The sequence below is a fragment of the Triticum dicoccoides genome, chromosome 2B (genome assembly GCF_002162155.2).
Source record: "Triticum dicoccoides isolate Atlit2015 ecotype Zavitan chromosome 2B, WEW_v2.0, whole genome shotgun sequence".
NCBI classification, from domain to species: domain Eukaryota; kingdom Viridiplantae; phylum Streptophyta; class Magnoliopsida; order Poales; family Poaceae; genus Triticum; species Triticum dicoccoides.
The window spans coordinates 378,153,104-378,225,192 of NC_041383.1; positions in this window are offsets into that span (position 1 = coordinate 378,153,104).

Here is a 72,089-nt window from a genome sequence, read left to right on the forward strand (position 1 = left end):
TTAATTCTACAAATCCAATGTTTATGGTGTTCCACATGATCTCCTAATGTCCTATAATCCCCAGATACTTGAAAGGGCTATCTTTGGTATAGTCAGTCCACCGATTCCCATTATCGGGGTCGGGTAAACTCCAAGGTCAGGATCAACTCCAACAATTAACCCAATCTCCTAGTTTATCGTCCACCGAGAAACATGGTCTCGTGATCTAGATCTTCAGTCTAAATCCAATTTACTCCGAACCATGTAGACTTACTCAGCACCTTTACTCCACTAGGATCACTTATTAATCCAAATTTCATGTCTTACGAGAATTCATACACGTTTCCCCCAAGTCATTTTCGTAACAACTATCTCCTATCAATATCCCTGGCTAAGTCAAATCCTTATACTTCCAAGGATTTTAGCTTGTGATCATAATTGTCCTACTAAATCCAATTTACTCAGGGGCAAAGAGAGTCATGCTACTCTATTGACTGATCCCACCAAGTTCTTCTTCCAATATGAAAGCCTTGCAATCCACCCAAGAGTCTCAGATAATTCCTCAAGGTCACTGATATAAACTCATCAAGTCATTTGTCCTCTGTTCCTACATCCTCAAATTGGTCTTCCCTATGGCATCGTCAGTTCTCGTGCTATATTAGGATCATAATGTGCTAGTTTACTATGTCCACTAGTTCCATATTGAACCCAATGATAAGCAAGGTTACGAGGGCTTAACTGGTTCTCTCAATTTGCAGGTTAAGCTCGTGGTTAAGGATTCGAGTGAGGTCTCGAGGGGTCTAGGGCTGGGTTTCTGATCCTTGAGCGGTAAACATAATGCTATGAGGTTGCACTGGGTCGGGGAGTGTCGGTGTCAAAACCGGCGGATCTCGGGTAGGGGGTCCCGAACTGTACGTCTAGGCGGATGGTAACAGGTGACAAGGGACACGATGTTTACCCAGGTTCGGGCCCTCTTGATGGAGGTAAAACCCTACGTCCTGCTTGATTGATATTGATATTGTGGATGTTTACAAGAGTGGATCTACCACGAGATCAAGGAGGCTAAACCCTAGAAGCTAGGTTATGGTATGATTGTAATGGTTGTTGTTGTTGTGTCCTACGGACTAGAGCCATCCGGTTTATATATACACCGGAGAGGGCTAGGGTTACATAGAGTCAGTTACAATGGTAGGAGATCTACATATCCGTATCGCCAAGCTTGCCTTCCACGCCAAGGAAAGTCCCATCCGGACACGGGGCGAAGTCTTCAATCTTGTATCTTCATAGTCTTGGAGTCCAGTCGATGATGATAGTCCGGCCGATGATAGTTCGGCCGATGATGGTAGTCCGGCTATCCGGACACCCCCTAATCCGGGACTCCCTCAGTAGCCCCTGAACCAGGCTTCAATGACGATAAGTCCAGCACGTATATTGCTTGGCATTGCAAGGCGGGTTCCTCCTCCGAATGATAGAAGATTGTGAACAACAGGATAGTGTCCGGCTCTGCAAAACAAATTCCACATTCCACCGTAGAGAGAATAATATATACACAAGTTCAATCTACTGACGTTTTTTACGGCATGACGTCATGCCACTACCAGGCCAGTACTTGAACCGTTTTTTACTCTACCACCTCAGCGCATTTAGCGAAGCGGTTTCCTTGGCACGTCTTGTCGAAGTAGAGATCGTGTTCCCCCTTAATCCGGGATTCTCATCAATACGGACGTGGGTAACCCAACCGCGCCCGTCGCCACGCCCCCTCTATCGAAGGCGAGTCCCAAACGGTCACGGAGACGGCTCTTGGTATTCTCCCTCTTTATAACGGGACCAAGGCTCGTTTCTTTTCTTCAATCCTCCATCGAATCCTCTCCCCGCTCCAACTTCTAGCACCTAGAGCTCCAGATTCGAGCGCTTCAGACCTTCAACGATGTTCGGTTCCAACCTCCAGGGCCGGTGGATGCCCTCCTCCATCATGGAGGAGGACGTGCTAAAGCTGCGGGAGGCCAAGTACCTGGCTTATGAGATCTCGCACAGGTTGCCTGCCGAAGGGCAGGCCATCCCTACCCCCGAGCCCGGCGAGTATGTCGTTTTTGTATCCCGCCTCCGTCGGGGTTTAGGCTTCCCGATGGATCCTTTTGTGAGAGGGCTCATGTTTTACTATGGGTTGGAATTCCATGATTTGGCTCCGGAGTCCATCCTCCATATTTCCGCATTTATTGTCGTCTGCGAAGCCTTCCTCCGCGTTGCCCCTCACTTCAGCCTGTGGCTGAAGACCTTCAATGTGGCGCCAAAGATGATCGGGGGGCGTCAAGCGGAGTGCGGCGGGGCGGCCATAAGTAGGAAGGCCGATGCCCCGTGGCCCACTGGCTCCTTCCAAGAGGAGCTCGGCCTGTGGCAGCAAGAGTGGTTCTCTATTACCGTTCCGAGGGGCCGCAGACAAAAGCCGCCGCCCTTATTCCGCCCGGGACCTCCACGACGGTTGATGTCGTGGGTCACCCAAGGGCTCAACTGGGGGTCGTCCAAGGACGTGCCCCTACTGCAGGGCCGGATTCGAGATCTCCAAACGAGGGAGGTTGATATGGTGGTGGTAATGCAGGTTATGCTGATTAGGCGTCTTCCGCCCTGCAAACGCCGCCCTCTCCGGCTGTGGGAGTTCAATCCGGAGGGCCCACGGATTCTTCAACACTTCATGGGTATGACACCCCTGGAGATGTACAAATTATTCTTCGGATCGCAAGAGGCACGTCCGGAATTGACCGAGGATGCTGGCCTAAGCTGCAATCGCCCGGATACTCAAGTAAGTAGTTCCAAGTCCGGACATACCGTTTGTTTGCCTTTAGATGATTCGCCTTATGACCAACTTCCTTCTAAACAGGAGTGGATAGCGGAAGCAAAATTGATATGGTGTCCAGCCCCCCTCCCTGAGACAGCGCCGGATTCCGTGCTGGTCCGGATGCTTGAGGTTGCGCCTCCAGAGGAAGGTGAAGGGGAAAGCAGGAAAGCTACTGCCTCGCCTAAGGAGGCTCTTGAAAGAGGGGGGATCGAGAATCCCTCCCTCCAAGGGGAGAAGAGAACTGCCTTCGAGGACCCGGGGGCAAAAGCCCCCAAACGGGGGAAGAAATCTTGGCCAGAGGGCCCTGCGTCCGGGGAGGCCCCGACCGCACAATCTCCCTTTGAGAATCAGCCCTCCAATGAGCCGTAAGTAGAAAGAATGGAGTTTTATAATAAAGGACATCCCTATGTGTGCTTCTGAGGATAACTAAAGTTTTTACCTTGTAGTTCGGATCTCCGTCCTTCGCAAATGAGCTCATCTTCGGGGGACCTTCGTCCGGAGATGATGGAGAGCGAGACGCCTTCGTCCGGGGTGCCGTTGGATAGGGCGGACGAGCCTGAAGTGTCGTCACGGAGGGAGCCCCCGGGTTTGGCAAAGCCGGATAGTTCGGCGCCAACTGGTGTACGGCTGAAGGATCTGCTTGAGAAGGCATCTATCTCAGAAGATCACCATGCATTGATGAGCATGGTGATTGAAAGGGTTTCGTCCGCTGAAGGCAGGTTGCATAATGCCGTCAGGAGTTTGCTGGCGGGGTTTGAGGTGCGTGAAAATGACACACCTTTTAACAGTTTAGCATATAGAATGCGCCCTGTATAGATAGTAGCCCCTAAGACTCGGTAGGTTGTCGAAATCGACAGCGTGCCGAGGATCAAAATTGCAGGTTTAAATTTCCGACGTGCCGATGCAGGTGGCGGGTCGTCCGGGGGCCATCCGGACTGATGGAGTTGCTGAACTGAAGTGGCAACTCGCTGTTGCGGATGCGGACATCACGCTGGTCAACAGGCGACTTGATGACTCGCAAGGTAAGTGTTTCTGTGCGGTCACTTGGTAAGGGGGCCGAAGCCAGCTCCTTACAACATGTGCGTGAAATGCAGATAGTGCCGCTGCTGTGGAGAGCCTTCGGGCCGAACTTGCTCAAGCCAAGGAGCAGGCCAGAAGGAGTAATGCGGCAGCCTCGAGGGCACCGAGGAGTTAGCGGCAGAAAGGGCCGCACACTGCCGGAGCAGGGAAGAGATGGCCGAAATGGCCGTGAAGTTAAAAGATGCTACCGACCGCAATGAGGCTCTTGGGAAGGAGTGCCTACCGGGGCAAGAGGACCTGGAGAAGGCCACCGCCGAAGCCAAGGATGCCCGCTCTGCAATGCGGGCTATAAAGGAAGAGTTGCGCCAGGCCGGAGAAATTGTAGCTGGCAAGCCTTTTCTGCCGCGCCGAAGGTTCACGGATCCAAAATATGCTCAGCTGGGCCAACTGTGGGGTCCAGAGGACCCATATATGGACTTAGCAGCGAGTGCGGCGGATGCCGTTGTGCATTTTCGAAGCTAGAAGGATCACAAGACGGAAGAGCTGTTTTGGTCTCAATTCGATAGTCCGGAGCGTTCACTTCCGCTGACCGACCGTTTGGCCGAGTGGGCTGAGCTAAATAGGTTGTCCGGGCTTGCTATGAAGGATATAGTGACCCATGTCCTGCCGGATAGGCCCGAGCCGAAGAGTTACTTTGGCTTATTGCAGCAATTTCTTGGGGCGGTGCCGCATATCAAGGCGATGAAGCGGTCGGCCTGCATAGAGGATGCGCGCATGGCACTCGCTCGTGTGAAGACACATTGGACAGAGATGGATGCCACCGCTGTTGTGACCCCGGGTCGGATGATAACCGGTTACCCGCCGAGCACTATTTTGGTGAAGTACTGCGTGGTGCTCGTGTAATGGAGTCGCAGTGCTCAAAAAATGTTATGTTCGAATGAACGTTTTTATGCTGTAAAACAATATTTATGATGTAAGCGCCTTTTATACTTGTGCGTTCAAGTAATAGAGTATCTCCTATGCGGCCGTTCATGTATACGTGTGTATAACCTGAAAGATGGCAGTCGTCGGCTTCAGCCCCCACGCACAAGGTGCGGGGGTGTTCGCAAAAAATAGCGCATTTTCACACTTAATCCGACGTCTCGGTCCTGTAAAGGAGGTGGTAGCGTAGCAAACGAGGCAACCGGACTATAATGCTTTATCACTTTCACTTAGCCATGGAGTTCGAGGGTGGGGCTACGACATAGCCCCTGGGGGCACCACGCTCTCCGAATTTGGGGCGCGTATGTGCCTGACCGGGAAACGGTCCTTCGTCAAAGTGGAGGAATTCTAAACATTCCCATGGTCGATCGAGTGGTTGACCAGTCTCTCGTTGTATCATGACAGTCAGTTTTCGGCTTTCTCTACTGAGGTGCTCGCCCAGCCAAACTGGGGCACAATCGCAGTAGTTCTCCTGGTGCCACGTTAGCCGATGATACGGAACGTAAGGCAGCAAAACACAGGAGCCGGGCAAACCCAACATTTGACCAAAGACATGATTTGGAGCTGATGCATATAAGGCCTAACTCGAGACGCCGAACACTCCCGAAGGTGTTCGGTCTTTATAATAGCGGGCAAAACAAAGCCCTAAGCCCCTTGTGTCTAGGTACGGGCAAGTTCTTCTGGCGCGGCCGATGCCAAAATGCCAGTCTCCACTCTGGTTATAATAAGAAACCAGGGGATTATAGCAACAAGAGACAGTAAGAAAGGTTTACGTAGGGTCTTAGTCTGAAAAGAGTCCTTGCAACGGGTCCCTACTACACGTCTGCGCCTGTGTCTCCGTTGTGCCGTATCCTGGATGGGTGTGCACGCTGTTCATCTGTAAAAAGAGAGGAACTTAGTTTGAAAAGAAATCGTGCGAGAAAGTGCATAAAAAATTGAAATATAGATTAATAAAGTTGAGCCTATGCTAGCTCATTATGGCTTATATGTACAAACCCTTGTGAAGGGGTGTGTGGCTAGGTAGCCCCTAGCTTATTTATTCCGGACTCGTCCAGCCGTGTCCGGGGTCTCGGGCGACCTTTTAATGAAATGATGCCACGTGGACCGGGCATTTTAAGCGTAAGAGACGCGTAATGTGGTATTGCATTGAAGCGGACGAAAGCTTCCCGTCCCCGTGATGCTTGATAGCTGGCGTTAGGGCCTGGCGCCACTCCTTTGAAGGAAGTGCGGCTATGTCGAATTGCGGATTGTGTCCGGATATAGCAGGTTTAAGTCACTGCCGCCGTCCATCAAAACCTGCGTGAATTGCAGTCCGTCTATTATGGGATCCAATATCAGGGCAGTCTATCCTGCGTTCTGGATACTTCTGGACTAATCCAGATGGTCGAAAGTGATTGGTGTTGACATCCAATCTCGGTGTTCCGCTGGGGTGGACCGTGCGACACCTTTCTTAGCGAGTGCCGTGTTGGTTTTCCGTACTATCACATGAAGTGAGTTTACTGTTTTGACTTCTTGTGGGAAAGTCTTTTGGCTTCCGGTGCTCTGCTGGTGGGGTTCGTCATCGCCCTCGCTTGGCGCATCGAGCCCCTTGTGTCCGGCGTTGAGTCTGCCCGACTGTTTAAAAACCCAACAATTTCGGTTGGTATGGTTTCCAGGCCTTCCGGAGGTACTGTGGATTTGACATATCCGATCTAAAATTTTGTTTAAATTTGATAGCTCGTCGCGGTTGTCCTTAAGAGGTAGTGTTTTATTGTTTGGTCGCGAGCTTTTGAATTCGGCGTTGACCGCCGTGCCCTTTGGGCTTTTTTCTTTATTCCGGCGCTGATCTTTCCTGCGCCGTGATTTTCCGTTTCCATCTCTGATCTCGGATGTACTCGGGTCGCTGGTGCTGCATCTTGCTAGCCAGCTGTCTTCTCCTGCACAAAAGCGCGTCATGAGGCTTGTTAGCGCGGCCATTGTTCTTGGCTTCTCTTGGCGAGGTGTCTGGCGAGCCATTCGTCTTGGACGTTATGTTTACAAGCTGCTAAGGCTTCCGCGTCCGGACAGTCGACTATTTGGTTCTTTTTAGTAAGGAACCTATTCCAGAATTTGCGCGCTGACTCTCCGGGCTGTTGGGTTATATGACTCAGATCGTCTGCATCCGGAGGGCAGACATAAGTCCCTTGAAAATTTGCTCTAAACGCGTCCTCAAGCTCTTCCCAACTTCCAATAGTGTTTTCTGGGAGGCTTTTGAGCCAATGCCGAGCTGGCCCTTTGAGCTTGAGGGGTAGGTATTTTATGGCGTGGAGATCATCTCCTCTAGCCATATGTATGTGTAGTATGTAATCTTCTATCTAGACTCCTGGGTCTGTTGTGCCGTCGTATGCCTCTATGTTTATGGGTTTGAACCCTGCTGGAAATTCGTGATCCAGCACCTCATCGGTAAAGCATAGCGGGTGTGCGGCGCCCCTGTACTTGGGTGTGCCGCTGTCTTCGAACACTTGTCCTGTTGTGTTACTTCCTGGGGCCCTCCTTTTTGGCCCGTAGATGGACCTAGTTGGGCCGTCCGTTTTCCCAGGATCATAAGGCGGCTTGTGTGTGGTGCCGCTTGTCGCTTTTGGCCTATCTTCTGGCCGTCTATCCGGCCAGGCGGCCTCTTTATTTTTTGACTGTGAGGGCTCTATGGCTTCCTCGTCAAATTCTGGCAGCAGCTTGCGCTTCGGGTAGCTCTTTGTTTGATGGCCATTGCCATATTTGTCTGCGGTCTTGAGTATTTTGCTCCACTTCATTCTGAGTATGTCTTCCGCTGTTTTGAGCTTTCGTTTTTCCTTCTTCAAACTTCTTGTAGTGGCGACGAGTCTTTTGTGAAGGTTCTTATGCTCCGCTGGTGTGTCCGGACTATTGATTGCTCCGTGAAGGGGTTGATTATCCGGTTCGTCCTGTTCGGATGGTTGCTTGGTTGTATGTTCGTTGTCCGCTGGTTTGCCCTGCTCTATCGCTGGGTCGTTAGGAATGCTGCTTTGATCGAGGCGGGTCTTAGGGCGGCGTCTACGTCGCCGTTTTGGTTGTTTATCGGCGGGATTATCCTCTGCCGCGTCCTGTTGTTCCTCGGTATCGCTTCCCTTTGGGGTGTCCACCATATGTATGTCATGTGACGAGGTGGCCTTCCAGTGCCCTGTAGGCGCTGGTTCTTGATCGTCTCCGGCATCGTCGTCCATACCTTTGATGTCTTCGAAGTCGTAGTTTAGCACGTCGGTTAGATCGTCGACGGTGGCTACGAAGTGGGTGGTGGGTGGGCTATGTATTTCTTCATTGTCCGCATCCCGACCATCCTGGCCGTAGTTCGGCCGGGGCTCTCCGGATAGTGAGAGATGTTTCAGCGAATTTAAGATATCGTCGAAGGGTGAGTGCTGAAAGATGTCCGCAGCGGTGAATTCCATGATCGGCGCCCAGTCGGATTCGACCGGCCGGGGCGCAGGAGGTTCGGAGTCCGGCAGAGAGTCCGGCACCTCGGAGTCATGAGCTTTATGCGGGACAAGGTAAGTGTTCGGCTCCATCGCCGTAGAAGTTGCAGCTCCCGAGGCGGTGTCCAGCCATCTGTCCTCGATCTGAGCGATCGGCTCCGGACTATGGGTTAGAGCGGATTCATGTGCGGCCTCCAAGGTGTTGTCCGGCGGCAGAGTTAGGTCGTGCCCATCGTGACAGCGCGGCACGCTCGGCTGTGGCTCAGATCCATCGAAGATCAAGTCCCCGCGGATATCGGCCGTGAAGTTTAGGCTTCCAAACCTGACCTAACGGCCAAGGGCGTAGCTTTCGATCTGCTCCAGATGGCCAAGTGAGTTGGCCCGCAGTGCGAAGCCACCGAATACGAAGATCAGTCCGGGGAGAAAAGTCTCACCCAGGACTGCGTCATTGTTGATTGAAGAGGCCATCAAGCCTATCGGTGACGACACAGAGGAACTCTCAATGAAAGCACCAATGTCGGTGTCAAAACCGGCGGATCTCGGGTAGGGGGTCCCGAACTGTGCGTCTAGGCGGATGGTAACAGGAGACAAGGGACACGATGTTTACCCAGGTTCGGGCCCTCTCGATGGAGGTAAAACCCTACGCCCTGCTTGATTGATATTGATATTGTGGATGTTTACAAGAGTGGATCTACCACGAGATCAAGGAGGCTAAACCCTAGAAGCTAGCCTATGGTATGATTGTAATGGTTGTTGTTGTTGTGTCCTACGGACTAGAGCCATCTGGTTTATATATACACCGGAGAGGGCTAGGGTTACATAGAGTCAGTTACAATGGTAGGAGATCTACATATCCATATCGCCAAGCTTGCCTTCCACGCCAAGGAAAGTCCCATCCGGACACGGGGCGAAGTCTTCAATCTTGTATCTTCATAGTCTTGGAGTCCGGTCGATGATGATAGTCCGGCCGATGATAGTTCGGCCGATGATGGTAGTCCGGCTATCCGGACACCCCCTAATCCGGGACTCCCTCAGGGAGGCTGCAGCAAAAGGTCTTCAGTGCTAGTTGGTCGCCGAAGTAGACTCCTTGGTGCATCTTGTCTTGCCGGTCTTCAGTTGAGGAGAGAGATGAGAGGGAGAAGTAGCATAGAGGACGGGGATGCCTAAAGGGGGTTCTATAGTGCAAGTGCAAACAAACAAGTGCCGAAAGGGCCAAACAAAAGAAACAAGGTAAGGAAGGTGATATAGTCCCGTACTTGTTGCCTAGGGCAAAAGTTGCGACCTAACACAAACAAATAAAAACAAGCAACATACAATCATGGTGCTGTTCGAACCATCATACGGACTCGACTGCGCATAGAGGGTACACGACTCATCCTACCCTAGGGGTAGGGATGGTAATGAGTCGGGTTTAAGGCGGGTGGAGTTGGTCCAAATCCAATCCATGACCCATCTTCCCGCCCTCTGCCCATCCACCAAAGTATCCATGGGCACAACTTGTGCCCATGCCCAAATCCACTGGATACCCAGATACCCATGGAGCTCCATGGGCATAGAAAAAATCAGCATGAAGACTTCCCACAGAACAAATCAAAACAGAAGTTGCATAAATAAAGTACGTAGCATATTTAAATTCAAATGCACTACCAACATTATGTGCACTAGTAATTGGAGACCCATCCGACTGTCCACATGAGCACACTTGGCTCCAAATTAGTCTTCAGTAATGATGGAGTCATTTTCATCCTGACATACGGTCCCATGTGTCATAAGGTTATCCACTGGATATCCATGGAGCAGAAATTGTAACCATGCCCAACCCGACCATTCGCGGGTATCCAGATCCATGGATCCATGGGCAGAAATGCGCTCCATACCCTTGCCCAACCGGGTCGGGTATCCACGGATATCCAGATCCATGGATAAAATTGCCATCCCTACCTAGGGGTTCTCAGATTCAGTAGTCGTGCTTTGCTTCATGCCTCGTGCAGTCTTCTAGGTTTTCCTAGGTGTCGCTACGTCTCCTGTAGTTGTTCGATGAAACGATCCAGGTTGAGCCTGAAGAGTCTTCAACAACTTCTCGCCTGTTGAAGTGACGGGGTGAAGGTGGCTCCTCGTAACTGGCATTGACTTGGTCTTTTCTTGTCTTCTAAGGCGTCGATGGTACCAGGTAGGCAATCCTTTATGCGATGACAATAACAAGGCATAGTAGAGGTCCAACATGTCGGTTATGTTGGTGACAACATCGACACCAAGAGCGGGGAATGAAGAGAACCATTTTCCTGCTCACTATAGTGAGGCGGACCAAATGGCGAGGTTCCCATCCACCGGTGGTTGCTGATACATCAACAGTAAGGACATGGTTGCTCTATTAGCGATGTATATCATGATCTTGCATATCCTATGCCCTGATCATCGTAGGCTAGGGTTGCTTCATCTTGGGGCAGTGTCAAGGGTGTCACCATCTCCTGGGTCTTCATGTCCTCATTCCTCGAGGATGTATATTCTGTTGGTAGCGTCTTGTTGTGGTGTCGCCAATCTTGTGTTCAGGAGATGTGGGTGAATGTCTGGCAATGCATCTTCCTTCTAGATTATCCTCGAGGATTACAAGGAATCCACGGTTAGGGGCACCAAAGGTTTTGAAGGGGAAGAGATTAATAAGGAAAGTATACCTTAGTTTTCAAAAAACTCAGAAGGGAAGAGAAGTATAGATAGTTTTGAAGACTAGTAGTAGTTTTGGAAATATTCTACCCTAACTAACGACCATGCTAACTAAGGCTTCCTACAGTCAGGATGGCTCTGATACCAGCTCTGTGGGGACCCCGACTCATAAGTCGTGATCACCGAATGCACGTGTATAGTGATCCCAGAGATCAATGCTCACTGAACACACAGAAGCTGAATAACAAGAGGCTTACATCCATACATACCGTATTACACAAGTAGGACCATTATGGTCAAGTCTTGAGTATAACATTGCAGCGGAAATCTTCGTTGATAACTTGGACCCATGCCATCTGCCTTAACCCTACATGCATTCTGACTGGGAAGCGTCCTAGCTCGCATGTTCGTCACCGAAGTATTCTTCATCATATCCTGTTCTTTCATGCCTGGCCAATAAAATAACCAGTGGCAAGCCAATGAGTACCTTGAATGTACTCGCAAGCAGCCCATGTTTTGGTTCAAGATACAACAATGCATGATATAGGTAAACTTTTGCAGAAAGCTAGTTTTTGTTGTGATATGACATGTTCAACAATCGGTAAATCATGCATCATACAATTTCAAGTAACCATAGGGTCTGGTTACAGATATCAACATAAATGAAGTGGGCATCAACCCAACTCAATCATGTCAAGTCCTTTGACTTGACCCAAGTAGTTCTTCCCACTTATCCCAACACACACTGGTTTGTAAATGAGTGGACGTAGCCCAAGAGCGGTTATCCAACTGTCCTTGACCGTGGACACGGCTATTCGAATAGTTTTACACTCTGCAGAGGTTGCACACTTTACCCACAAGATCCGGGGAACTTCTGTGTCATCTACGACCCGCGATACCTCAAGTACCCAGGGTAAGCACCCGATCACTATCTTTCCCTAGACGACACTAACAAGGAGTCCATTCGTTGTTCCGTATCCTCATGATGTACATCATACGAGACTCACTCGAGACTGTAACATCCGAGAGGGGACACAACGGTGTGTCCGGTGCCCTGTGAAAACTGTCATGGCCGCCCTACCTGGCACGACCCCGTCCCAAGAGAGAGCACCTACTCTCCCCTGTCACTAGTAATGCGGGATCCAAGCTAGTATCGACCTAGGTAATCAATAATGCCCTTTCCCATACAAGGGTAGAGTGGTTGCGCATGTAAGGTTGGAATAATGGTCGCAACTTAAACCAATCCATTTGAAAACAACACACACTTGCCTCGGTACACCACTTCATCATATAGTGGCTACCCCAACTCATCATCTCCCCCGGGCATAAGTGGCACCCGATTGGGTTTTTGAAAAGTCTTTTGAAAATACTTTGTCTCCATCACCATGCATATTCCCGTCCCTTTTTGCGTAGCACTACTTTAGCATCCTATCTATGCACAATGCAAGTATCAACGAGGAAGTACAGTGGCAAACCATCAAAGTGGTTACCACCTCATCATGATTCCGTTGCAACAACAATATGGTGCTATATGACATGCATAAAAAGGGTTTCATAGACATGGTCAAAGGGCTGCTTGCCTGGTTCATCAGAGTCTTGAGATCTTCTGGTCCTTCTCCAAGTACTCCGTCTATTTCGTCGACTAACGTCGAGACAATCATAATAAGCAACACAGCAAGGCAGAAAATAAAAGTGCTCTAAAATATGGATTTGACTTTTCTAGGACTTCCCTGGTCATATGAAAAATAACCAGGGTGGTTTCATTGGAATTGGATTAGTGAATATTTCTGAACATTTCAATATGATGGAATCAAGGGGTTTATGGATTTGCAAGAAGTGTACAGAAATATATTTTTGAAAATTGAGAAAAGGCGCCCATTTAGCAAATTATGATTTTAGAAGCATCTGGGAGTTGGTTTCACTGGATTTGGAGTTCAAATGAATTTCCTATGAATTTGCAAAGTTGACAAATATGAAGAAATGGCTCATTATTTTATGTTGTACAGAAAGTATTAAGTAACATGTTCATAAACTAAGAAATGAACTTATAAATATCTAGGACTTTGAATCATGGCATTTAGATCAATTTTGAGCTCTTTGTGATTTTCTAAAGTTCATCACAGAAATGAAATATGGGGTTTTGATAAATATTTTTGAAGAGAAAGTTTCTGGAAAAATTGTGCAAATAGCACAATGTGATAGATCATGATTTGTGGATCCCCTAGAAATTTTAATCATCAAATTTGGAGTTGATTTGATTTATTTAAGTGCTTTTGAAGTCTACTGGGAAAAAGAAAAAGGAAAAGGGGGCTTTACCCTTATCATGCGTGCAAGGCAAGAGATGGGCAGCGGGCCGGCCTAACTGCTCGGCTGCGCACGGGCTGTTGACGCAGGAGGGGCACTCGAGGGAGTACGCGGCGACGTTCCACCCACCTGCGTGGTCAGAGCGAAGGGGCGCATCCATCCATGGGTCATACGCATGCCGGAGAGGACCAGGTCAAGGAGAACGCCGACCGTGGCCGACGGTGATGGTGGGCTCGGCACCTTGGCCTCCGGGAGGAGTAACTGGAGCGCGGGGGAGCTCCGATGGGGCTGTGGGGGTGCAAAGATACCCATATATGGACAGGAGGGGGCTCGGGCGTCGAGGATTTAGGCAATGGCCAGCGGCTCGGCTGCGGCCATGGGCGAGGCTGGAGGGCGCGGGAGGAGGAATGGGCTGGCCTGGGTGGTGTACGGGAGATAGATGGAGCAAATGGAGCATCGAGGAGGGCCTGTAACGGCCATAAGTAGGCGAGCCATGGCTCACCGTAGACCCGTGCGCCGGCGAGGTCATTGCCATTGCTGTGGGTCACGGGGGCGCGCGTGGGCATGTCTGGGGTGCTTGTGGGTTCGGTCCAAAGCGAGGGAAAGAAGAGACAGGACGCAGGAGGGTCAGAGGCGCTGTGCGTGTGAGGCCGCTTATTGGAGCTCTCGGGTGGCCGGTGCGCGTGCGAGCAATGGCAGCAGGAGGGAGAAGGAGGAGGGGGACAGAGGCGTGGCGTGCTGAGGACGTCGAGGAGCATCTGCGGGCGTGAGGGGGAGAGCCGAGGTGGCCGGAGGTGCCTGGCAGGGGGCGACTACAGTGCGGGAGCGCACTGTAGTGCGCTCCAGAGTGCCCAAATGGCCGGCATGGCCATTTTCTATGCAATGTGGGCATGGCCAAAGATGTCTGGTAGCTCTAGTGGGAAGTAAATAAGAGGGGAGGAGCATTGGATGCCCTGGGGAGCTAGTAGGAGAGGAGTGGGGTTGAGAGAGAGAGGGAAAGGGGTTGTCCAGAGGGGTAAATGAGGTGGTTTCACCCCTCAATCATTGAGCTGAGATGCAGCCTTTGTTACTGGAGGTAGAGGAGGACTTGGGGGGGCTGTGGTAAAAAGTTAACACCATGGAGAAGAGTGGAAGAGGTCAAAGTAGTTGTTTTGGTAAAGTGGCAGAAGGTGTTTGTTGATGGTTTGGACAGACAAATGAATTCCATTTGGCATGATACTCCACAGGGTGAAATGGCACATATAATTAGGGCCTTACACCCATTTTGAGCTTATTTGGGCAAGGTTCACAATGTAACTTTGGTAAACCCTAGAAATCCACATAAATGGACTTGCTTAGATCTAGCTAAGCTAAGCTCTTCTCCTTGGTGCACCACTTGGTGTAGTGTCATAATTTGGGGTTTAGAGCATGCCCACAAAGGTTGAGAGCCAAATAAGAAAGTTTACAATGTAAAGTTGTTCAAATTTGATTCTGGACAGAGAGGGTTTTGAGGCACTTTGATCAAGATATTATTTTCTCCAACTTGTGCCATTTGGTCTAGATGCATAATTAGACCATTGGAGCATGTGCACCAAGTTTTAGAACATTTGGACATGTTTGATAATGTAAAGTTGCTCAAACTTCAAAATGGACAGAAATGGTTTTGAGGGGATTTGATGATGTTATATTGTTCTCCAAGACATGATACTTGTCAAGATCATCAAACATGTCATATGTGACATTCTAGAATTTTCTTGGAATTTTTGCAGAATATTTCCTTTGTAAATATTTCAAAAGCTTGAAATATCCAGAAATGGTTTTTGAGGGATTTGACCAATATTTTGAACATTACCATGTGCTGAAACTCTTATATATGGAAAATATATGTCAACTGAGTTTCCCTAGGTTTTTCCCAAATATTTTAAGGCATTAAAATAAATTTGACCTATTAAAGACCATTTCTGGCCTAAGAAAAATCCTTTAAATAAAATAGGAAAATAACTTTTAAAATTATATTTTTTGTGTGTTTTGGTAGTCCTATACCTAATAGGAGTCAAATATATTTTTGGAAAGATTTTTACTGCCCTTAATTAAGTACTTGCAGCGCAAATCTAATTTTTGGAAAACTAATTTTTGAAAATACTATTTGGCCAAATTATTTTTGTAAGAAATTATTTTTATGTCCTATACACATGGCATGATCATTGGGAAAGGTGTTTGGATCAAGGAGAAGGAGTATAAGGGTTGGAGAATTTATTTGATTTTAAGAGCACTGGCAAACAGCAGTCAAACATTCAATCAAAGCAAAAGACAAAACACTCAAAAGTTTATGTCAAACCACATTTCAGCATGATATATTGACTTCAGTGTTGTGGCATGAAAATCAGGGTGTGACAGGTGGCTACATTATTCAAGTTGAGATTACATCAAATATGCAAGTCTCATCTCGCTGCAAGCATGCACCATGACACTTGGGGGCTAATGCAAAGTCATTTTACTGGCCTTATTGAAGACCCGATTCATTACAGCATAATGAGCCAGCCCTTGGGGGCTACCAATTGCTCCTGTCAAAAATTAAGTGGTACACAAGCCTCGGTCCATTATATTGAAATATCCACTACTCAGTTGGTAGAGTACAAAGCTCTTAACCTTATGGACGTGGGTTCAAGCCCCATGGTGGAGATTACATCATATGATGTTATTATCAATGAATTATATTCAAAGTCCCATCTTAGTATTATCTTACTGAGCCGATCCTTGGGGGCTACACGTTGTTGTTCAAATCTACATGATCATATTTACAAAGTCCCTGCTCATTATTGCATAATGATCCAGCCCTTGGGGGCTACACTGGTTGAAGTTTTTATGAGCATAAGGCAATTACAAGACCTAGGTTGCTGCAAGCATGACAACCCGACACTTGGGGGCTACAGGTGATATGCATATAAGGGAGGAATAACTTCAAATTCCCAGTTTTGAGCAAATCAGTTTATGACCCGACGTCATCATAAGATTAACCCGACATCAGCAACAATTGCATGACCCGGCATCATTTGTTTATAACCCGACAATTTTGGCAATCATAAATCGGCAAGATCTACATCTTTAAGACGGCTAAATATCAGATGAGTATTTCAAGACCAATATTTATTAAGCCGGCGCTTTGGAAACCGTTTCAAATGGATTATTTCTTTTAATATTTCTCTACAAGAGCCAATGTCAGCAAATTGGTTATGAAGCTGGCCTATTGACCCGGATTTTTCAGAAGAAGTGCTCGGACTTTTTGCATTGGTAATGTTTGAACACATCTGCTAAAGGAGATTTGCTATGAGATCATGAATGCGCAGCGAGGAGGAAATGACAAGGACTTAACGATGATCAGGTACTGGTTAACGAAAATATTTAACCTGGGGCATAACCTATCAAGTTTGTTCTTGTGTGTACTTTACAGGATCAGTTTAACATGGATAAATCCAAATTAAACTAGGGGCTAATGTCAGGGATATACCCTGCGGTATGACCCGGCCGGATATATGACCCGGTTGGGACTTGGCGTTTCATTGGTAACCCGCCAGAGATTTGGCCACTTACGAGTCCGGCGGCTCACTGGTCTGACGATTCACGAGCCTGGCGACTCATCAATGGCCCCGATGGCGGGTCGGATAGAGGACTAGGACCAAGGCCCAGAAGGCCGGCTCATGTTATGGTGGGCCGGCTTAAGAGGAAAGCATAAGGAATATTCCCTTACAAAGGAAGCAAGACTAGGACTCCACTTGTAATAGAGTAATACTAATCCTACTAGGACTAGTCATGTAACCCGCACCTTCAACTTATATAAGAAGGGGCAGGGCGCCCCAAGAGGGACGGGCAAGAAAAATAATCTCCAAGGCTAGACACAACTAAAGGGGAGCCGACTTATGCGGCGTCTCCTTGATGAGCATAATGAGATCTAGCCACAAACATCATGTAGGGTTATTACCGGATGATGTTTCCCAGGGCCCGAAGCTGTCTAAATCCTTGTCTTGTGTGTTGATCCGTCCCGCGTCTCTCGTCCCGACCAACCCCTCTCAAGCTACCACATAGATGCGTTGGTCTCACGACTAAGTCCTCACACTAGGACATCTGACATGTTAATTCCATGACACCTTTGGTATTTTATAAAATACTAACCTATTTTATATTGGGGGTAAAACATTTTAAGGTAGTGGGTTATTCTGAAACATTATTCTAGGAGCCAACATCATATTTTACTAAACCAAAATAAAATTAAAACAGTAAAAAGAAAATAAAAAAGGGAAATGAAAAATAAAAATAAAAAGGAGGAACCCCCCGGGAGATGGCCCAGCTGGCCTCTGGGCCAACCAGGCCGGCCCAGCCACGCCTACATACCCCCTACCCCGACCGAAACCCTAACCGATCCCCTCCTCACTCCCCCCATCCTGATCTGGATCGAGGTCGATCCCGACGACCCCGTCGTCGCCTCGTAGCCATGCTCGATGCGGCCCAACGCCGCCACGCCGTTGCCATTCACCAGACCGCCTCCCCGTCCCCGTCGCCTCCCCGCCTCTCCCTTGTCAGACCACCTCGAGCCTCGCCGCTCGATCCCCTGCTCTAAACGTGAGCACCTCCTATTCTCCCTCTCTCTGTCTCTGTCCCGTCCCCGGATCGGCCTCGCGGTCCATGCGCCACCACCGCCCGCTACCGCGCTTCGCTCCGCCTCGCACCGCCACACCGTTGCTGCCTCCCCTGCTCCAGCCCGTTGTCTCGTCGTGGATCTGTTGCCCCTGCACCTCGCCTGCAACCGCCCGACCTGGCCCCATCCCTGCTCGTCGTTGCTTCTCGCTCGCGCCCGCGCCGTCCCACTCGTCCGCTATCGCCTGCTCGTTCACGCACCCGCCCTCGCTAGCCGCGCGCCCGCTCGCTCCGGCCTGCCCCTGCTCCGCCGTGGCCGTGCCCTCTTCCCCGCCCAGCGACACCCCGGTGCCCTCTGCGCTTCGCCGCACACGCGCCCGTGCGACTACCCTCGCCAACGCTACCGTAGTCTGCAGCCTGCCCCCTCGCACGACCCGCCGTCCTCCGCTGCCGTCTGCCACTCGGCCGCATCGCGAGAGCCATTCCCGGCCGGCCACACCGCGGCCCCGGTCGTCGCCCAGCGCTGTTGCCCCCCACCGTTGGCCGGGACAAGAGCCCAATCAGGCTGGCGCCCGCGTGCCCGCTATGGTCCCCTGGGCAAATCACAGTGGGGCCGCCCCCTGAACATTAAAAATGTTAAAATAAATAAATTAGCAATTAATAATTAATTAGTTAGTTAAGTTAATTAATCCTCCTTAACTAATCTAATTAAAATGAAATAACCTAATCATTTAGCTAAACTAATTAAACATGTTTAGTTAGTCTATGACAATGAGGAACGGGACCCACACGTCTGTTGACCCAGTAAACAGACGGTTGACTTATGACATCATGCTGGCATCACGCTTCATAATTACATTTTATAATTAATTTAATTCTGTTAATTATCAAAATTGAATTAAAACTTTGATAAATAATATAAATTAAACCGTTTATCAGATGAAAATACTTCGTACATGAAAGTTGCTCAGAACGACGAGACGAATCCGATTATGTAGTGTGTTTGTTCAACACATGTCCCTAGCATAGCGAACCAACAACAATCCACCTCCGGTTCATTTGTCTGAAAGCGGGAAACACCGGGAATACTTTCCCAGATGTTTTCCCCCTTCGCCGATATCACCTACTACCGCGTTAGGGCACACCTAACACCATTCATTGTCATGTCATGCATCGTCATGCTTATGTTTACATTATATTTATTGCTTCTTCCCCCTCTTCTCTCCAGTAGACTATGAGATTGACGCCGTTGCTGCCCCGATCGACTACAATGTTCACGACCCCTCCTTCTTGCCAGAGCAACCGGGCAAGCCCCCCCTAATTACCCGATATAGCCTATTCCTTCTCTCTACTTCTTGCATTAGAGTAGTGTAGCATGTTACTGCTTTCGGTTAATCCTATTCTGTTGCATAGCCTGTCATTGTTGCTACATTTGTTGATACCTTTACCGCAATCCTAAATGCTTAGTATAGGATGCTAGTTTATCATCAGTGACCCTATATTCTTGTCTGTCTGCCATGCTATACTACCGGGTCGTGATCACTCGGGAGGTGATGACGGGTATATACTATACATACATACATACTATTCAGGTGGTGACTAAAGTCGGGTCGTCTCATAGAGTACCCGCGAGTGATTCATGGATTGGGGGCCGAAAGGACGTTTGTCCCGACGACCCCCTATGTGGATCTTTGTGGCGGAGCGACAAGGCATTTTGAGACCCCTTAGGTGAGAGGTAGGCATGGTCCTAGTCGGCGTCCGCGGTTACTTCATAATAACACGCTTAACGAGATCTTGGTATTTGATCTGAGTTGGGTCGTTGACCTTACACACTCTAACCGCCAGGTGGGACAAGATATGGGCAACCGGCACCGTCGTATCCACCGAAGCCTTCTAGACACCAGCGACAAAGCGGCACACACCGAATTGGATTGGAACGCCTGCTCTTGTATTAGGGAGGCTAGGTCTGCTTCCGGCCGCCCACGCAATGTGCAGGTGTGCAATGGGCGTTGGGCCTAGACCTCTGCGCGCATAGGATTTAGATCAGCGTGCTGACATCTCTGTTAAGCCTAGGTAGGGCTGCAACGTGTTGTCTCCTGAGGCTGGACATGACCTAGGAAAGTGTGCCCGGCTAGAGGGATTGAGCGTGTCGGGTAATGTGGTGCACCCCTCCAGGGAAGATTGATCTATTTGAATAGCCGTGTCCACGGTAACAGGACGACCCGGAGTTGTACTTCGACCTCATGACAACAAGAGTCAGATACTTAATAAAACACACCATAGGGCGACGAGGGGAGGATCGCCATGTTGGCTTATGCTATGCGACGTTACTTGGTGAACTTACCATCTACTCTCTTCTACATGCTGCAAGATGGAGGCTGCCAGAAGCGTAGCCTTCAATAGGACTAGCTATCCCCTTGTTATTCTGGCATTCTGCAGTTTAGTCCACCGATATTGCCCCTTTACACAGATGCCCATGCATATGTTGTGTAGATACGTGCTTGCGAGTAATTTGGATGAGTACTCACGGTTGCTTTGCTCCTTATTTTCCCCCTTTTCCTCTTCTTCTCAGATGCCGCAACTAGATGCTGGAGCCCAGGAGCCAAACGCCATCGTTATCGATGACCCCTACTACACTGAGGGTGCCTACTACTACGTTTAGGCCGCCGACGACTAGGAGTAGTTTAGGAGGATCCCAGGAAGGAGGCCTGCTCCTCTTTCGATCTGTATCCCAGTTTGTGCTAGCCATCTTATGGCAACTTGTTTAACTTCTGTCTGTACTCAGATATTGTTGCTTCCGCCGACTTGTTTATGATCGGGCACTTGTATTCGAGCCCTCGAGGCCCCTGGCTTGTAATATGATGCTTGTATGACTTATTTTACTTTTAGAGTTGTGTTGTGATATCTTCCCGTGAGTCCCTGATCTTGATCATACACGTTTGCGTGCATGATTATTGTACGATTGAATCTAGGGCGTCACAAGTTGGTATCAGAGCAGACTGCCTGTAGGAATCCCCCTTCCAATCTGCTTGCCGAAGTTGATTCTAGTTATTGCAAAACTTTTACTGACATGGTCGTGTGGCTTACGGGTCCACGTCGCCATTGGGTGGTATTAGGATCCTTTATTTCTCGTCTTCACTCTCGGATTCTGATCACTCTTCTATTCGGGTTAAGTGAATTTGCTAAAACTCTAACATTAGGTTCTCGTAACAACTTTCTCCCGGAGAGCTCCTTATTACAGATGATCGTCTACTGCACCCGAAGATTCCGGAGATACTCTCCAATGTTCTCTCGAGACTTTGTGCCCACTGCTTTTGCTATTCCCGACCATCGATAAATCTTTATGGATAACTACTTACACTTGTCGTTCATACCTTCGTTCCTAGTTGCCCTTGTTATTACTTGATACCCTGAAAAAAATACTCCGATACTCTGACAAACCTTTGAGCCTACTGCTTTGCAGCTCTTTTCCGTATTAATACCCCCACGAACAATTCCTCGCACTTACCGGGGATCCGTCCATCCCGAGTTGGTTAGGTGTCTCACAAAATTCTTTGAATTACTAACCGATATTTTGAGAATCCTCTGCAGCCTATGGCTCTTGAAATTATTGTCTGCCTGCATTATGGTTAATTGCAAATGCCCAGCAATATTCCTTGACATCCTTTGCCTTATCATCTTGATCCCCTTGATTCAATATGTTGCAAATGCTCGCAATCCTCAATCACATCCTAGAATTCATCCTTCCGGCTCAGACGTCATTTTAAACATGAGCTGGTTCTTGACCAATCAAATTACCGTCGATTGTACCCCTAAGTTACTCAACTTATCCATCCTTAATCAGAGCACTTGCTTCTGAGCCCTTGATTTTAAAATCATGATTCATTTGCGTTGAGTTCTGAATTAGTCAGTTGATATTATGATCTGATCTCCTTGTATTCTTTCTTCTTCTGATTAAGTACCGATGCTTCACATCAGATTCCTTATGGACCACCAGATCCTTTGTTGGATTTTATCCGACAGCATCCTTCATATTCAATAACCTCTTGAGCCTTACCTCAGATACATAATGCCTTAGGTAAATTGTATCCTCTGCTTTCTCAACTATGCTCTACAATTGAGCTTATGATTAATTACTTTTGAAGTTTATGGTATATGTTCCTAAGATACTGCTATGGTTTGAACCTATGACTTCCCTAAACCATGTGAACCCGAGAGTTTTCACGAGTCATATTCTTCTGGTGATTTACCAGATAAAATTTCAACACTACAACTCCATCGAAAATGAGCAATGAATGATAGGTTATTCATTGGAGAAGTGGGAGTCAACCTTAAACTTTGTGTTCATGCCCATGGAAACGATGTAGATCTTATCATGGAAGCTTCTCATAATAGTAATTACCCCCTTGTTACAGATTCGTCGTATATCTGTGATTTGATGATTTATAAATGTGGTCCCAGCCATATTGATCTCCTTTGATTTCAATTCTTAGACAAGTTAAAACGCACTTGTCTTCCTCCAATAAATACACCACTGCAACCTCTATTCTGATCTGCCTTTGAGTATTACCCTCAGGTATCTCAAAAAATTAATGAAACTACAAAACTTCTTATGAGTTCTTCGTCAACTATTATTTCTCGCAGATTCCAATTTTCCATGGGTTCTGAGTTGCTAAACACCCAATGAAACCAATAACTGAATCGATTCCGCATTCTGATTCGATAACTCTAAGTAATTTTCATTGCTTACAAGTTAATAAACCTTCAAGTCATTCCTAGCCTAATTAGCTATATCATTACCGTGCTGATTTTAACCATGCTGTCTGGTCCTTATTCCTGGAGCACAACTTTCGATGATGAGCTAAGCTTACGCCGGTCTTCCTTGTCTTGTTATTCACCTCGAACAACAAGCTTGATTCCGAATTGGTGTCGTATTCGTGGATCCAATAATATTTCGTTGCATTGGTCCTTTTGCTTAATGTTGTCACTGTTCCATTGCTTCTTCGTCGAACCTCTCGACAGAAATTGTCGTGATCATCACCAACATTTTGACTCCTTCCAGGATAACAAACGAATTCATGATTATAAGTGCCATCCTCCTCCCTTGATCATTTGAGTTACCATCAACAACATCCTTACCTTCCTTTCATCACAAACTTGTTCTTGTTATGGATGCAACATGCTATCCAACTTATGTTATGTTCTACCTTGGAGTATTACAATCTATTATGTCAAGGATGTTGTGATAATTGCTTCACCTAGTAAGAATTCTTGATGTAGTAATACTTCTCTCCTTCTTAGTTCATTGCTTGGTCCCTCGTGTTGTTCCTAACCGGGACACCGACAATTGAACTATCATGTGTGACTTCAAAACTTTTAGCAACCCTATTGCTTTGAAGTGAATGGGCAGTAAATTCATTCTTCATTTGATGGTTATTGACTCATCATCCAAACATTGATTGTGCTACCTAGTCCATATTTTTGGGTGCACTTTTCAACCAATGTTTAATTGTGTATGCCTTCCTCGACCATACATCATTATATCATTTGATCTGACAAATATTATGTCCTTGTTCACATAATTGTGGAAATCAACTTTGATGGAATTCTCGATAAATTGTCGCTGAGTCCAAGAGCCCCATCCTCTTCTTCTCCTTGGTTAATGAGGAACTCTGGTTTCAGAACTTGCTTCCATAGTTCATTTCCCGAGAATCTCCGATGCCATCTCGTCAATTTGTGTCGCACCTTTTCTCCTAGGGCATCCTGAGTCTGAGGTATCCTAACACCAATCAGATCTGAATCTCGGTCAGATACGATGGTTGGGACATATTTGCTAGAGTTATAATGTTGGTCTTTATATGGTAAGGTGATGTCATGCCTAGCACACCTGGCCGAAGGACCTATTGTTATAGTTTCCTTATTAGCAAGGTTATCCATTCTTCGATGAGGAAATTGTAAGAATTATTCTATGAGTGTTCCTGATGGATCCTTTGTGTATCGGAAGTCCGACCTTTGCTTGAAGACCATGCCAATGGTATCTCGAAGCATGTCTGCGGTACTCCAATTTTCAATACGAACATTTGAAGCACAGTGCTAAATTTTCTTTATCAATTATCCAAACACCATAGGTAATGTCATGAAATTCCTCTCCCCTTTCCTAGATGGTTTTCTGCTTTCTATCCTGTCATGGATACCATGCTCTGCTTGTCTTTGGGAAGGATATACCCCTGACATATGTGTTTTAACATATTTTCCTTTCAATTGTTTTGCTTAACCTTTCTTGTAATCTGACTGAACTAAGCAGTGATAATTCCCTGCCTAGGTAAGCACTTGTTGTACCACTCTGTCAGTAAGACCCTGTTACTATTGTTGAAAACATTACGGTAACCATCGATGGACGAGAACTTTGCCTTTTGGTCCGCCTCGTTCAAGGAGCAGCAAATGGTTCTCTTCGTCCCTCGCACTTGGTATTGTTATTGTTACCGACATAACTGAGAGAGTATCCTCTGACAGGCCTTGCTTACTTGATCGTGCAAGACGTCACCACTCTTCCTACTTTTCCCACATGGTGGGCCCATAATCCTTCCACAAGATCAAAACCTGACTTTGGTGTACACCCCCTGTTTCCAAAGTTATTCCCCACGCTTGGCTTCTTATGTAGACCATGAGCCACCTTCCTACTGATCTATTCTGGCATCAGACGCAATACTTTCTCGCGTTAGTCAGTACCCCTTTCACACTTTGTTTCAGACATCGAACGATTATCTAACAACTTGGAACTTCTTATTGTACCTCGTACTCGCTCTCGATGTTTTTCTTGAAATTCCACTCGAGAGGTTCATCTATGCCTCATTCACTGAGATAACACTAGGTGCCTAACATGCTGAGCTCCGTCCTTCCCAACTTGCCTCCCTTATCTTTTTGATAAGTACGACGAAGACCCCCATGAAAGGATGCCGACTTCATCATGACCCGAACCAGGGAAATCAAGATATCAACTAAAGTGTCCAACTCTTCAGAAGAGCAACCAAGACTAAGAAGATTTGCTAGAATTTCGTAACCAAACCTTTCCCCCTTACTCCCCCTCTTAAATCTCGGGACGAGATTTCTTGTAGAGGAGGAGAATTGTAACGCCCAGATAATTAAGCTACAATGAACCTCTGTTAATGATGCCATGTCACCACGATTACTGATGCTAATCTCGTGTTAGTTCAGAATCGATCCAAATTCAAATTTGAAATTAAAGTCAAACAATAGAAGTGTTCAAACTTTAAAACTAAAATGTTCTAGAGGTGACCAATAGTGCATAGGGAATTATGGTGAAGAACCCACATTTAAATAAAATATTTAACTGAACTAATATGATTTGAACAATAGAAAAACATCTATTTAAACGCCTTTGGTATTTTATAAAATACTAACCTATTTTATATCGGGGTAAAATATTTTAAGGTAGTGGGTTATTCTGAAACATTATTCTAGGAGCCATCATCATATTTTACTAAACTAAAATAAAATTAAAATAGTAAAAATAAAATAAGAAAAGGGAAATGAAACAGAAAAATAAAAAGGAGGAACCCCCCGGGGTCATGGCCCAGCGGCCTCTAGGCCAACCAGGCCGGCCCAACCGCGCCTACATACACCCCACCCTGACCGAAACCCTAACCGATCCCCTACTCACTTCCCCTCCATCCTGATCTGGATCGGGGTCGATCCCGACAACCCCGTCGTCGCCTCTCAGTCGCGCCCGACGCCATCACGCCGTCGCCGTTTGCCGGACCGCCTCCCCGTCGCCGTAGCATCCCTGCCTCTCCCTCACCAGACAACCTCGAGCCTCGCCGCTCGATCCCCTACTCCGAACGTGAGCACCTCCCATTCTCCCTCTCTCCTTCCCATCCCCGGATCGGCCTCGCGGTCCACGCGCCACCGCCGCCCGCGACCGCGCTTCGCTCCGCCTCACACAGCCACACCGCTGCTCCCTCCCCTGCTTCGGCCCGCTGCCTTGCCGCGGATCCGTCGCCCTGCACCTTGCCTGCAACCGCCCGACCTCGCCCCGTCCCTGCTCACCGTTGCTTCTCACTCGCGCCCGCGCTGTCCCGCTCGTCCGCTGCCGCCTGCTCAGCCGCACACCTCGCCCTTGTTGGCCGCGCGCCTGCTCGCTCCGGCCTGCCCCTGCTACGTCGTGGCCGCGCCTTCTTCCCCTCCCGATGACACCCCGCTGCCCTCTGCGCCTCTCCGCACATGCGCCTGTGCGGCTGCCCTTGCCCATGCGGTCGTATTCTGCAGTCCGCCCCCTCGCGCGACCCCGCCGTCCTCCGCTGCTGTCCACCACTCGGCCGCATGACCGGCGCCATTCCCGGCCGCCTCACCGCAGCCCAGGTCGTTGCCCGGCGCTGGCGCCCCCCCAATCGTTGGCCTGGGCAAGCGCCCAATCAGGCTGGCACCCGCGTGCCCGTACCCGCGTGCCCGCTATGGTCCCCTGGGCAATGACAATAGGGCCACCCCCTGAACATTAAAAATGTTAAAATAAATAAATTAGTAATTAATAATTAATTAGTTAATTAATCATGTTTAGCTAATCTAATTAGAATGAATTAGCCTAATCATTTAGCTAAACTAATTAAACCTGTTTAGTTAGTCTATGACAATGACGAACGGGACCCATCCGTCTGTTCACCCAGTCAACAGACGGTTAACTGATGACATCATGCTGACATCATAATTACATTTTATAATTAACTTGATTCTGTTAATTATAAAAATTGAAATAAAACTTTGATAAATAATATAAATTAAACCGTTTATCAGACGAAAATACTTTGTACATGAAAGTTGCTCAGAACGACGAGACAATTCCGATTACGTGGTTTGTTAGTTCACCACACATCCCTAGCATAGCGAACCTGCAAAAATCCACCTCTGGTTCATCTGTCTGAAAACGCGAAACACCCGGAATGCTTTCCCGGATGTTTTCCCCCTTCGCTGGTATCACCTACTACCGCGTTAGTGCACACCTAACACCTTTCATTATCATGTCATGCATCATCACACTTATGTTTGCATTATATTTATTGTTTCTTCCCCCTCTTCTCTCTGATAGACTACGAGACTGACATCGCTGCTGCCCCGATCGACTATGATGACCCCTCCTTCTTGCCAGAGCAACCAAGCAAGCCCCCCTTGATCACCCGATATCGCCTATTCCTTCTCTCTACTACTTGCATTAGAGTAGTGTGGCATGCTACTGCTTTCTGTTAATCCTATTCTGTTGCCTAGCATGTCATTGTTGCTACTGTTGTCGATACCTTTACCGCAATCCTTAATGCTTAGTATAGGATGCTAGTTTATCATCAGTGGCCCTACATTCTTGTCTCTTTGCCATGCTATACTACCGGGCCGTGATCACTCGGGAGGTGATCACGGGTATATACTATACATACATACATACATACATACATACATACATACATACATACTATTCAGGTGGTGACTAAAGTCGGGTCATCTCATAGAGTACCCGCGAGTGATTCACGGATTGGGAGCTGAAAGGACATTTGTCCCGACGGCCCTCTGTGTGGATCTTTGTGGCAGAGTGACAAGGCATGCTGATACAACCTAGGTGAGAGGTGGGCCTGGTCCTGGTCGGCGTCTGTGGTTACTTCATAATAACATGCTTAACGAGATCTTGGTATTTGATCTGAGTTGGGTCGTTGACCTTATACGCACTAACCGCCACGTGGGACAAGATATGGGCAACCGGCATCGTGGTATCAGCCGAAGCCTTCTAGATGTCAGCGACTGAGCAGCGCGCGCCGGATTGGACTGGAGCGCCTACTCTTGTATTAGGGAGGCTAGGTCTGCTTCCGGCCGCCCACGCAACATGCAGGTGTGCAATGGGTGATGGGCCCAGACCCTGCGCGCTTAGGATTTAGACTGGCGTGCTGACCTCTTTGTTAGGCCTAGGTAGGGCTGCGACGTGTTGATCTCCCAAGGCTGGACATGACCCAGAAAAGTGTGCCCGACCAGAGGGATCGAGCGCGTCGGGTAGTGTGGTGCACCCCTGCAGGGAAGAATTATCTATTCGAATAGTCGTGTCCACGGTAACAGGACGACCCGAGGTTGTACTTTGACCTTATGACAACTAGAACCGGATACTTAATAAAACACACCCTTTCAAGTGCTAGATACATCCCGGTGATCGCTTTCCCATAGGGCGACGAGGGTAGGACCGTCGTGTAGGCTTATGCTATGCGATGTTACTTGGTGAACTTACCATCTAATCTCTTCTACATGCTGCAAGATGGAGGCTGCCAGAAGCATAGTCTTTGATAGGACTAGCTATCTCCCTCATATTTTCGCATTCTGCTGTTCAGTCCATCGATGTTGCCCCTTTACACAGATACCCATGCATACATAGTGTAGATCCTTGCTTGCGACTACTTTGGATGAGTACTCATGGTTGCTTTGCTCCCTCTTTTCCCCCTTTTCCTCTTCTTCTTGGATGCCGCAACTAGATGCTGGAGCCCAGGAGCCAAACGCCACCGCCGACGACGACCCCTACTACACTGAGGGTGCCTACTACTACGTTCAGGCCGCCGATGACCAGGAGTAGTTTAGGAGGATCCTAGGCAGGAGGCTTGCGCCTCTTTCGATCTGTATCCCAGCTTGTGCTAGCCATCTTATGGCAACTTGTTTAACTTATGTCTGTACTCAGATATTGTTGCTTCCGCTGACTCGTTTATGATCAAGCACTTGTATTCGAGCCCTCGAGGCCCCTGGCTTGTAATATGATGCTTGTATGACTTACTTTACTTTTAGAGTTGTGTTGTGATATCTTCCCGTGAGTCCCTGATCTTGATCATACACGCTTGCATGCATGATTATTGTACGATTGAATCTGGGGCATCACATCTTCATGCCAAAGTGTCCCATTAATCCTCCTCCATGCGCCTCCTGCAACAAAAAGAGATGAATGGAGCTAGCTGGAATGCATAGCTTGTTAGCACGGAACAAAAATCCATCATTAACGACAAACTTGTTCCATGTTCTTCCTTCTTTACAATATTTTGAAGTCAAGTTGTGAAAGCGGAGTATAGCGATGAGACAATGCATCAACAATAACATTTTCTTTACCCTTCGTGTGTTTAATGACTTAAGGGAAAGTCTCAATGAATTCAACACATTTAGCATGTCTACAGTTCAGTTTTGCTTGACTATTAATATGGTTGAAAGATTCATGGTCAGAATATATAAAAAATTCTTTGGGCCATAAATAATGTTGCCATGTTTCTAAAGTCCGAACAAGAGCATATAATTCCTTATCATAAGTAGAATAGTTCAGACTAGGCCCACTCAATTTTTCAGAAAAGTATGCAATAGGTTTATAATAACACACCTCCCAATCCAATTCCACTAGCCTCACATTCAAGCTCAAAAGTCTTCTTAAAATAAGGAAGTTGGAGTAAAGGAGCATGTGTCAACTGATCTTTCAATACCGTGAAGGCTTCTTCATATGCGGTACCCTAAAAAAAAGCACATCCTTCTTAGTAAGCTCATTGAGAGGTGCATCAATGGTGCTGAAATCTCTCACAAAACACCTATAGAAACTAGCGAGTCCAAGAAATCTCCTCACTTGTGTGACCGTTTTGGGCTGCGGCCAACTCTCAATAGCTTCAATCTTAGCTTTATAAACTTCAATTCCTTGTGGAGTAACGACACAGCCAAGAAAAGATACTCGGTCGATGCAAAAGGTGCACTTCCCAAGGTTACCAAACAAACATGGATCACGTAGAGCAATAAAAACAACACGTAAATGTTCCAAATGTTCCTCCAAAGATCTGCTATAAATCAGTATATCATCAAAGTAAACTACCACAAATCGTCCAATGAAAGCACATAAAACTTTGTTCATTAATCACATGAAAGTACTAGGTGCATTAGTTAAACCAAAGGCATGACTAACCACCCATATAATCCAAACTTAGTTTTAAATGTTGTTTTCCATTCATCTCCCAATTTCATATGAATTTGATGGTATCCACTATGCAAATCAACATTGGAGAATATTGTAGAGCCACTCAATTCATCAAGCATATCATCTAGACTAGTAATAGGATGACGATAACGAATAGTGATATTATTAATGCCTCTACAATCAACACACATACGTGATGTATCATCCTTTTTCGGTACTAATATAATAGGAACAACACAAGGACTAAGGGGTTCGCGTATATAACCTTTATCGAGCAGCTCCTGTACTTGACACATAATCTCCTTCGTCTCCTCTGGATTGGTACAGTATGGTGCATAGTTGGGTAGCGATGCACCGGTAATTAAGTCAATTTGATGCTCAATCCCTCAAATAGGTGGTAATCCCGGTGGCATGTCTTGTGGAAAGACGTCGGCGAACTCCTACAAAATGTTAGTGATAGCAGGAGGCAAAGAGGAAGGCACGTCCTTGAATGAAAATAATGCCTCTTTGCACACAAAAAACATAGCAAATAGATTTGTTGAAATATAGATCATCAATGTCAGATTTGGTGGCAAGTAAACATACACTTTTCAATTTAATTTCAGAAGCAACACTAAATGGTTTATTATTAGGCTTCATTTGTTGCTCAAATTCTTTTACCACAATCTAATTTTCACTCTTATTTTTCTCCTGTTTTGCTTTATTAGCTTTATTAATATCATCTTTCAAAATGGAATCAGGAGACATAGGAAGCACAAAAATATTTTTATCCTTGTGAACAAGAGTTTACTGGTTGTTTCTACCATGGTGTATAGAATTTTTTATCAAATTGCCAGGGTCTACCAAGTAATAAGGAACATGCTTGCATGGGTACCACATCACAATCAACATAATCAACATATGTAGAGATACTAAATTGCACACAAAAAGTACGTGTTACCTTACCACCATCTCTATGCTAGCAAAGTTGTTGCAGCTCCCTCCATCTATTATGACGCGAACAGAACGTTCCTTCATAAATCCTTTTGTAGGGAACAAATTATTCCTCTGGTTTTGCTCAGCTTGTGTGACTTTCACACTCAAAACATGTCGAGAAACTAAACTTTCATACCTGTTAGCATCTTCAGCAACCATGTATTGCGTCTCATGATCGGAATCATCTCCACCATGGTCTTCACTTGTAATAAGAGCCAGAGTCTCTCATCATAGTCACTAGCGGACTCATACCCACCATCCTTAGAAGCAAGCATAACACATGGAGATTGGCATTCTCTCTCATAATGACCTCTTCCATTACAATGATGACAAATAATATCATGTATCTGCCCTATTGATGCCATGGATGAAGAAGAGCTCTGGGCAGGCCCAGAAGGTGTACTCCTGGCAGATGGTAGTGGTGGTGGTGCCTGTTTTCTTGTATCTCGGTTGGAATTGGCAGCTGAAGTCAGTGGTGCTGCAGTAGGACGTGTGGAAGTAGAGGATGTATGTGGTGTCGATGATGAAGATCGACCTGCAGAAAGATTAGTTTGCGTCAATGTTTGTCGATCCTATACTTCACATTTAGCTTTGCAAGCAAGATGGAATAAGTGACTGATATTATTATACTCCTTATACTATAGAATGGTTTGAATCTCTTTATTTAATCCACGCATAATACATGCAAGCGTAGCTTCATTATCCTCAATAATACCACATCTAATCGTGCCAGTTTGTAATTCCTGATAATACTCTACAAAAAAAAATTCCCTGTCTCAAACGATGCAATTTTTTAAGTAGTTCATGTTGATAATATGGTGGAACCCAGCGAGCACGCATAGCCGTTTTCAAATCAGCCCAAATAGTTGGAATATTATCACGGTATAATCTACAATGTTCAGACCACCAAACAGAAGCAAAACTAGTGAATTCACAAACAGCAGCAACAACATGTCTATCCTTAGGATATTGTAAGGATGTGAAACGTTGTTCAGTTTCTAACTCCCAAGTAAGATATACATCAGGAATGTATCTACCCTCAGATGGTGGAATATTCAATTTCAGTTTAGGAATATGGTCATAATCTCATACTTGAGGTCGTGCTGCAGCCCTACCGTTGCGATTATAAGCATGAGGACGACCTGGTGCCGGTGGTGCAGGTGGTTGCGTGTAGTTCTAATTTTGATCAACCTCATCCTCATAATAATCCTCCACCTCTGCAGTAGGAGCAGGAGTTATCAAAGCATCAACAACAGTAGCAGCGACACCAGAAGATTGTCCTGGCTCAAAAGGAACACGCTGCATTCACTCTGCTGGATCGCGGAGTGGAGTTGGTTGTTGATGTTGTTGCAATGGTGCAGCAGATGCAGGTGGTGGCTATGGTAGACGTGCAAGTACTGCATCAAACTTGGCGTCCAACTTGGTGTCAATTGTCTTCTCAATGTCATCCATCCTCTGTAGTGCCTTTCCAAAGATGACCATAACGTCTTCCACCTGTTGACTCAACATTTACTGAAATTTATCATGAAGCTCCTTCTTCGTCATGTTCTCCCAGTCAATCTCGTCGGCTTGTGATCCTGTCATGGTTAGCAGCATAGAAACACACACGAAATTGATCCTACAGACTACTAGAAAGTGGTGGTCGTGTGGTGTTGTAAATCCGTCAAGCAAATCTCAATTTTTTTACCAGTTCTTACCCAGCAGTAGGTGGTGATCGGTAACCTTTGTAGTCAAAAATCTCAAATCTTGGACAGAGCGATTGCCAGGTGGTGTCAAATGCACGATGTAGACGCATGTGGAGCTGGGAAGGCTTATGATATGGTAGCAAAAATGTCAGTAATAATCAATTCAGAGATGCAAAGTTGAATAAACACTCAACAACGGTATTGTGCTGGTCCTAGGCTAAACCGTGATAGAGACGCGAGCCTAGAACATTAACAAAATCACGGCGCTGCACAGAAACAAGGGAAAAGCACGTTTTGTTTTTTTGCGCTTTTTTGCACTCCATTTTTTTGCTGAAAATCACAATAATGGCGAGTGTCTCAAAACTCTTCCCGAGTCACAATAACAGGACATGCACGAAATTTTCCGGCTAATTTTTTTTGACTGTGCGGACCCAAAAGTTGGAAACGGCTCAACAAAACTTTCTATAACGGCGACAATGTCAAAACACTTGGAAACACCTAAAAATAGGATGGCCAGATTTTTTTTGACAAGTGCGGTTTTGGAAACTTTTGGGCCTAAACGGAGGGTGGTTTCCGTACTTTTTTTTGGAAACGGCAAAAGATTGATGGAATTTGATACCTACTCAAACAAGGAAAACACAAATATGACTACAGATGGATCACAAAAGTGAACCTAATATGGGATGGACTCGGATCAGTGGTGGTATATGGACTCAGAGCGGTGGTGTTATATGGACTCGGATCGGTGGTGGTATATGGACTCCGAGAAGTAGCGGATAAGCGGTGGTGGTATGGTAGGGGTGATGATGATGGTGCAGCGGGGGTGTGACAACTTGTGAACAGAACTCGAAACTCTAAAGAACTAGACGCTGAGACCAGCAACTTGACACGATAATGCAATCGCAAATTCAACAAAGCAAATACAGCAAAGTTATGCAATGGCTTAGATTGGTTTGGATATGATGAACTAACACTAAAAAAATTCTGGCTTTTCCGTGGACTGTAGGTATGAAGAACAGACTCGATCTAAACTACAAAAACTATAAAATGTCACCGAGCAACCTGGAAATCTGATACCACTTGATAGAGGCAAAGGTGTCCCGTCTTTTGATGAGATGGTGGCTTTCATTTTTGGTGGAGTAGACTTTGACGATCCAACTACAAACGTGCGAGGACGTTGCGCCTTAGCAATCGCTAAACCAACTCCAAGAAGTTATTGACCACGCCGGAGCACGATCAACCTGACCACGAAGGTCTATTTCCCGCAAGCAAATGAATAACAAGCAAGAAACTGAAATTACAATCTGGATATTGCAAATAAAAAAAGCTTTATTGATCAAGTGGGGTTCTGTGACGTCTTGGTCTAGTAATTGAACACAAACGAAATACACGAAGTTGCAGCTATGGTGAACTTTTAATCTAAACAAAACCCAAAGTCTAAACGACGCCGTAAGGGCTGTATACATGGAGTAAGAGGGGGTAATTTCGTGACCCTTGGAAGAGGGGTCCGAAACCAGCCCTAACTCTTGTTTCCCCACACATACGAACTCTAAAAACAGTTTATACTTAAGTATTTCGAAATTACATGGGCCTGCCCCAAAAAATAAGGTGATGCAGCACCTATAATAGCCTCTGGACGAAATTTATGAAGTGGCATCTTGTATATTTCATCCAAGGCTTCATGAATGCATTATGGTGGCTTCAAAGTCCTGAAATCATCAATTGTAACTCTGTTCTTGTTCCCCTCGTGCATGCCATCATCTCCATGCTTGATGTTGCTCCAATGTTCATCCCTCTTGTCCAAGCTAGGCCCTTCATTTGTAAGCAAGAAAAATGTATCCAATTTAGGCAACATCATATTCTCATGAACATTAGAATCATTACCAAGAAAAATAAGTACCAGATAATTTAATTAGCATGCGCGAGCTCTAGTAATTGGTCTAGTATGCATAGAAGCAGGGGCTGTGAGTGTAACGGTGGTATTGATGTCCTCGTCACTAAGGGACAATTCCGCAAATCCTACCACCACTAATCCACACTCATTTTAGTAAACTTAATTGTTTCTTTATTTAAACAACACCTAACTTTTATTTTTACTTTCTTTATTATCTTGAAAACCTATCCACACCTACAAAGTACTACTAGTTTTATTCCTATTCTGGGTGAAGCAAACGTGAAGCACGCGTATAGTTGTATCGATGGTCGATAGAACTTGAGAGACTATTTGTTCTACCTTAAGATCCTCCTTTGGTTCGACACTCTTATTTATCTAATAAGGCTACAAACGATCCCCTATACTTGTGGGTTATCAAGACCTTTTTTTGGAGCCGTTGCCGGGGAGCAATAGCGTGGGGTGAATATTCTCGTGTGTGCTTGTTTGCTTTATGACTAAGTAGATTTTATTTTTTGCTCTTGTTTTATATATTTAGTTATGGGTAGGAAACGCAAAATACCAAAAAAATTAGTTGTACCTACTAAACCAACGGTTGAAGAACAACCCAAAATCTATCATACTGCTGAAGCTTTCTGCTTGGATCATCTTCGATCCATTTGTGCTCGTGCTGAAAACCCAACTAGCTTAGTTGAGGGAAAATCATTAAATGAGCATGCTTATTTTGTGCAACACCGCTTATCTCAAAAGGGGAAACTTTTATGATATCAAATTAATACTATGCAATGCTATGCTTGGAAGTTATGTGAATTACATGATTTTACTTGTTGTTCTAAAGACCCTAAGAAACACATTCCCTACCAATGTGAGTTTAGTGATAATGGAATCTTATATTGTTAAGACAAGGGTGTTTATAATTACTATGGTGTTGAACAAATTGAAGAATTTGTTGCTTTTAAGGGTGCTTATGAAATTGTTTCTTCGATTGAAAAGTATGATGCTACTCTTTACAAATCTGAAATTTTTTCCATACTTAAATATTGCTATGAACAATATGCTTCTAATGCTTATGTTAAATCATATATTGAGGACTCCTCCACTATACAAGAAGAGACTAATATTTTGCAGGAAACAATGGAGGAAGAAATTGATGATACTGTCAGCTCATTAGATGAAAAAGACGAGGAGGAGAGTGAAGAACAAAAGGAGGAAGAGCTACCCGTGCCCACCTTCTAATGAGAGTAACTCTTCAACTCATACATTGTTTAATTTTCCTTCATGCTTACCGAAAGATGAATGCTATAATAATTGCTATGATCCCGTTGATTCGTTTGAAATATCCCTTTTTGATGAACTTGAGGCTTGCTATGCTTGTGGTCAAGATGCCAATATGAATTATGCTTATGGAGATGAACTTGCTATAGTTCCTTATGTTAAGAATGAAATTGTTGCTATTGCACCCACACATGATGGTCCTACTATCTATTTGAATTCTCCAAACTACACAATAACAATGAAGTTTGCACTGATCAGTTGTGTTTTACCATTACACATGATGATTTTGATGAATATAATATGCATGTGCTTGCTGCTCCTACTTTCAATTATTATGTGAGAGGAACTACATCTTCGCCTCTCTATGTTTCCACCGCGATAAAATTGCAAGAAACTGCTTATGCTATGTATTGTCCTTTACTTGATGTGCATGAATTGTTCTTATATGACATGCCAATGCATAGGAATAGAGTTAGACTTCGTCATTACATGATATATATTACTTTGTGCTCACTACTAAATTACAAATCATAGTTAATTAAAATTGGCTTTGATATACCTTGGGATCCGGGTGGATCAATTACTTGAGCACTTTATGCATAGTTTAATGGCTTTAAAAAAAGCACTGCCAGGGAGACTACCCGGAAGTTTTAGAGAGTTATTTATTTATGTCATGTGATTTTATAAAGTTTTAAAAAAAATTATAGAGGGGAACTTAAAAACTTTCTCAAAAAGAAAAGCGATTGGAAGGTTATGCATTGGAGAAGTGAGGGTCGACCTTGAACACTTGTGTTCGTACTCATGGAAACAATGTAATTTTTTCAGGAAGTTTCTCACAGAAATAATTATCCCCTTGTACAAGTCCATTGTATTATAAAAATAATGTGGCAAGATTTTCATTTAGGATGATTAGATTGCTTGTTGGTATGTGCGGTGTAAAAACATAAAATTTGGCTGTAGTGGGTGATTTTATATTTTTTGCCGGAACATGAAAAGTTTCTGAAATTTTTACACAGTACTGCTACGCAAATTGTTTATTTCATCCTCATTTTTCAGAATTTTTGGAGTTACAGAAGTATGGCAAAAGCTCAGATTACTACAGATTGTCCTATTTTTAACAGATTCTATTTTTTGATGCATTGTTTTGCTTGTTTTGCTGAAACTATCGATTATATCGGTGGTATAAGCCATGGAGAAGTTATAATATAGTAGCTACAATGCAAAAACAAAATATGAATGAGTTTTCAATAGTACTTAAAGTAGTGATTTGCATTATTATACTAACGGATCTCACCAAGTTTTCTGTTTAGTTTTGTGTGGGTGAAGTGATTAAAGATCGAGGAGGTCTCGATATGAGGAGAAGGAGAGGCAAGAGTTCAAGCTTCGGGATGCCCAAGGCACCCCAAGTAAATATTCAAGGATACTCAAGCGTCTAAGCTTGCGGATGCCCCGGAAGGCATCATCTTTCTTCAACAAGTATCGGTATGTTTTCGTCTTTGTTTCGTTCACGTGATATGCGTAAATCTTGGAGCATCTTTTGTATTTAGTTTTCACTTTTCTTTTGTGCACCATGTTGGTATGAGATATTCCATGGTTGATTTATAAATGGTCATTGCACTTCACTTATATCTTTTGAGTATGGCTTTATCGAATGCTTCATGTGCTTCACTCATATCATTTGAAGTTTGGACTGCCTGTTTCTCTTCACATGGAAAACCGTTATTTTTAGAATGCTCATTTGCTTCACTTATATTTATTAACAGCATGACCTTTTGTATAAAGAATTAAACTCTCATGCTTCACTTATATCTATTTAGAGAGTCAACAGGAATTGTTCATTTGCATGGTTAGTCATAAAATCCTACATAAAACTTGTGGATCACTGAATATGATATGATTGATTCCTTGCAATAGTTTTGTGATATAGAGATGATAATATGTGGGAGGTACTAGTGGATGATCATGTTTAGTAAGATATTGGTGTTATGGTTTGTGATTCCCGAAGCATGCACGTATAGTCTCTCGTTATGCTATGAAATTGGAGCATGATTTATTATTGATTGTCTTCCTTTCCGTGGAGGTCAGGGGTGCATGATGGTTAACTCCTTTGCATAGTAGTACTTTGCTTCGAGGGCTATTAACCTTTTGCAATAAGTATATGATTTCTTTATGACTAATGTGAGTCCATGGATTATACACACTCTTACATTTCCACAATTTGCTAGACTCTTCGGTATCGTGGATTGCCCTTTCTCACCTCGAGATGTGGTGCAAACATTGGCGGTGCATCCGAACCCCGTGATATGATACACACTATCACACATAAGCCTTATTATATTTTCCTCAGAATAGCCACCATACCTACCTATTATGGCCTTTCCATAGCCATTCCGAGATATATTTCCATGCAACTTCCACCACTTCCGTTTTGATGACTTGAGCATTCATTGTCATATTGCTTTGCATGATCGTAAGATAGCTAGCATGATATTTCCATGTCTTGTCCGTTTTTTGATATCGTTGTTATGCTAGATCACTGCTAGAGGCATTCATATAGAGTCAAACTTTGTTCTAGGTATAGAGTTGTAATTTTTTTTTCTTTTGAGTTGTAAGTAATAGAAGTGTGATGATCATCATTATTCATTACTAGAGCATGTCCCAATGAGGAAAGGATGATGGAAACTATGATTCCCCCACAAGTCGGGATGAGGCTCCGGAAAAATATATAAAAAGAAAAAAAAGTGGCCAAAAAGAGCCTAATAAAAAAGGAAAAAAAAGAAAAGAAAAATTGAGAGAAAAGAGAGAAGGGGCATGCTAGCTTCACACTTGTGCTTCAAAGTAGCACCATGTTTTTCATATAGAGAGTCTCCTATGTTGTCACTTTAATATACTAGTGGGAATTTTTCATTATAGAGTTAGATCCACACCCACTTAGTTTTCAGTGTGATCTTTCATACACTTATAGCTTTTAGTGCATCCGTTGCATGGCAATCCCTACTCCTCGCATTGATATCAATTGATGGGCATCTCCATAGCCCGTTGATTAGTCGCGTCGATGTGAGACTTCCTTATCTTTTTGTCTTCTCACTATTTACCCCTATGATCATAGTCTATTCCACCCATAGTGCTATATCCATGGCTTACACTCATCTATTGCGTGAGGGTTGAAAAAGCTGAAGCGCGTTAAAAAGTATGAACCTATTGCTTGGCTGACACAAGGGTTGTGCATGATAAATACTTTCTGTTAAGAAGATTTTTTTGACTATGAACAGTAGGGTAAAACCCCACTGCAATTTTTATTAAAAAAGTAAAAAGAGTAGCACAGAACCCAGAACAAAAGGTCACACTATACAGCACACTATGAAACCTAGCAAAAACTAAGACAAAAGAAAACAAGCTTTACAGACAAGGGCTTGAGATGGGCCCCTGAAGAAAAAAGAAAGAATAGAGCTAAAACTAGAAACTAGAAAAGAAAAGAAATGAAGAAATGAAAAAAATAAAAGGGCTACTTAAGTGGCTAGTAAGCTAGTTAGCCAGAAGTTGAACTCAGCAGCATATTTAGCCTTGATCATGTGGGATAAGAGCTTGAGTTCCTCAAAGTAGATGTGTTTCCAGCCTTGGAAGGATGGTTGAATGTTCTCAAAAATCTTGTTGTTTCTAGAAATCCAGATAGCCCAAGATCCCAAAATAATGATCTCCATGTAGAAAGGAACATTCAATTTTTCCTTGAGATCTTGGAAGGCCTCTAGCACAGATAGATTTGGAGATCTATGTGGACATACAAAATTCCAACATCTCCTAGAGAATTGGCACCCCCAGAATAAATGGTGCAGAGTTTCTTCTTGTTGGCAATTCATCACAGCACATGTGTATTCTTCCAAGATCATAGATTTCCTTCTTAGCAAGTTTCTTGTGTTTAGTCTATCATGCAGAAGCATCCAGAAGAACATTTTGTGCTTAGGTTGACATGAGGACTTCCAAATCCAGGCAAAATGAGGTGGAACTTGTTTGACACCTATGATCACTCTGTATGCCTTTGAAGCAGAGAAATTACTGTTGCCCCATATATAACTCCAAGTGTCAGACATATGCAAACATTCTGATTGTTTCAAATCATGACAAACTTCTTCTAACAGCAGAAACTGCTGGTATGCTTGATTAGACAGAGGCAGGTGGAAAAAATCTTCAAGATACTCAGTGTTCACCACTTGCTGAACTGTCATTGTAGCATCTTGCACAAATGAATAAAGATGGGGGTATTTCTGTTGTAAAACATCATTGCCCCACAAATCAGACCAAAAGAATGCTGTTCTACCATCCCCTAAGTTACATCTGGTCATGGCTTTATATTGATCTGTTAATTGAAGGATGGACCTCCACCAGAAAGACCCACCCAAATCATTCCCTGGTAATTTATTGTCCTGGTAGTGTGTTTCCCAAATGAGGTTCACCCAAGGGATATCATGCCTGTTGTAAAATTTATGAAGATTTTTCATTAGCAAAGTCTTGTTTTGAGCAAAAATGTCCATCACTCCCAGACCACCTTGCACCTTTGGCCTACAAACAGTTGTCCAAGCAACAGAGGTAGGTCTGTGATCCTCCATGTCAGAACCTCTCCATAAACAGTGCCTCAAGTACTTTATTACTTGTTGCTTGATAGTTACAGGTACATCTATACAGGCCATGAAGAATATTGGCAAGGAGGCCAACACAGATTTCACCAGAAGCAGTCTGTCAGCACTTGTCATGAAGGTAGCCAAGCCAGCTAATCTTTTTGCAATTCTGTGAACCATTGGCATACATTGCTCCACAGTGGGCTTGGATAAGCCTAAAGGAAGTCCTAGGTAAGTGAAAGGGAAAGCTCCTCTTTGGCAGTTCAATGTATTGGTAAAGATATCAACCCTATCCTCATTGATATTAATTGGAACCATGATAGATTTCTGATAATTAACTTTGAGACCTGTAGCTGTGGCAAAAGAGTTTAGAAGAGCTTTTAGACAAAATAATTCTCTGGCATCTGCTTTCATAACCAGCAATGTATCATCTGCATACTGCACTATTGGGAAATCAGGGCAGGAGTTAAGTTGAATAGGAGCAGTGAGCAGTCCAATATCCCTTGCTTTATTGAGAATGGATTGTAATAGATCAGCAGCCAACACAAATAGGAGTGGGGAAAGAGGGTATCCTTGCCTGACTCCCCTCCTACAATAGAATTTTTTGCCAGGAACCCCATTTAGTAAAACAGCAGAAGATGCAGAGTTGAATAAGGTTTTAATCCATGATATCCATCTTTCCCCAAAACCTTTTGCTCTCAGGATGTCAATGATTGCTTGATGTTCAATTGTGTCAAAAGCCTTTTCAAAATCTAATTTCAGGACCAGCAATTCCTTTCTTGACTTGAAACATTGGTGCAGATATTCATAGGACCATCCAAGGCAGTCTTGAATCACCCTGTCTTTTAAGAACCCATACTGATTGATATGGATGAGTTGCAAAATTACTTTTTGAAGTCTATTAGCCAATAATTTTGTAATAATTTTGAACACCCCATTCAATAGAGATATAGGTCTGAAGTCATTAGGAGTCATAGGCACCTCTTTTTTGGAATTAAAGTTATGTATGAAGTGTTGATGCTTTCCAAAGAGATGTTTCCAGCATGAAAAGCATGGATGAGGTTCTTGACATCTGTTCCTATAATATCCCAACAAGATTGAATGAACTCATTATTGAACCCATCTGGACCTGGAGATTTATCATGTGGCAGCTCCTTGACAATTTGATTGATTTCTTCATCAGAGAAAGGCTTTTCTAAATCTTGAAATATCTCATGATTGTTCTGTTGTCCCAGCAGACTGTGCAGGTCAAAATGCATTGTGTGTCCTTCTGATTGGCCAAGCCTTTTTTTGAAAGCCTCCCAAAGAATTCCAGCTTTTCCTGTATGATCAGAAATTTCCACATTGTCTTCATTTCTGAGAATAGCAATTTTATTATGTCTGAAGTTGATTGAGGCTTTAGTGTGAAAGAACTTAGTTTTTTCATCTCCAAACTTGACCCCCTTGATCTTCCCTCTTTGCTTCCAATAAATCTTTTGATTGGTGAGAATGGTCATTAGGTGTTCTTTCAAAAGCTTTCTGCAATTCCATTCAAAAGTACTCAATATTCTGAATTCCTCAAATAGGTCTAGTAGGTATATACACTCATTGATATCAGCAATTTGTTTCCTTAGGCAAGGCATATCCTTGATCCATAACTTGATGCTCCTTCTCAGGTGTTTCAGTTTTGCATTGATGACTTTCGCAGGTTCAGAATAGCCAACAGGAATGTCCCAAGCATTTTTGACCAGGTCTTTGAAGGATGAATGCTTGAGCCAATAATGCTCAAACCTAAAAACTTTTGATTTTGGTATTGAAGTCCCCACTTTAACCACACAGGGAAGATGGTCAGAAATAGGTCTGGCTAAAGGCAAAGCAGTTGTGTCAGGGAATGATGTCATCCAAGCAGCCGATGTAAAAAACCAGTCCAACTTTTCAAGCAGAGGATCTTCTTGCATATTACTCCAACTGTATTGTCTGCCTTTGAGAGGTAATTCCACTAAATCTAAGTTGCTGATGGCTTCATTAAAAAGCAGCATTTGATTAATGTCACCCCCAGGTTTATTTCTATCAGAGGGTGATCTTATGAAATTGAAATCCCCCATTAAAATCCAATCTTCATCTGGTGGCATTTGGATATTACTAAACCAGTTGAGGAATTCAATCTTATCAGTTTGTTCACATGGGCCATAGATGTTTGTGAGAATCCATGTATGTGCAGAGCTATTGCAGGTGAACTTAACAGATAGAGAAAATTTATTAGAAAACAATAGTTCTCCCTTGAAAAGGCCTTCATTCCAAGCAATGAGAATTCCTCCAGAAGCTCCAATAGAAGGGAGGAATTCAAACTTATTAAATCTTCTAGGGCAGAACTTATTAATGTAAGCTAGGTCAAAATTTTCTCTCTTTGTTTCTTGTAAATAGAGAATTCCAGCAGCACTTTCCTCCAGTTTCTGTTTAATAGCCAACCATTTATTTTCAGAATTGATACCTCTGATGTTCCAGTTGAGAATATTCCAAGACTTGTGATTATTCATTGATTAAACTTAATGTTCTGTGTGCAGTTCTCAAGGTCCATCCCTTGAGATAAGAAACATGTGTGTAATGCAAATGCCCCTCATAGCCCTTATATCTGCCCTCACATATAACAGTGTGCTTCAGCAAGATCCATATCATATATCCATTCAGCCAGTAGTTAATATCATTCACACAGAGAAAGGGCATCAAGCAGACCAAGCAGTAGCATCTAACCAAAATAATAGTTTTACAACCCTTAAGAAGTAAGTTCATACATATCCAGACAAGTAGCCAACATATTGCAAAAGTTGCTACTTTCCTAGACCCCCATCTACCATAGCCTGATCTAATCATTTGGAACTATCCTTGAGGTTGTTTTCCTTGGCCTCAGACACCTGGGCCAACTCCTCATGCTCCACTTCTTTTTTCTTTGGCCTTTTAGCCAGCTTCTCCTGGAGATCCTCCTCAGCCACCTTGCAAAAAGCACCAGTGAGGTTTTTGACAATCTTATTCTGAATGATAGGAGGAGCAGCATTGCATGGTAGACACTCTTTATTAACACATGAATTTCTTTTGTACCCATTATTTTCCTTTCTAATTCTGTCACTCCTTCTTACCTGGTCCTCCACCAGTGGCCCTTTTCCTCTTCTCTTTCTAGAGATAGCCTCACCAGCAGGTAGAAGAATGATATTGTTTGGAGAAATTCTCTTTAGGGGGCTGCTTGCCTCAGAGGATGAGTGTGCTGCAGGACTGACACCATCATTTTCTTTATCCTGGCTTGCATGTTTGAGTTGCTGACAAATAGGAGCCTGGGTGACAGAACAAGCAGCAGGTATTATGAATGTCATAGTGTCCTCGTCATTGCAGTTATCAGACAAAATGTTCCATAAGGGAGATTTTAGCAGTTTTACAGTCCATTCAAATCTATTAGGATTTAGCAACAGGTTCAGTATGAAATTGAACCAACTTACAAGAATCTCAGCTGTGAGAGCATTAGGAACCTCCTGTGATGATGGAGCAAAATGATTGACCCATAAATCCAAGCCTTCGTCGGAGATTAAGTGTCCTCCATCAATAACTGAGAAAGCATGGGATTGTACTAAATTGTAATAATCATTAGGATTAGGTGGGTTGGCCTGTGGGATATTACCTTTGGAAGTGCCAGGTTGCATAGGATTGACCTGTATTGGCTCCACACCCCCCTCAGATTCATGAACTTGCTCCATAGCAGTCATCAGAGAAACTTCCTGAACTTCCCGACTGTTGACATGGACCTGTTTAGTCATCTCAGAAGAAGAAGATGGTATGACTGGCTTCTGTGCTTCATGCTGCCCATCAGTAGCAAGAACCATTGCATGGTGATCCACTGCAGCTTCAGCTAGAGCTACCTCCACAGCCTCCACAACTGGAACTATAGCAACTGCTGGTGGGGGTAGAGGTGCAACCTGATGAATGGCTGGCTGTGGAATGACAGGTTGTTCCTCCATGTCAGGAGGATATGCTTGTAGAAGATTTTGCAGACCAACACCCAAGACAGGTGCAACTTCACCAGCAGCAGCCTGGTTAACTTCATCGCTGCTATTGACACCTCCCACAACATTGTGAGAAAGTAGACCTTCTGACAGAGAAACTGTTGTTGTTATGCTGCTGTTTGGGATTACCTCATTGTCATTCACCAAAAGCTCATCCTGAATCACCTGCTGTGGCATCTGTGCAGGAGGGGGAAAGGCCCAATGCCCCTGTTCCTCCCAGTCATCCCAATCTTCCTCGTGATCCTGCTCATTGTTGATTGCAGCAAGATGAAACCCAGGAAAGTCATTTGCATTGAGGGGGATAGGATGTGGGTCCACTCCTGGAGGTGGCATAGGATCCTCATCAGGTGGCCCCCCACCCAGCATTTCTTCCATAAGAACCTTAATTGAACTTGTCAAGGATTCTCCCTCGAACATCTCACCTTCAGTCCATCTTAAACTTTTTGGAATTTCCTGTAAATCAGTAACTCTTGCCTTAACCAGAACTTTCCCCTTCAGCGCGTCTTCTTTTTCCCAACTGATTATCTTTGCGAATCGAGCTACTGCTGCAGCAATATCTTCAGTGTTGCAGTTATCAAATGGAATCCCCACAATCAGAAGCCAACAGACTCTATTGAAATTAACTCTTCTCCAATTCCGACCCTCATTGTGTCTAGTAAACGAGATAAAAACATCCCCAAATGCATGTGGACTATCTCTAACTAGTCTGTCTCTGTCTCTCACATGCCTGAACTGCACATAGGCTTCCCCAAACGGGCAGGGTTGTATCTCTCTCACCCCGATCTGAGCCACTGGATCATGTTGAAGAAAGTCCTCTAGCACCTCTCTGACATTAGGAAATAGTACCTCATCTGGAAGCGGCTGAATGGTGGCAATAGCCCAGTCTTCATGGCGGCGAGCACGGCGCGGCAGCACCACCCGCGCGACCCCTGTACGGCCTTCAATGTGCTGAATCTGGAAGCCATGGGGAATGAATGGCGTTGGGTCGATTGGGATGTTCGCCATTGGAGTTGCAGCGCACTGGCGGAGCACACTGGGCGGAGTAGGAGAAGCAGAGGTAGGTGGCGAGGAAGTCGACGGAGTGGCACAAAAGGAGAGAGCAGAGGAATGCAAGGAGTCCGGCACCTGCCTTGGTTGAAAATTAGGAAAAAATCCCGTGACTAGCTCTTTGAATGATGTCGCTTGCCTGATCTGGACGGCGGGCCCTTTCTGCGAAAACCAAGACTCCACTTCCCCCGGAGCCCAAGCACCATCCGGTGGGCTGTTGAAGGGCTCAAATCTGATGAAATGCCACAGCCCAGAATATTTCGGTCGGGTGCAGAACCTGGCAATGTGGCCGACATCTCCACACACAAAACACATCCGCGGGTCATTAATGCGCGCATGCACATTACGTACCTGCCCATGCAGCATGGATTCAGGCTCATTAGGGCGCACTAAATTGCCATTAGTAAGGCGTGACACGCTGGAATCACGGTCATCTTGAATGTTGCCTGAGAGACGTTGGAAAACTGAATGTGGCCTTTGCTCCGGTGAACTGCTCCGTTGATCGCCGGAAACAACCGTCACAGCTCTCCCATCACGGCCAACCAGTGTCCATTCAGCCTCTTCTTCCTTGTAAAACAATCGTTCTTCAAGCAACCACCGAGGCCCACCATCACCCCAGAGATTGAAAACCATCTCAAAGTCCTTCTCAATCACTCTACCCTCATTGTAAATTTGAAAACCAACTGATTTAGAAGCTACTGAAAACTTGAACGATCTATCCTTAAGGAGACAAACTCTAAAGCCTTGCGTGTAACCACCAAAAGAAGCAAGCAGAGCCACACTAACCGTATGAATATCCAACTTGAAAGAGGCGCGAGCAAAAGAAACTACCAGAATGAACTCTTTTTGATGAAAGCCTGGTGAAAACACCACAGGATGCCCAAACTTGGATCGAACACTTGCCTGAAATTCCTTGCCACGGTTGAAGTTGAGGTTGAACGGTGACATGGCCACCAACTTGTCAGGGCCACCACAAAAAGGGATGAAGATTCACCAAGGAGAGCCAAGAGAGGAGGAGAGTATGGTGGACGCCGGCGCCAAGGTGGCCACCGGCGTGTTGGGTGGCCGCCGGGGCCGGAGTGGCCACCGGCGCAAGGTTCTCCTAGTCGCCTCTCCTAGTCGCCTCTCCAAGTCCTTCAAGGCACATGTTCTGTTAAGAAGATGGAGCATGGAAAGACTATATGATTTTGTAGGGATAGCGTTCTTTAAGCATTGATATTTTGGAAGACATGATTGTTTGTTGGGATGCCTGAGAATTGATGTTTTTATGTCAAAATATAGACTATTGCCTTGAATCACTCATGTCTTAATATTTTCATGCCATGATTAGATATATGATCAAGATTATGCTAGGTAGCATTCCACATAAAAAATTATATTTCTTATCATCTACCTACTCAAGGAAAAGCATGAATTAAGCTTGTGTCATGGCAATATTATACAACTTTTACATACTTTTGGCAACAATTTATATGATTTATTGGACTAACCTATTGATCCAGTGCCCCGTGCCAGTTCCTGTTTGTTGCATGTTTTTTGTTTCGCAAAATGTCCATATCAAACAAAGTCCAAACGCGATAAAAATTTACGAAGAATTATTTTGGAATATTTGTGATTTTTGGGAGGTGGAATCAACATGGATCTCGGGGAATATAAGAAACAGTTTTTGGCCAGAAAGCAGGAACGCGAAATAGAAGAGAACAGAGAGGGAGATCCAATCTCGGAGGGACTCCTGCCCCTCCGCCGCCATGGCAACCATGGACCAGAGGTTGAACGTTGCTCCCATCTAGGGGGGAAGGCCAAGGAAGAAGAAGAAGAATAAGAAGGAGGGGGCTCTCTCCCTCTCTCTCCCCGTGGCACCAGAACACCACCGGGGCAATCATCGTGTTATGGTGATCTACTTCAACAACTCCGTCATCCTCACCAACAACTCCATCACCTTCCCCATCTATCTACAATTGTCCACTCCCCCGCAACCCGTTGTACCCTCTACTTGAACATGGTGCTTTATGCTTCATATTACTATCCAATGATATGTTTCCATCCTATGATGTCTGCGTAGATTTTTATTGTCCTACCGATAATTGGTGAATTGCTATGATTGGTTTAATTTGCTTGTGGTCATGTTGCTGTCCTCTGGTGCCCATCATATGAGCGCGCATGTGGATGACACCATAGGGTTAGTTGTATGTTGATAGGACTGCATTGGAGTGGAAGGGTAACATATGCTTCTTCCTAAACATAGAAATTGATAGATATGGGATTAAAGGGGGACCAATATATATCTTAATGCTATGGTTGGGTTTTACCTTAATGAACGTTAGTAGTTGCGGATGCTTGCTAATAGTTTCAATCATAAGTGACATAAAATTCCAAGTAAGGGACGATATGCTAGCAGCGGCCTCTCCCACATAAAAACTTGCTATTGGTCTAGTAACATAGTCAATTTCAAAGGGACAATTCCATAAATCCTACCACCACTAATCCACACTCGCTTTACCAAATTTAATTATTTGTTTATTTAAACAATACCTAACTTCTATTTTTACGTTCTTTATTATCTTGCAAACCTCTCCACACCAACAAAGTACTTCTATATTGATTCCTGTTCTAGGTAAAGCAAACATTAAGCATGCATAGAGTTATATCAGGGGTTGATAGAACTTGAGGGAATATTTGTTCTACCTTTAGCTCCTTGTTGGGTTCGACACTCTTATTTATCGAAAAAGGCTACAACCGATCCCTTATACTTGTGGGTTATCAGTAACTGGTGTTGGATCCAAGATAGAGAAGCCCCTCCGTTCAGCCCGCCGCTGACTAAAAATGTGGTGCGCGTCAAGGTCTGGAGTGATCTGGGCGCCACTGATGCCAAACTTCGCCCAACACTGAACATGATCACCTGCCTCAAAGCTGTCGGGCTTACCTTTGAACATGTGGGAGCTGACTTCCTCTCGCGTCGCATTGCGCCATTGCAAAGGAGGGACAGGTTCACCTGGGAGTACAAGAATGTTGCCGATAGGATGAGGCATTACCCAGGTTGTGTTAACAATCTGACGGTCATGGGTCATGCCTGGTTGTGTGAGTAGTTGGTTCACATGACTGGTACCTTCCATCTGCTGGCAAGAGTGATCCCGCTGCATATCAACTCCGTCGTGGGCCAGATACTTCAGTGGATGCCTGACTGCAACATCGACGGAGTCAAGGTAGACTGGGATCTGCCTACCTTGGAGGATGAGATGGGATGGGTCTCGGTCCTAGAAGAGAAGGCCACCAAGGAGACGAACTTCACCAAAGGCACCACCCAAGTGGAATAAGCATACATACACATCAGGCTTAAAGAAGCCAGAAGACTTCAAGCTGCCGAGGGAGCGACAACTGGTAATGATGATGATGACAAGAACTCCTCATCCTAGGGCACAAGGAGCACGTCGATGACGAGGTTGCTGGGCTTGGGGCAATCGGGACCGCGGCTGCCAGACCCCTGGAGGCCGGAGTGCCGGAGGAAGAAGAACGACTTGAGGTGGGCCCTCAGGCCCCAGTGCAACGACGCCACCTTCGCAAAAGGAGCATCCAGGAGCCGGCGGTTCCCTCTTCGTCACGGGCTGGCCCCAAGGTGAAGACGACCACCAAGGGCAACAAGGAGGAGGTAGCACGCCGCCAATCATCTCGCCCTTCCCGGGCTCCAACGCCACCTTCCCAGCGACAGGTCGCCAAGGGAGTTGATCCCAGCCCGCTGGCGAGTCCGGCCCTATTAGCAAGCAGGACCCCTCCAGTGCTCAAGAGAGCAAGAGAATCACCTCTGCCTCTGGTGTACGAGCTAGATGCCATGCTTGACGATCCAGAATAAGGGAAACTCGGCTTCTTCCATTGGATTGTTCCTAGTTTTCTGTTCAATAGCCAACTGAACTTGTGTTGTTGATCTTGACAGGGATGAAGAGACCCTTGCGCATTGGGCCAAACGGGCCAAACCAACAGTGGAGTTGGGCTATGTGTCGGGCAGTGGCCTGGCTGGGAGCGCCACGGATTCTCCTGTTCTTAGTCCCCGGCCCGGCCCCCTACATAAGAGCATATGGGGCAGACCTTGTTCACCGGTGGGGACATCGAGGTTTACCCTCCGTCTCCCAACAAGGAGTTGGGAGGAGGCCACCAGGAAAAAACCCACCAAGAGGGGGCGACTCCCCCGGTGCCTCCATTGGTCAATGTCCAAGCAGGGGATTCTCCAGCAAGGTCTTCTACCGTCGAGTCTATTCGCATTGAGGCTATGATGCAGAGCATCCTACGGTCATCACCATGTCAAGAGTCCGTTTGGCAAGTGACACGTGCGACCTCTACTTCTCATACATAAAGGTGAATCTTCTCCTTTACACGTGTTCACTTGACCACTTCGAGGATGGTATACTACACGACACTCCACTCGTGTGCATGCATAGGTATTGCCGGAGCTTCACGGATGATGAGGAGGAATGCAAGCGCCAAGGATCACGTACACCATCCGCGAGGGAAGCCTGGAAGAGAAAACGGAAAAATACGGAGTTGCGGAGTCCCCAGCGGCCGGACGACCGAAAGCCACCGGACGTCCGACAAGTACTAGGAACCGGACGACCGAAGCCGACCAGACGACTGGCACCTCCTATCCAGAGCCAAAATGTCGGAAGTCCGACGCCCTCCGAACGTCCAGACCCCCGCGAGCGACCGGACGTCCGACCCCGACTGGGCGTCCGACACTGCATGTGTGCAGCCGGGCCTTTGGCCTTGTATCCCTCTCCCACTTACCCCTTCGTGGCTTAGACAATAAATAGACCTTCCCCTCATCCTTTCTAGGGTTAGCAAATATGATAGCTCATTCTTAGGTGAGCTTTGCTGGTACCTCTACTCTTGAGAGAGAGAGACTACCACTCCCATGGAGTTCAAGACCTCCATTTGAGAAGATCCCGCGGGATTCAAGACCCCCTTTGTGGGAAGATCCTTCTAGGATTCAAGCCCTCATCTCCTTCATAGGATTTGGGATGAACTCTACCTTGTATCTTTCTCTTTGTTGTTCATGTACCTTGAGATCTTGTGTGTTTGATTGTCTAGTGGATGTGTGATTGGACTTGTTCTTGAGTGTTTCCCCTTGTGATTTCTCCCCGTTCTTCCCCGTGTTCATTGTGTTCTTCGAGGGATCCCACTTCAAACGTGAAAGATCGGCCTACACCGGGTTAGCCCCGTATCATATGGTATCATGAGCCACGTTGATCACGTATTTGGAGTCCCTCCCACCGTTTTCTAGCCTTGTTTTGTTGTGTTCTTCCCCAAAATCCAAAAATCCCCACCAAAAATAGCCCCAATTTTTTTTGTGATTTGTTGGTTTGATGATGTTTTGTTGATTTTGATCCATGGATTTGCTTGGTTTTGAGTGGATCTAGCATTTTCCCAAGTTTCCTCATCTTTCATCCATGAAATCTCGTCAATTTTGACATCGAAATCACCAATTTCCGCCCAAAATCGCGTCCCGAAACTCAATTCTCGCGTTGACCCCGCCCACCGGACGACCGGCGTTTTACGGACGTCCGGACCCCCATGAAGCACCGGACGTCCGAACTTTTCCGGACGACCGGAACACCTAACCCGAGCCAAATTTATGGATTTCCGACTTTTCCGGACGTCCGACGCCCCGGACATCCGACCATTCCGGACGTCCGTAACCTGTAGTTTCAGACTTCGGCTGATTTTTCTTTTATCCATAACTAATTCATCCGAACTCCGATTTGGACGTTCTTTAGCTCGTTTTGAAGCTCTTGACATCCCCCTTCCCACAAAAATACCACCAACATCATTTGACTCCATTAAATTTTTGGAACTTTGGCATCTTTGCCTAGGCCTTCCACCATATCATCCGCATAGCCACCACCGACTTCCGCAACCTAACCAATTTTGTTCCCCATTGTATATGTGGTTGCTTGAGTAGTGATTAGAGTCTCCTAAGGTGTTTCGGCTACTTAGGGACGATTGCTTCTTCATCAACCACCACCACCATATCTTTCGCATAGGCGTGCCCACCATACATTTCGCCACCCCCAACTTAACCCAATAGTTGTTTGAGCTTGTTTGAGTTGTGGCTCGTGTCTCCTAAGGTGTTTCGGCTACTTAGGGACGGCAACTTCAACTCCGACACGTGTGTAGCCCATCATCCCACTTCCGCATTGCCAAGTGCAAACCACCACCGCTCTCCGCTACCACCATTTGACATTTGTCATTTGAGATTTTGAGTTCGCGGTTTTTCCGTTTCCTAAGGTGTTTCGGCTACTTAGGGACGAGTCTCCATCATCTTGGTATCTACATCAAGAACACCGCCACTCATCATCGCAAAGGACGGTAACCTCGACGACACCATTGTACATTCCCCTTGCACTTGCATTGTTAACCTCTAGCCCATTTTGCGTCACTTGCCTATCGAGACTAGCCATTTGAGTATTGCCGAGCCACGTTACTTGTACACATTAGTGATCTACACCATCCATTGCATACATACCATATCAAATTGGTATCATATCTTGTGTCGCAAGTTTGTTCCCGCATATACACAATTGCTATCTTGGTTCGTGCATTGTGCAAAAGTGGCCATACAAAAAAAAGAGAATAAGCTTTTAAGCAAAGAAAAAAAAAGAGCAAAGAGCTTGTAAGCAATAGCCATAGCATCACAATATATCATATGTTATCATACTCGATCATCTTGGATCATCTTGTGAGAAACACCGGGAACCATACATATATAGCATACTTGGGATAGAAAGTTTATCCATTTTGCATCTTATAGGTTGTGCACAAGTGTCGTATCCGCCTATTGAGCAATCGTGCTAGCGTCTCTCTTGAGTTGCACAACACGAGCGTTTTCCGTGGATTCCACATTTTGTGCTCATTCCTTGGTTGCATGACCCCATTTATCTATCCGTGTGTGTGTTTCCGTGTGCCACATATTTCTATTGGTCTACTTGTTTCACTTGCGAATTTGTGAATCTCTTTCAACATTATTGACTCTTGCTAATATTTTGCATCAAATTTTTTGTGCCACTATCCTCACTGAGCTACACCATAAGCTTTACTTGATAGGTGTGAGTGAACAAGTCCGGTACCAATTCCACTATTCTTTCATCTCACATTGAGTGAAACGGGATACATCCTCAACTTTGGGAAAAGGTAACTTGGTATTGTTTATCTCATTTCCTACTCACCTCTACTCGAGTCTTGTGATGGATAGGCAAGGCATTTCACCTTCGGTCTACAACAACAACGACGAGTTCAATGCCACGAACAACAACTCCGATGCCAAGATGCAAGCTAAAATGGAGGAGATCAAAGCCCTCATCAAGTCCTACAAGCGATCTTCCTCATCTTCGAGAAGACGCTCAAGAGCACATCCTTCCGAGCGACCATCTCCGGCAAGATCACATCGGCATCGACACCATCACCAACAAGAACGTGAAGGTCAAGAGCTCAACACCAAAAACCGCTCAACGACTTCACCATCTCCCTTGGCATCTTCGCCAAGCGAATTCAAGGCATCTTCGCCTACGGACATACGGCATCTTCGCCAACAAGCACCTCAAGACTACGCTCAAGAAAAGCTCCCCAAGCACAAGTCCGCGACTTCCACGAGCTACTACGACCTCGACATCGACCATGCAATTCCTTTCTATGGAACTCAAGAACCCGAGGAGTACCTCGAGTGGGAGCGTTTGATGGACGACTACCTCAAGCTACATGAAGTCCCTTCCGAAGATCAAGTGAAGTGCGCCACAAGAAACTTCCACGACTATGCATCGGCATGGTGGCTTCACACACCTTCGAAGAGCTACGAAATGAGTTGGCCCAAGACGAAGAGAGCTTTGCGGCGAGAGTTTGTGCCTCCAACCTACACGGAACAACTTCAACGCCAATTGGAGAACACCATCCAAGGATCCAAGTCCATCGACACGTACTTCAAGGAGATGAAGAATGCCTTGCGACGAGCCGGCGTAGATGGCCCCATTTGGATGAAGTTCCACTTCATGATGGGATTGCACAACGACATCTCCAAGACAATCTTCCTCGAGAACTACAAGTCCATCGACGACTACTACATTGGTGCTCTCAAGCCGGAACAAGAACTCATGAAGGCCAAGGCTTCTCCACCCCAAGCAAACTCCGCGGCGACCAAGCTCCATGAGAAAGAGCATGAGGATAGTACCACCACGATGTCCAAGCCCGGCGAGCTCCAAGACGATGCTCCCAAGTTCGACTTCACCGCCATCCATCTTTGTGGCATTGATGATGCCGAGTCTATCTTGACTCTTTTTCAAGACGGTGCGGCGACGAGTACGACTACGGAGACCTTCAAGGACCAAGCTTCGGAGACGAACGACAAGGTGGCGAGCAAGGATGATGCTTCCATCTTAGGAGGCGAGAGTGATGATGTGCCATCTTCGGCCTTCATCCACGGCGACAACGACGAGATGGTTGAGCATGGGATTCTCCCTTCGACCACGGCGATGTATGATGACTTGAGTGAGTTTTGCCACCATCGTGAGAGTGAGAGTGACTTCACCACTAGCCCCATATATGATGTGTTGCCACAAATCCCATGTGAGGAGAGCCACAACCCCCACCACTTGAGTGAGATGAGTGACTCCACCATACGTGAGTTTGAGTGCACCTATTTTGAGGGAGTGAGTGAACCACCACATAGAGAGAGTGAGATAGTTGATAGGTCTCGTGAGGCCATTTACATTTCTAACAACTTGACCTCTACCTCTATTGTGTCTTCTCATTTGGTGCTAGGTCCCATTTATGATGACGTGCCGATCCTCGACGACTTCGTCCTCCCTTTGGACAAGACGATGGCCATGGTGGAATATGATGCACCCCCCCCACATGGTTCCATCAAGATGATGATATTGACCACCATTTGGTCTTTCCCACCTCACCTACACAACTTGAGTGGAATGAACAAGGTAACATAGGTGAAGGTGATGCTCTAGTCCCACTAGTGGACATTCTTGACATTGATTGCTTGCATGATGTTGATCCACCTATTGCCATGCTTCATGCTAGTATGATTTCCCCATGCGATGGTTTGCCCATTTATGATGAATATAATGATTCTCATGTGGAGTCTATTAGTAGTGATGCCATGTTACATAGGATGTTTTGTGACAATTCTTTAGGTCACATCATGTTTGCTAATCCGCTTGACTTATCATATGCTATGCATGAGATCAATCATATGTCATATTTGCAATCTCTTCATAGTGACAATGCATATGCCATTAAAATAAACCCAATTTTCACTTATGGCATAGATGACAAGCCCATGGTTATTGGCATTTGTTTTTCTTGTGATGATATTGATATGCTACCTTTGCATCATTTATCTCATATGCCATGCCATGCCCACATAGCTTCGGATATGCATTGTTTTGGATGTTGTCCATTTTCTCCATGTGATATTGCTCATGAGGAGACCCCCATAGTTTCCTCATACATGTTAGGAGAATTTGATCCATCCCATTCATTGCATGATCCCAATACTTGTGTGCACCATATGCTCCCCATGAACAAACATGCCATTGATGTGCCATATACTTGCATTCTCAATTTGTGTCCCCATCGTGTCATACATAATAACTATTCTTTCATGATGGATGACATGTTCATATACCATGCATCAAATTTCTTTGAGCGATACTTATCTTGTGCTAACTCTAATGTGCACATACACATCATGATGGATGATGTGTACATTTACCATGCGCACAATTTTTTTGGTTTGTGTCTCTTTTGTGTAGGTACCCATGAATACTTGTCAACCTCGCAATCCCACGAGTTGACAAAACGAGCTCTAGAGAGCAACGATGATTTGGGATCCCATGGATTGTCTTTCCCACCGCTCTCTTCGCGCAAAGACTTCGCGCATTTCTTCTACATGGCCCTCACTTGGCTATGGGTTATTTTCCATTATATATCATTTGCCCATCTTGCCATGTTCACTTTGCATGATATGCTCATTCCTATGCCTTTGACATGCATTTGTGACCCATGCTTTGCATTACACATGATGATTGATTCTAGTACTTGTATGTGTATTTGCAAGCTTGGTGGAGATATTGCTTGTTCTTGCCATGTTCCTTTTGTGCACCATTCCTATGATGATACTTTCATCTTGCTTTGTGTTTGTGCTTGTGATATGTCATGTGCATTCCCTATGCCTATTATTTGCTCACATGACATGATTGCCATGATTTACCCTAGTGTGTTGCATCTTCGCTCCACTAGTTTGCACAACTTGATTACTATGCTTGCTTATGTTGCATCACCAATGACTCATGCTTGCTCATTTCATGCAGTTGATGACAACCATCTATATGCTTTGCGCATGATTCATATTGCTTCTTGTCATATATCTCCATGTGTTGCCTCTCTCGTGCTAGATGATTTTCCATGTATTGAGTGCAACAATGATTCTCTTCTTGCTCATGACATTGCCCCCATAGCATTCTCGCATATATTTGGAGATTTTGACATAATCCTTGTGAAGCATGCTTATCTTACTTCTTTACACCATATACCTAGTGCCATGAATTTAGGCATTGTTGCATCATATTATTCATGCACTTGTGCTTCTAATGGTTTTGTGCAAAAGATGAGAACCATCACGATGGATGATGTGTTTGTCTACCATGCGCATACTTTCTTTGTTTTGTTTTGTGCATGTGTAGGATACTTGGACTTCGTGTCGACTTCCACTTCACTGAGTTGACCATTTGAGATCTTGAGAGAGAGCCTCATACATTCTACCAGGACTCGCTTCTACACTGTATTTGCTTCCACTTCGGCATTGTGAAGAATGCACAAGGACACGCCTTCAAGGTGACATCCTTCTTGAGCTTGGATATTGTGGATCATACTTCATGTGTTGCTTGCACCATTTGCACGCATGTTCGAGATATTGCTTTCACCCATGATTGCCGCATTTCCATGCTTCATGATATATACACCTTGTGTGTTGCATCCAATTCTTGGTCTACTTGCTACTATCATATGATTGGTTGCACCAATATCATTTCTTCACATATACCATGTCCCTTTTCTTGTCACATGATTCACTTGATTGCCTCACACATGATGAACAATTGCTCTTTCTATTGTGTTGAGTGCCACTCCATCTTCACTACACCCTATGCACATTATGCTTGGATTGTCTTACACTTGTCCCATGTGTTTAGACACTTCATTTTACTTGGTGTTGTGAATGATTCATATGCCTACCATAGACCTTTCATTGAGCAATTTATGAATGCTTGCTATGAACTTGAGTTAGATGCTTATTCTCTTGACACACATATTTGCATCTCTACCTCCCATTTACATGCTTGTCCCCATGATATCTTTGATTGTGCTCAATTTATGTGCTTACATGCCATGTCACAATCCTTTGTAACACCATTTTCTATGCTTGATGACGACACTTGTTTGGTGAATCACCTCCTGAATGCTTGGTTTTGCACTAACGCTAACCACATTGGTTTTCCCAAGTGTTTGTTCCGTTTGCTCCTTTTGAAGGAATCACAAGACGGTGCAACATAGGAGAGTGCCCATTTCGAGCTACTAGACAATGAGTGATTGGTGATCAACCACTTCGACACTGCACCGCCATCTCTTTCCCATGGTGATTTGGTTTTCGATCCGAGGTCAGATCTTTTCCAAGGGGGAGGGGATGATGCAGACCATCCTACGGTCATCACCATGTCAAGAGTCTGTTTGGCAAGTGACACGTGCGACCTCTACTTCTCATACATAAAGGTGAATCTTCTCCTTTACACGTGTTCACTTGACCCCTTCGAGGATGGTATACTACACGACACTCCACTCGTGTGCATGCATAGGTATTGCCGGAGCTTCACAGACGACGAGGAGGAGTGCAAGCACCAAGGAACACCTACACCATCCGCGAGGGAAGCCTAGAAGAGAAGACGGAAAAAGACGGAGCTGCGGAGTCCCCAGCGGCCGGACGACCGGAAGCCACCGGACGTCCGACACTCTCCAGCGGCCGGACGACCGACGACCACCGGACGTCCGACAAGTACCAAGAACCGGACGACCGAAGCCGACCGGACTACCGGCACCTCCTATCCAAAGCCAAAACGTCGGAAGTCCGACGCCCTCCGGACGTCCGGACCCCCGCGAGCGACCGGACGTCCGACCCCGACCGGGCGTCCGACACTTCCTATGTGCAGCCGGGCCTTTGGCCTTGTATCCCTCTCCCACTTACCCCTTCGTGGCTTAGACTATAAATACACCTTCCCCTCATCCTTTCTAGGGTTAGCAAATATGATAGCTCATTCTTCGGTGAGCTTTGCTCCTACCTCTACTCTTGAGAGAGAGAGAGACTACCACTCCCATGGAGTTCAAGACCTCCATGTGAGAAGATCCCGCGGGATTCAAGACCCCCTTTGTGGGAAGATCCTTCTAGGATTCAAGCCCTCATCTCCTTCATAGGATTTGGGAGGAACTCTACCTTGTATCTTTCTCTTTGTTGTTCATGTACCTTGTGATCTTCTGTGTTTGATTGTCTAGTGGATGTGTGATTGGACTTGTTCTTGAGTGTTTCCCCTTGTGATTTCTCCCCGTTCTTCCCCGTGTTCATTGTGTTCTTCGAGGGATCCAACTCCAAACGTGAAAGATCGGCCTACACCGGGTTAGCCCCGTATCAGGCTACCCTCGCTGAAGAGGCGGCTGCCAATCGTCCGACAACAATGAATGTTGTCGAGGAATGGGAAATCTCTTCCCAACAGCCGCCAAGGGGATAAGCCAGTTACTTTTGAACCCCTTCTTTCCTTGGAATTCGTTTCCTCAACATTTTATTTGAGTCTCTCATTGTCATTCTTCTTTTGTTATTGATTCCGTTCACAGCCTCCCCGCTTGAGGAGGGAGAACTTCTGGAGGAGGTGGCCAACATAGGGAAGGATGTTGTTGCATAAGCTATCGGGATTGCCGCCAACGAGGGGCACAACAAAACCCCCGGGGATATCCATGAGGTCCCGAAAGAAACTAAGAAATTCCCCGGCAATGCGATTGATCCACTTGGAATTGCTGTGGACAAGGCGGCCATCTGATCCGATGCATCAAACTTGATGGTACCTCCATGTGTCGTAGAAATGCAGCCCTCTCCGAGCAGCTTGGCGCTAATCATTGCTCATCCAGGACCAGCAACCCCCAGCTCATCCATCCTGGATGGGGTGAACTTTGACGAGGAGATCAGCCGCATACTGATGCCCTTGACCCAGAGGACCAAAGAAGTGGGTGATCCCATTGACCGCTCCAAAGACTTCGCCTTCCTAGAGACAATGGCTGCCGGGCTCAAGGATGCGCAGGAGAGGTATGGTCTAAGGTGGTAGGAAATTCAAGAAGAGCGCAACTCCATCGACCTCATTGACCAGCAACTGAAGGACAAGGGCAACGAGCTGCACAAGTGGTACCAAAAAAGGCAACTGCCCGGGATAACCAGCTGACAGAGCACGGGGCGCTTCTCAACGCTAGAGAGACAAACATCCTTGCCCGGGAAGAGGATCTTGCCGCTACCCTCCGTAGCAAAGATGATGAGCTAGAAGCCCTCATCCAACAATGAACCAAGGATCTAGAGGATGGCTACAAGAAAGCCATTAATGCACAAGTCCAAGATTCGGCTGCCAAACTCAAAGAGGTCACTGATAACCTTGCTGCTACCTCCAAAGCCAAGGCAGAGCTTGAGATTGAAGTGGGAAAGCTATAGGAAGACCTTGCTGGGAGCAATAAGGAAATCGAGGCTCTCAAAGAAGAAGCGTAGAAGGCAACCACCACCTTAGAGGGGCTGCAATCACACCTCACATCCAAGAGCCAGGACCTGGATGCTACCACCAACACTAGTCAAGGATCGAGAGAAACACTTGTTGGAGGAGGTTAACATGGCAGGGACTCTCCGCAAGGAGGCTGAGCTCAAACTTAAGCACCAGGTTGAGTTGTATGACCTCTGGTCGAAGAGCTTGGTCAACACAGCTTAGCGCATCTCCTCCCAGATTACCACCATGAGCATGAAAAGCTAGGTCTTCTCCGTCAACAAACACGAAGCTCGGAGAGTTAAGCTGGCACATTTCTTCGAGGGCCTCATTGACGGACTGAAGACGTATGAAGCCGACAGATCTACCTGCTTTGCCGACGAGTCCAGGAAATTTGCCCGGGATGCTATCTTCATGGTTCTGCTTAACCTTGCTCAGCACCACCCCGACATTGATCTCTCTAATGCCTTCAAGAAGCTGCCGGCAGGGACAGGTGAGGGAGTCCTGGATTAGGGGATATCCGGATAGCCGGACTGTGTACAACGTCCGGACTATTGAAGCGTGAAGATACAAGACTCAAGACTTCGGCCCATGTCCGGATGGGACTCTCCTTTGCATGGAAGGCAAGCTTGGTGATCCGAATTTTGTGTTTCCTTCCTTGTAACTGACTCCATGTAAACCCTAGCCCTCTCCGGTGTCTATATAAACCGGAGAGGTTGGTCCTTAGAAGGCCGATAACAATTACAATCATACCATCATAGGCTAGCTCCTACGGTTTTAGCCTCTACGATCTCGTGGTAGATCTACTCTTGTACTACCCATATCTTCAATATTAATCAAGCAGGAAGTAGGGTTTTACCTCCATCGAGAGGGCCCGAACCTGGGTAAACATCTGTGTCCCTTGCTTCCTGTTACCATCAGCCTTGACGCACAGATTGGGACCCCTACCCGAGATCCGCCGGTTTTGACACCGACATTGGTGTTGTCATTGAGAGTTCCTCTGTGTCGTCGCTACAGGGCTCGATGGCGCCTTCAATCGACAACAACACGGTCCAGGGGGAGACTTTTCTCCCCGGATAGATCTTCGTGTTCGGCGGCTTCGCACTGCGGGCCAATTCGCTTGGCCATCTGGAGCAGATCGATGGCTACGCCCACAACCACCAGGTTAGGTTTGGAAACTTGAACTACACAGCTGATATTCGCGGAGACTTGATCTTTGACGGATTTGGGCCTGCGCCAGGATCACCAAACAGTCACGACAAGAACGGCTTAAACCTACTGCCGGACAAAGCTCAGGATCTAAACCCGGAGCAAGTTGAGTTGCCTAAGGACGGAGGGGTGGACCTCGGCTTGTAGGCCGCACACTCATCGGCGATGGAGCCGAACATGGGTCTCACCTTTGTGGTGGCCTGTGACTTCGGACCCTCGAATTCGCATCCGGATGTTGGTTCCTGTCCGCGCTCTCCCGAGCCCGCCGAGCCTGGTTGGGCCCCAGTAATGGAATTCACCTCTGCGGATATCTTCCAGCACTCGCCCTTTGGCGACATGCTGAATTCGTTAAAAACTCTCTCTTTGACAGAAAATTCTGGGCCGAACTATGTCCGGCTCGAGTGGGAAGTAGGCGATGAAGGAATTCGTTACCACCCACCACCCACTTCATAGCCACGGTTGATGATTTAACCGACGCGCTTGACTTCGACTCCGAAGGCATCGACGGTATGGATGACGATGCAGGAGAAGATTCAGAATCTATGGGGTACCGGACTTCCGCCTCGTCACACGACATATACATGGTGGCTACGCCCAAGGAGGACGATGGTGATAATCCGGAAGATAAAACCCCCGGGCAAAAGCCAAAGCAACGGCGCAGACGCTGTTCCAAGTCCAGCAATAGTAAAAATATCAGCAAGAGCGCCAGAAGGATCAATACTCCAGTCAACCAAGAAGGCAACAACGACCATACGGAACCAGCGATGGAGCAGGACGAACCAGGTCACGCCGAACACAGTTCAGAGCAGACGCCCGAGGACAATGATCCAGAGCGACGAGTTCATCAAACCGACCCAGGACAAGAAGAGAGTCCGGACGATGATGCATTCATTATTTCGGAAGAATGCGTGGAATGAGATAACCTCCACAGAAAGCTTATGGCCACAGCGAGAAGTCTGAAGAAGCAGAAGCAACGGCTCAAAGTCGCACAGGAAATGCTCAACCGCAGATGGAATAAAGTGCTAGACACTGAAGAAAGATATTGCGATGATCGCCATACAAAGAGCTACCCAAAACGCAAGCTACTACCAGAATTCGACGACGAGGCCGCTCCACCAAAGACTAATACGACTGGGAGGCCCAACGTACCGCTCCACAACCGCAACAAAGCGGCTACCGACGTCGCGCATGATCTACATGAGCACCTGGATAAGAAAGGTGGCGCAGCTAGGTCCATCTACGGGTCTAAAGGACACACCTCGGCGAGGGACTATGGTCATCAAAACGATTATGCCAATCAAATACCAGTTCGGAATAAACACCGGACACAACAACAGCCGACGACATGCCACATCATGTCCAGATACAGAGGGGCTGCTAACCCCCTGTGCTTTACCGAAGAGGTCCTGGATCATGAATTTCCACAGGGCTTTAAACCTGTGAACATAGAGGCATACGACGGAACGAAAGACCCAGGGGTATGGATCGAGGACTTTATCCTGCATATACACATGGCTCGTGGGGATGACCTCCACGCCATCAAATACCTTCCCCTTAAACTGAAGGGACCAGCTCGACACTGGTTGAAAAGCCTCCCCAAAAATTGAATTGGGAGTTGGGAGGAACTTGAGGACGCTTTCAGGGCCAATTTTCAAGGGACTTATGTCCGGCCTCCGGATGCTGACTATTTAAGTCACATAATCCAACAACCCGGAGAGTCCACCCGCAAGCTTTGGAATAGATTTCTCACTAAGAAGAATCAAATTGTTGATTCTCCGGATGTCGAAGCCTTAGCGGCATTCAAACACAGCATCCGTGACGAGTGGCTCGCTAGACACCTCGGCCAAGAAAAGCCAAGGACAATGACAGCCCTAACAAGCCTTATGACCCGCTTTTGCGCGGGTGAAGATAGCTGGCTAGCCCGTAAAGGCACCAGCGACCCCAGCACATCCGAACTAAGGGATGGCAACGGGAAGCCACGGTGTAATAAAAATAAACGCCAAAACAAGGAAGAGAGCCCGGACAACACAATGGTAATGTCGGATTCAGGGGCTCTCGACCTGATCAGCAAAAGAAGCCATCTAAAGGAAGCAAAGAGGGACCGTCCAGTCTGAACAGAGTCTTGGACACACTGTGCCAAATTCATGGCACCCCTGACAAACCTGCGAACCACACGCAAAGAGGGTGCTGGCTCTTCAAACAGGCAGGCAAATTAAATGCCGAACACAAGGGAAGGGAAACGCCAAGTGAAGACGAGGATGAACCTCGCCAGCCGAACACTAGGGGGTAGAAAAAATTCTCGCCAGAGGTTAAAACAGTGAACATGGTCCACACGACTCGTACATCCATGAGAAGGCATGAACGCACGCATAGAGACGTGCGTGATATAGAGCCCATCATACCTACACCTAACTACTGGATGTCTTATCCAATTACCTTCGACCGCTTGGACGGCCGAACTACTATTCAGCGTGAAGGATCAGAGGCCTTGGTGCTTGACCCAATAATGGACGGATACCTTCTTACCCACATCCTCATAGATGGCGGCAGTGGTCTCAATCTAATATATGAGGACACCGTCCGCAGGATGGGGATAGACCCATACAGAATTAGTCAAAGCAAAACCACCTTTGAAGGGGTTATACCAGGCGTTGAAGCCTACAGCCGGGGCTCCGTCATACTGGAGGTAACATTTGGCTCTCCAGGCAACTCCAGAAGCGAAGAACTACTCTTCATCATCGCACCCTTCGAAAGCGACTATCACGCATTGCTTGGAAGAACGGCCTTCGTCCGCTTCAATGCATTGCCGCACTATGGCTACCTTACACTCAAGATGCCCGGTCCACGTGGCGTCATCACCGTTAGTAGAATAACAGAGTGCTCTTCACGCGCAGAGGAGCACGCGACGGCCCTAGCAGCCGGACTATAAGTGGCCTCCAATACCAAAAAAAACATGACTGGTCGTTAAGACCACAGACATGGTTAGACGAGTCTGGTAACCCAGATAAAATCGAACCAGGGCACCGTATATGTAATCCCATAGCGGACACCAGGGGATATAAACACTTAATAAAGCCACACACTTGGCTCAACCTTATTGGCAGGCCAACATCTTACACTTTTACTATCCATCGCATACTTACGTTGTACTCTCCTATGAGTTTTCTTTTTGCACAAACAACGTTCGCGTGATACCCTTCCAGGATACGGCACAACGGAGACAAAGGCGCAGACGTGCAGCAGGGCCCCGTTCAACAGGTTTCTTTTTAGATTAAGCCCCTGTGTAAACCTTTTCTATTGCCTCTTGTTGCTTGACCATCCCACGGGTTCCATACCCATAGAGGATACTGCCGTTTTTGGCATTTCGCCATGACAGATTAATGCACGTGACGGGTACACAGGGTTTATAATGAATGGGCATTCTTGAGCCCATTGTCTGTTATAAAGTCTGAATACCTTCGTGAGTGTTCGGCATCACGAGTTTGGCCTTATATGCATCAGCTTCGAATCATGTCTTTGGTCAAATATTGGGTTAGCCCGACTCCTGGGTTTGCCGCCAAATGTTGGGTGGCCAAAGGAGAACTACTGCGATTGTGCCCTTGTTATTCCAGATGAGCACCTTAGTAGAGAAAGCCAAAAACTGACTGTCATGATACAGCGAGAGACTGATAAACCACTTGAAGACTCATCGGAATCTTTAGGATTCCTCTGCATTAACGAAGGGCCATTTCCCGGCCATGTACATACGCACCCGTATTCAGATGCACGCGAAGGTACAAGGGGCTACATAGTAGCCCCAACGTTAGACTCATGTGGCTAAGCGAAAGTGTTACAACTATATAGTCTGGTTGCCTAGTTCGACGTGCGATCACCTCCTTAATGAACCAAGACGTTGGATCAAGTGTGATTAAGCATATTTTTCGCGAACACCCCCGCATTGTATGCGTGGGGGCTGAAGCCAACGACTGCTAACTTTCGGATTACATATATATCGAGCGGTTGAACTAATGCGTGGGGGCTGAAGCTAACCGGTTGAACTGATGAAATTCGAGCGGTTGAACTGATGCTTTCTTCTGTTAAAAATCGTCTTATTTAGTTCAAATTTTTTTGCAAATTTTTTTTGTCGAAACGGGGCGTGTAATATATCGTTGAAAAGCTTTTGACATCTACATTACAATCTTATAATTTGTTTTTGCAAAAAAATTATGGTTTAAGAGAAGTTTTGAAAAAACCATTTTTTTTCAAAACCGAAACATGAATCATATTTTGGACTTAATTTTCAAACGGTTTATCAGAATTGAGCAAATGAGATGGCGTTGGAAATCTTGTGAAAATCCGCATCTTCCATATATCTACTATTTTTTCAAATTCTGTATGATTTAAAAGTAATTTGAAAAATGGTGAAATCCTGGGCGAAATGTATTTTTGCTGTTTTTTGCAAACGCTTTGTCGGATTGACACAAATGATACGGTGTTGGAAAGCTATGAAAAATGCGCAACTTTGGCGTACATAAAGTTTATTCTAATTCCTTATAGTTTAAAAACTAATTCAAATACGGTTAAAGTTGATTTTGAACGTGATTTTGTTAAAAAGATTATTGAAATGGGGCAAATAATATACCATTCGAAAGCTATCGAAAATGCTAAACTTAGTCATGTTGAACATTTTCTCAAATTCACAATCGATTAAGGGTAATTTTGAATACGGCAAGACGGATCCTGTTGTTTTCCCGTTTGAAAAATAGAGTACTCGTACTGATATGTGTATGTGTTTGTACTGAGCTATTTTTTGTAGAGTAATTTGAATTGCTCTGAAAAAAGAGTACTTGTACTGATGTTTGCATGGGTTTGTACTAAGGGTGTTTTCACTAACTATTTAGATGATTCAGTTCAAACAATAGTATTTTGACAAAAACAAAGTACTCGTACTGATCTATTTGTGTGTTTGTACTGAGCTATTTTCACATATTGGACTTTACTCTATTTTTTCGATATGGTTTTCCTCGTAGCTTTTTTAACCCTTTTCTTGAATTCAATAGACGTACTAACCACGTTTAATATTTTTGAACTTATATGCTAGTAATACATGAACGGACCATATATTTTTAACCGTGTTGGATGAGCACTTGAACTTGACTCTAGAAATTTTTTATATTTTTTTTGAACTTCTTTGCATTTTCACGGAACTGATTGCGGTTTATTTTTTGAACTTATATGCTAGTAATACATGTACTTTTTAGCACTCATATAAAGAGTAGAAAACATGGAGAGAAATTTTCAACGGTTCACGGTATCATCGTCCGCGAACTTGCATGGTTTATATCATTGAACCGAATGACAATTTTTTTAAAGAAAATGTTTTGTGTGTGTTTATTTTAACTAACATTTTTTTCAACGATGTTCTGAACTTCTCTCATTTGACAACTTGAACTTTTACCATTTGAATTTTTATGGGGTTTCTTTTTTTTGAGCTTTTTTTCCAAACTTATCTAGGACATCATGCTGAACTTGTTGTGTTTTTACATTTCGAAAGGTAGCAAAAAAATTTAAAGTTACTGACTCATTTCAGGATATCAGAGATAAAAATAGCCATCACCAAAATCAAGCATTAATCCGATCAAAGAGATGAAATACATTGACTTAACTTCCAAAAGTAATACATGTTCTACGGCCGATGTAAAGACATGTAGAAGAATATTTCTTAGCAAAATGAACTATAGACAGTCGGGACAAGTACAAAATGAACTACCAGTACTATATATATTAGCAAATTTGAACTTTTGTGTTTGTACTGACCGTTTTTTCAGGGAAAGACGTCATTTTTTAACTCGCATAATAAAACGGTGGACTTATATGTGAGGATGTTTTGAACGGGCTCCTATCAAGACATGGACTTATAGAACTGAACCTTTTTTGGATTACAATTTTAGATTTGATTTCTCGTCCAAACTGACAACACCATCATGTCTGAATTTGCATGGTTTCACAAGTTGAACTGATGGATGTTTTCTTTTTGTTTTGTTCAAACTCGAACATTTTTTGCAATGAAGGTATGTACTTCCATTTGTTTGCAACTTGAAATTTTTTCATGATTTTTGTAATAAATATTTGTACTTCTTCTTGTTTTGTTCAATGACGAAAACAATGATCATTTGAACTAACTGGACAATAACATGTGAGCTTACAGTAATTTATCACTCGAACTTGTAGCAATAGATATAAGAAATTTGTACGTCCTCCGCACCATTGCATTGGTGTACTCCGGCGCGAGGAACAAATCCTGCCATATTTGATACATACACACGCATCCTAGTTGACATTTGTTCTGTGGAATGTCGATGCCATTTATTGATTCCAAAAAAGATAGCAAGATGGCACATGGATTCAATATGTACTTAAACCGAAACAATCCATATTTTCTAGAGAAATTGCAGAGCAGCACAACAAAGGTTACATGTTTTCTGTAGTTGAGAGAAACAAGTTCAGATTATCAACAGTACACCCATCACGCCAACATATGCATTTGCTTCAGAGAGTCCTATGATATAGATGAAAATTACAGCAAAACAAAAAACATGCAAGAGAAGCATTTTGCCAAACCAAAAGATAATTGAACCATTGGATCTTGAGCTGATGTACTGCATGCACTTCTTTGTTTGTACGGGATTCACCTCTCTTTTTGTGGTTCATATACTGAAGATCCTTCAATTCAGTTATCAACACACCGTAGCAGGCATGCTTGCCACCTATCTTTTGGATGCACTCCCTTGTCATTTTCTATTGCTAATTAGAGCACTTCAGGAGCACCGACTCATGTGCGAATGTGTAGCTAGCTTCAGACTAGATAGTACTCTGGCAATACCTATGCAATTGAGCAACAAGTTCAGAACAGGAGAAGCAACCAGGAATCATTCGCACGAAGAGTACTGAATAAAAATAAGAATTGCACTGATCTAAAATTAGTTTCAAATTGAGGGTGTCACCTTGGTGTGTGATCATTTCTTGTGAACATTCAATTAAACATGTTTGGTGTCACTTGATGCAAGAAGGTGGTGTCAATCAAACAATAGCTTTATTTGGCAACAAAGAAACGCCAAGAAGGATATTTCATTTCTTGTAAGCAAATCAAAAAAAACCTTATTTCACAACAAGTAGAGATGAAGTAGCATCACCAGTACATATAGGAGACTCATAGGCGAACTCTTAATATACAAGCAAAATAGGACACTAGCTTTGTTTCCACACTTGTAAAACCATCACCAATGCAACCAACAGTAGTACAAAATCAGTCATTACATGAGTTCGATAATGCCACAACATGAAAAGAGGAATGGGGAAGGCCAGACCTCGTCGTTGTGTCATTGAACGGCCTCGGCTATCGGCCGTGAATGGACTGTGGCGCCGGCGGTGAACACCACATTGGAAGAATGCTCATGGGTGCGCTTGCCTCTACTCATGAGCGCTTGCATCAATGTGGGTTCAGAATTCTGAACTACTGCAACACTAGCCACCCGCATCAGAATAACCTTTTGGTGCAAAACTATTGTACAATAAAAACACTCGGTTTTATTTTGCACACACACACACATAGTACTGTCATATGTGTTTTTCACAAACTGATGATAGTTCACATACTAAACTGGCACACCTAGTTTGTGTTTCAGGAAATAAAATAGATGTCCTCGAGGTGAGTTTGTGAGGGAGGGTCCAGAGCCTCAGTATGATCCGGACCACGGCTGGAGCTGCGAATGGTAGTGAAGCTCCACATCCTCCGTCATCGGCGAGCTCCGACCATTGATGACACAACGGAGGAAGCCATGTACTGATGAGAATTCAAATATTGAACTGGCACAGCTAGTTTGTGTTTCAGGAAATAAAATAGATGATAGTTCATTATGATGATGATATTTCAGCATTTCTTCCCATTACAGAAAATCACCTGAATTTAAAAAGGACTAGAAATCACAAAATAAAATGCATTCAAGTAGCAAAATTAGGAAGGGATCAGATAACACATTTTAATTTGAGAAACTTCTTAGTGGGACATCGCTTACAATTGCAGTGCTGGTTAACAATTGTTAGACATATTGATTGCTCAAATATAATGCAGGACTGAGAATTCGTGTTTGTTCAACATGAATTTTGAGAACTAGTTAATCCCTAGAGTCTGGATGATCTTCTATAGGAGTGATTACTTGTTCTATGATCTCTGTCTTGATGAGATGTAAAGACTAGGTTCAGTTCCAAAAAAATTATTTAGCTTTCACTATGGTTTACTGGCCTTTGCTGTGCATTGCCAAGATCAAATGAAGTGTCAAATGACCTGTTTTCACAAGTGTTGATGTGGCTGTTGTATTTCCCATTAAGTATGACGAGCTGACTGAAGAACATTTCTATACTACTATATTTAACTTTGAAGCTAAATGAAAATTGGTAAATAGATTATGACAATATGTTATGCTCAAATTACAGACAGATGAAAATACACTTTTGGATATGATAATAAATACGAGCAACTTGGTGTTGTTCTGCCTGTCATTACAACTACCATTTTACAAGCAAACCAAAATCATGTGGTCCTATGGTTTGATCTTTAACATGTAGGTTGGCTTGTATACGCTGAGAAGAATTATCTAATAGATCATGGCAGCACATGCTGAGACTTCAGTATCTAACCATCAAGCCTGAGCATTATCATGTGCATTGACTTGTACTACAATATCATGTAATAGTACATTTTCATCAACTCGATATTCATCGGTACTAGTATGCATGGACAATAAGTTCAGATTGGTAGCAGCAAACACACGAAACTTACAAAAAAATTCACTGGACTCGCAGAACTTTGAAACTTGAACTTCACAAAACCGGCGACCCCTCCCTTGAGCTAGCTGTATCCTGGCCGCGACCACCACCTGGATCCAGGACGAGGTGACCACCCGGAGCTGCTCAGGCTACCTGGCGGTGGGGATCCAGCGGGGGCCTGTTCTGTGGCGAGCATGGTGGCTTGTTGGCCTGGGCGGCCTACGTGCTCGATGGTGGTATATGGTAGGCGGAGCGCGGTGGAGGGAGTGAAGGGAGCGATCGGACAAGGAGAAGGATCGCGGACGGACAGGAGAAGGGTCGCGGACGGAGGGAGGCGGGTGGATGGACGCGACCAGCATCCGGTGGAGGGAGTTGCCGGTGCTGGGGGTGGAGGGATCTGCATCACCGGTCATGGTGCGCGCCGTCGGGAGGAATGGCGAGCGGCGTCGCCCTAGAGTGGGGGTGCGGCACGTCACCAGAGTAGGCATCGCGCGTTGCCGGGAGGTGGGGAGGCGTATCACCGGGACTTGGGGAGGCGCGTGGCCAGGAGGTGGGGGAGGCGCGGCGCGTGGACGAGAGGTGGAAGGGGGCGGCACATCGGCGGGAGGTGGAAGGGGCGGCGCGTCGGAGGAGCTAGAAGGGGCGGCGCGTCGGCGGGAGCTAAAAGGGGCGGCGCATCGGCGGGAGCTGGAGGGCGCGGCGATGGGGCAGGGTGTGGCAGGGCGGCGAGGTAAGGGGTGGCGGCGCGCTAGAGGATTTGGGATCGGGAGGGAGGTGGGTGGGTTCGGGAATGGTCGGTCGTGTGTACTGGTTCGGGCCGGTGGGATGGATTCGGGACATCGAGTCGCGCGTCCCTCCTATAGGGGGCGAGGGCTAACCGAATAATATTCTGTTACCGGTAGATCCAAGTGGATATTTTGAATAATCCTTCTGTTAAATTGCCTACAGAGGAAGATCTTGTTGTTCCTGACCCAGAGACACAGTTGGTGGCGGCTCTTCATGCTATCCCTAATTGGACAGTTCGATATTAGGCTTATATGACCCGAGGCGAGTTGCCTGAAGATGAAACTTTGGCCAGGCAGATAACCCGGTGGTCTAAGTCAAAGACTATTGTCAATGGCGAGTAGCACCGATGCAGTGTTACAGGGGTGTTTCAGTGTTGTGTTTCTCCTGAGGAGGACCGTGAGATTCTAAGAGAGATTCATGAAGGAGATTGTGGCCATCATGCTAGCTCTAAGTATCTTGTGGCTAAAGGTTTTCTTCATGGGTTTTATTGATTGATGGCTCATGCGGATGCGGAGGATTTTGTTAGCAAGTGTGATGGTTGTCAGAAATTTTCAAGACGAGCTCACGTCCCGACTCAAGAATTGAGGATGATTCCAATTAGTTGGCCGTTTGCAGTCTGGGGGATGGATATAGTTGGACCTTTTAAAAGATCCAAGGACAAAGAGACTCACCTCCTGGTGGCTGTTTACAAGTTCCAAAGTGGGTGGAGGCAGAGCCGGTCAGCAAGTGTGACGTGGCAATAGCGGTTCAATTCGTCCAAAAGGTGATTTTCCGTTTTGGCTACCCTCACAACATCATAACTAAAATGGCACTAATCTATCTAAGGGTGCTATGAAAGAATTCTGTCAACGAGAGCATATTCGTCTTGGTGTTTCATCAGTGGCTCACCCGCAGTCCAATGGTCAAGATGAAAGAGCCAATCAAGAAATCTTAAGAGGCATAAAACCCAGGCTTATGGTCCCTTTGCAGAGGACACCGGGTTGTTGGGTTGAGGAACCGCCTTCAGTGCTATGGAGTATCAATACTACCCCCAATAGATCTATGTGTTACACGCCTTTCTTCATGGTTTACGGAGCAGAGGCGGTTCTCCCTAGTGACATCCGTCACGATTCGCCCCGTGTGGCGGCTTATGTTGAAGCTGATAATGAAAAAGCACGTCAAGATGTTCTTCACCTTCTGGATGAAGAGCGTGACCTTGCGGCGGCTCGTTCCGCGACTTACAGCAAGACCTGCGTCGTTATTATAGCCGCCGTGTTAAAACCCAGACCTTCCAAGAAGGTGACTTGGTGCTCCGACTCAGGATCAAGCAGACATGCACAAGTGGTCCCCACCTTGGGAAGGGGCCTTTGTGGTCAGCAAAAATCTGAACAACGGGTCATACTACCTCATTGATATTCGAGAGCACAAAGACTCACGCAAGTCTGAGGAGGAGACCCGCCAACCGTGGAATATTGCTCATCTTCGGCCTTATGACACTTGAACTATTGGTTCTCATGTTGTACATATTTTTATCCATGTATATATTATGATCAAGTATAATAAAGCCGGCATCCCTGATAATTCAGGGCCTCTATCGTTTCATTTCTGAGTATTTGAGTCTTTATTGACAGTTCATAAGATCACTTGGGGGCTTCCTACTCATTGAGCATAGCTATGACTACCCTCTTGATCCGGCTTGCATGCCTTGTTAAAATTACTTGGGGGCTTCCTGCTCATTGATCATAGCTATGACTACCTACTATTACGGCTTGTACGCCTTGATTGAAAAATTACTTGGGGGCTTCCTGTTTTAATGAACAGAGCTTTGTTTACCCTTTTAATTAGCTTGGACGCCAGGTGTATTCACCAAAAATCCAGGTTATCTTGCCTTTGTATGCCTGCACTCCGACCAGGTAATCCTGGAATGACTCATCGTACTCTTGACAGTCAATCTTATAAAGACCCTGAACTAGATGACTAGACGATTGCTTCTCCTAGTTTAGAATGCATGCAATTGTTTATTGAGGTGTGTGCGAATGATCTGTATAGTCACTTATGTAATTGGATGTTTATTTCAGTTAGACACACACACACACACACACACACACACACACACACACACATCTGGGCTATTCTGTTACGCGCAACAGAATATTATTCT